The following is a 72,089-nucleotide window of genomic DNA, read 5'->3' on the forward strand; positions in this document are numbered from 1 at the left end:
AAACCTGTAAATCTCCATGAATTTTCCTTACCTGCATTGATCACGGCATCAATGTAATTTAGTGAGGAAGATACCATAGAAACATTGAAGTCAAACTTCCACAAAAGTGCCAAACCGCCCCCCTAAATAACCTTGGATACAACAAAATTCTGAACAAGATCAAAATTCTTCAACAGTGATTTAAGCCTTGCTTCATCCAGCCATGTTTCGGCAATGAACACGGCTGCAAGATCTTATGCCCGAACTATGTCTCTGAGCTCTCGAATTGTCTGTGGGTTCCCAAGCCCACGACAATTCCAAACTAAGAAACTCATTGCTCTTGGCAAGGCTGCTAGCCAACCTCTGCCAATAATTTGCTGTTGCCATTATCCTTTTGAGAAACCAAGCGATGCTTAGAAGGTAACTCAATTGGATCACTGAGGGTACTGGAGGATCTCTTAGTCTGTAGTTTTATTCCTTGAGGGGATGCCAGACTTCGTGAGGAATTCTGGATTCTTTTCCACGTTCCAGGTCGGGGCAGAACATCACCAGAGATAACTGATATGGGGACATCAGTCAAAGTGGGGTTAAGGTCATCTGGATTGGTGGAGTTTTTGGGGTCATGTGAAATAAGGTGGTCATTTGGATTAGTGGATGTGTTGGGGTCACGTGAGAGAAGGTGGTCATCTGGATTGGTGGAGCTTTTGAGGTCACGTGAGAGAAGGTAGGGTATTTGGAAATGGTCATCTGGATTGATGGAGTTTTTGGGGTCACGTGAAATAAGGTGGTCATTTGGATTAGTGGATGTGTTGGGGTCACGTGAGAGAAGGTGGTCATATGGGAGAAGGTAGGGTATTTGGGAATGATAGGTCATGGGGTTTAAGGATTCTGGGGATGGAAGGATTGTTGTGCCGCATTGATTAGGTACACTAGTTTTTGTGTTGCTTGGAGGGTCAAATTTGGAAATTTTCTTATCAATCTCATTTAATTTGACTGAGAATACCTCGCTATCATTTATCTGGTACTGAAAAGTAGGAGATTTTGGGCTAGGCTATAATGTTGACCCCAATATATTAGGAATAGAATATGCATTTACTGCACCCGTTAATCCCTCACTTCCCTTAGGAGTTTGAATTTGAAAAGGATTTTGTATTGAATTCCTCCCTGATTTCCTCACACTCCATATTAGGTTGTGCAATTGTCGACGGCGTTGATGCTACCTCCACCACCGGCGGACTCACCACAGCTACACTTGGTGATTGAGTGCTTCTCAAGAACCTATTTTCATAATATCCAAGGACAAAGATAACATCCTTTCCAGTAAATGTATACAGTGCTGCCCGTAGGTGTGACCCAAATTGTTGTTCTTCAGCTTTAAGAGTGCCCTTACTTTGGATCCAAAGTTCACAATTTTTGTCATCATGATCAAGTCTCCCACACCAATAGCACAGATTAGGTAGTCTTTCGTACTTGAATGAAACCCAGGATTTGCCCCCCTCAGCAAGAGTAATAACTCTTCCACGGCATAAAGGCGGATTTAAGTCGAGGGTTACGCGAACCCACATAAAATGACCTCCCTCTTCATCAACTGCCCTCGTGGATTTCTACACCTCCCTAATTATATCACACAAACATTCAGCCATTTGTCTAGTCATGTATCTAAGGGGGATGTCGTGAACCTGCACCCAAAAAGTGGCTTTGTTAAAGATTAAATTGCATGCTGGGTATCGGAGTCATACCTTTGAATAACTACGAGATGTTTATCAAAACTCCAAGGTTGGTTTTGAATAATACGATCAACATCGGATAGATTATCAAAAACGAAGAGCACTTTATGATCTCCAAGCTGCTTAATCTTGAAGCCATTGGTGGACCTCCATAGCTACTTAAAAGTTCTAGCCACAGCATCCATTATCAAGAAACGTGGGGTTAAAAATTTTGCAGCCAACATATACTCTCCGGTCTGATGATCAGTTCTCAATATGAAACCTTTCTGTTCTTTTTCTGACAGAGATAAGTTATTCCAGATGGCTGTGAGATTCTCCATGAGTGGAGAGAACTAAGGGAGAGAAAAACAAGAGATAGAAAGAAAACTGTTTCCCTTAACCCCCAAAGAAAAAACCACAAGCTTGAGAAGCACCCTTGGTGTCTCAAGAGGGATAGAACGGAGGACTAGACAGTGAAAACAGCGAAAAGACAGAGGAAAAACACAACTCTCCTTGCTCGCATAAGGGACAAACTCTTCTACTGCCTAAGAGAAGAGGGAAAAACCACCTTCCTTAGCGACAAAGAGACCTGGGTTTCCATTCCTTAAACTTTGATAAAACAGAATCTCCTGGTTTAGCTTAACACCATATAATCTTAGGCTAATAGCCTCCATGCAGAAATGCACAAGGTATGGTAACTAAGTCTAAAGGAGATGATATTTCTCACATTTTGTGTGAGCATGCTTGTCAGTGTTTGTTTTTCATGCAAATTCCACGCAGTGATCGTTTATTGCATAAGCAATAAAATTTGGAATAGTTGACGAGTTTGTCCAACATAAGATTTCTAGAAAGATAGTAAGTTCTGTATCATGCAAGGAAAATTTTAGAATAGTTGACAAGAGATAGGTAAATGTTAGTAAGTTCTGTATCACGGTGTTTCATTTTAGAATAGTCTGTAGTCTGTTAGTTAGATTTAACATTTACCATCTCAAAACCCATTTTTATAACATATAACACACCACTTTACATCATCCTTTCCATCAAAACTTCTATTTTTTTTAACACTTCATTGAAATATTCTTTCTTTATCATTTTTTATTCTTTTTTATTTTTCTAGTCTCTTTCGCTGACTCTCTGTCCTTTATGTCTCTCTTTCACAACCCAGCACCGCCGTCGGCCATATCCACCCACCCATTTCACAACCACCATATCCACCCACCATCGCCGCAACCCCCTGTAGGAAGAACAGAAAAAGAAAAAAACCAAAGCATAACCACAACCATCCACCAAAATCACACCCAACCACCACAAAAACAACCAGCAAACCCACTAGCAAACCCATCACGCCAAACCAAAACCCACAGGAACCAAAACCCATCACACACACATAAACCCAGGATTGGTGACGCACGACCCACACTGAACCAAAACCATGACCACAAACCACAGCAGAAAAAAAAAGAAGAAGAAGAAGAAGAAACCCCCATCGCCCAACCTCCACCATGACCATTGGACCATCGGACCCACGACCCATGCCCATCAAACCACAATCGCCGACCACGAATCATCACCGCCACCACCCACAACCATCGAACCATCCAATCGGACTCAAACCCATCAGACCACGACCTTAACCATCGGACCACGCTGAACCATGGTACAGAGAAGAGAGAAGAGGAAGGAGAGAAATGATAGGAAAGAGAGAGAAAAATAATAAGAAGAAAAGAAAGGGGCCCCACCTAAATTAAAAAAAAAAATTTAAGTTTTACAATAGATGAACAGTGCGGTCTCAAATTTGAGACCGCACTATTCATCATTGCAAAATTATAACATTTGAAACTCTTGATAAAGGTTGTTTTTTAGAGTTTTGAGTGTCAAATGCCAAATATTTGGCATTTGACACTCTTAATGAGAATGCTCTTACCTGCTATTCAAATACAAGTAGTGCTAATTTCTCATTTTTTAGAATGTTCCGATGACTATATATGTTAAATCTAACTAACAGACTACATCCTTTTCTGTCCGATTAAAATATTATTAATTTCTTCATTCATTCTTCATTCGTACTTTTATTTAATTTGAGAGAGAGACAGAGAGAATTGAATATTATATCTAACTCTTTTTTTGTCTTTTTGCAAACCAACAATGACTCTTCACGCCTGAGGTGGTATATCTTGTACCCAGCATATATGCCGGATACAGGATATGCAAAATCCGCCTAAAGAGTCACTTTAAATTTAAAAAATTTATTAGTAATGAGTCTGTCAGAGGATTTATGACTTCACTTCCAAAATTCGGGAAAACAATGTATAAAGAGCATGTTGGAGATTATCTTAGAGCAATTGCATCAGCTTGTGGAAAAGATTCTGTCTATTTTACACTTAAAACCTATTTTTTCTATTTTACACCATCACTTTTACAAAACATTCACATCAGTTTATCTATTTTACAAATATTTTAATAAAATATTCATTCTTCTCAATTTTTTTATTATTTCTCTCAACTACCCTTTACATACGCGCTCTCTCTTTTTACCCATTTTTCTGATTTGTTGCTCTCGCTCTCTATACCCATTTCTGAACACAGATCACCTCTCCCTCTCGGTGTAATCCACATACCCTCTCGGTCAGATCTCCATAGACAGCTTCACCGCCATCTCAAACCCCTCACTTTCTCTTGCTCCTTCTCTTCCACACTCATTGAGAATAAATATCAAACACCTTCACTGCAAAACCAGCAAGACCCATACTCACTCCTCAAACAAGACCCAATCTCCACTCCCTCTCGGTCAAGCACCGATCAAGCAAGACTCACAAGCACCAATCAAACAAAACCCACAAGCATTGATCGTTCCAATCAAGCACCAATCGTTCCACAAGCACCAATCAAGCACCTATCATTCCACAAGCACCAATCGTTCCAGTCAAGCACCGATCTATCTCTCTGTTGGTTTGTCTGTGTGGGTTTGTTTGTGTGTGGGTGTGTTTGTATATCTTTGTGTTGATTTGTCTATGTGGATGTATTTGTGTATGGGTGTGTTTGTGTGCATCTGAGGAAAAAGAGGATGAGGAGAGGAGAAGTCACTGAGTTCGTTGTGCACGGAGGAGAGAGAGAAAAAAAAGATATGAACGTGAAATTAATAAAATAATAAATATACATGCTACAGTAACCGTGCATATATGCACAGTTATTGTAGCAATTGTGTGATGTATGTTATTTTTTACTCAAATTGTGTAAAAGTAGTTACTTTTTTCATTTTGCACATTTATGCATAAGCTGATACAATTGCTCTTAGTCAAATATATTTAGCCTAAAGTCCAAACTAAAAACACCATGAATGCATACGCTCGCCAAAAAAATCTAAAAGCTATAGTACGGCACTAACTCTCTCTCCAGGCATCAGTATCATCGAGTGGCCTAGCTTGATATTATAGGATGCGCAATTAAGTTGTAGTTTGGCTGATCTTGGTCATTGAGCGGACAATCACTGTCATGGAGTGGCCAACTTAGCCGTCCTTAGTTGTTGAGAGGTCAATCTCAACTGTTGAGTGACAACTTGGTCATGAGGTGGTCGATCTTGGCATTCAATTCGTAGTGTGTGGCCCGCGTGGGTGTGAATGAAATAAATAAATAAAAAGTACTTAAATATAATACATAAAGTAAAGTATCTTATGCATGTGTATTGGAAAAAACTAATTAATAGAACTAAAAATATTACAAGCTAGAGACCGCTTAACTAGGGAGTGAGCTGCCATATTAGTTAGCCTACACACCCAAGGGATAGGCACATTAGAATAAGTTACAAGAAGACACTACGTGTCCGCTAAGATTGAAGCAATTCTCCAAGGCGGGAGCAAAATCAACTCATAAATAGCATCGTGAAAAATCTTAGAATCTGTCTCAATAATTACATTCTCAACCTCCAACTTTGCAGCCATAGAGAGAGCCCATCTCACAGCTTCAGCCTCTACCTAGAGAGGGAAGGTGGTTTTTGCTTTTTGAGAGCAAGCAAAAACCAAATCTCCTCTCCAGTCTTTAGCCACCAAGGCTAAAGATGATTTATATTTACAGATGAAGTAGCAACCGGTCTAGAGATTTTAAATTCCATAAATACCTTCTAAACTCTAGCTATTGTTTCACCACATCTCAAGGGAAGGTCTTCAAAAATCACTTGGGTTCTTAGCTTCCAAATTCCATCACAAAGAATGGCTCCAAATAAAAAGAGATCATTCTTCCATGGTACCTGTTTGTACAATTATAGCTATCAAAATTAAGTGGGCAAGTATTTTCCTACAAACTTCTTTGGTGAAAAGTTCCTCCAACTCATTACATAGCAACTCAAATGAGAATTCACTCCTTTAACATACGAGTCTAAAGATTATTTTGTCACCCTTTACCAGATTTTTAGATTAGTGTGCTCTCTCTAACCAAGAGTCAAGAGATAAGTATTACATTTTTTTTTTTCTAAGAAGAGATAAGTGTTACATATTATTTAAAAAAAAAAAAAAAGATAACTTAATAATAGATTCACAGTAGTTTTTCTTTTTCTGATAATTATTAGAAGTCTCATGGCCCTTTTCGTGTTTAACAATAATTGAAATTCAATATTTTTGAGGGAATCTTGGCTAGCTAATCCCTGGGTTTATGGGTCAACAGGTTGTTGTTGCTGCAAAGTTTCAAAAGTTGGGAAATACACTATGTTTTAAAGCCATGAAGCAGGGGACTTTCACGTTGGCACCCTTAACTCTCTGAAGCTCTGAATTCGAAGTGGCTAGAGGAAATCCTTGCTGGCTTTGAAGATGTGTTTAAGGTTGCATCAGTTTCAAAGGTGTTTTGTTAGATATAACTGAAGTCATCTATAGCAGAGGTTCTTTTTGGTAAGAGCTAATTGGTTGAAATGCTATGAATGTAATAGAAAAAGTTTGTTTAAACTAGCATGATTTGGCTATTTTGTTGTCACATGGCTAAGACTATTATTGGGGCTGTATAGATATTTTTCTTTGTCAATAAAGTCAGCTATTTTTATCTCAATTAATATTTTTGGATTAATTGTGCTTTTAATCTCGTTAGTTATTGGTGCACCCGTTGAATTACATTGTCATACATACCCTAGCATGAATATCATGTTTTGAAAACACAATTTCAATTATAATCGTGAAATCGTGTTTTAACCTTTTTGCAATTATAATTGAAATTGTGAACACGATTTCAGCTGTGTCATGTACACATAGTTTGTAATTATCGCTACTCTTTTTAATCTTACCCCCTTAAACTAAAATCCTGACTCCACCATTGTTTTTAATCACATGACCTACTTAATAATCATGTGACTTAAATGATTTAATAAATTATGTGATTTAATACACAAAAATTGTTTTATGAACTACAACATGATAAGTTGAAAGAGGTTACGCCAAACAAGTTCTTAGGAAACTTCGTGCAATCACTGTCATTAGGCCAAAGAATGATATAACAAAATTATTATTAAAAAAAAAAAACACCTTTTGAAGGAACACTCAACTCTTGACCAAAATTTCTTCTAAAAAAAAAAAAAAACTCTTGACCAAAATCCAGATTGGGCTATATTGCACTATGGCCCAACTAGTGACCCACAACCAGTCGCGGGTCATAAGACCCATTGGCCCATTTTATAATTTTAGAAAACTACATGTGCGATGAACCGTCAAGATGAACACCTAGGACTAGGAGCTCATTTAAAATTATAGCCAGTATTATAATACTATTTGTTATTTTTTATTTTTTATGAGGAAACCATATCAGTAATGTGAATGGTGCAACCTAGCAACTTCTCATAAAAAAAACAAAAATGTAAATGGTTCAACGCTTTTCTATAAGTAAATAATAATAAATAAATCTATAAAATTAATATGAATGTCAAATTCAAAATAATTATAATTATCATAACAACGTGAATGTCACTCAAAATTTAAACCTATTATACTTTTTTTTTTCTCTTCATATAATTGAATAGTTATTACATACAATAGGAGAGTACATATTCAAAGGGCAAGAACAAACAATGCCACTAAGCTACAAGGTTCTTGATTGTTGGATTATAGATTAACCTCAGTTAATTAATTCAATTACCCAAATTGATTAATTAGGTCAAATTACATGCAAAATTGTGGAGGCACAAACAAATCACCAAGTAATCTAGAGTGCAAGGGAAAGTAAATTTGACACAGTGATTTGTTAACTAATGGGGAAAATCTCTCACAAAACAGAAACCCCACCAGGTGATTTTCATGCCACCACTCCCATGAATCACTAATCAAAATCAAGAAATTACAAGTACAAGGAATCTTACCCCAAACTTGGTCTATCCCAAAGTATTAACCTATAATTGAATGACTTGAATCCTTACGCCAGTCCCCAATTAGTCTTGATTTTGTAAAGACTTCTTCCATTTGCACGGATCCTAGCATATGACTAACTCCTAGCAACTTGAAGCTTGTTGTTGGATGCAAAGTTCGTTAATACACTTGTAGAGAAAGAAGCATTTGGTCACAAAACCCTAAGGTATATAAGAACGCAGTAGCTTCACAATAAGTGCATAGATTCTCTAATTGAGTCACTGTGCCTTGTGATGACTTTAAAATAAACCCTTTTTTTTATCTCTTAGAAGTTTAGTGAACGAAACCCTAGAAGTCCAAGTCATCATGGGCCAAAAAACATATCTAAAAATTCTAAATTTGCGAAGCTCAATAAATCGAGAGGTATCGAGATTCCTCATTAATTTTCGATAGAAGTCTTGTATCGAGTTTGTGTCAGGTTCACTATTTTCAGTTTTTCTCACTTGTTTCTTTATGCATTCTTCATGTCTTCAATAATATATAGTAACGAGAGATACTTCATGATATTCTAGAATCCACTTAAAACTATTCAAATACAAGTAAAGTGTGTTTTGTCAAAGGATATGCCAACACATGAAAAATATGAACCTAACATTGACAAATCTAATATACATTTATTGACAAATTTTGTATTATGTTTTTTGTATGAAGCTTTGGAAAAAGTTAACAAATACTTTAAGGGTGTTGGTTTAGGAAATATTTTTAAAAGTTTTTTATGGGAAAAGAAAAGGCAAATGAATTTTTTGACATTTTTTTAATATTTACCATGAAAGTGATTTTAAATTTTTCTAAAATAGTCCATTAACAAATGCTTTAAGAGCACCATATTAACTAGATCCAATTATGAACCCAATCAACCCAGCCCCTTCTCTTGCTTGTTTTCAATTAATTTCTAGCCAAGACAACCACATTCATGTACTATGCAACCATCACCTCCTAAGCTCCTATCAACAGATCATCAATCAAAGGCCATTGTGGGGTATGACTTGCTACTATTATCAGAAATCAAAGAAACTAAAGCAGCAAACTAAATTACATGAGTCTAGAAGTCCAGATAGTTGCAGAGCTGAAGCAGAGATCAACGACAAGTAGCTTAAGCGTAAAAACTACATATAGTATAGTATTGGTTAGTGAACATGTGAGCTACACATGAATGACTTAAGTGTACACCTCTGGTAGTTAGTTAGGAAGTTTGTTAGATCAGTTAACTTAGTTTTTGGCTTGGATTAGTTGCTTAGTGTTGTATATAAACACTTGTAATTATCTGTTTTTACTCAGATCAATGAAATACTTTTCTCAGTAAATTTCATATGGTATCAAAGCCTTCCAACTCTATTTTCTCCCAAAATTTCTAAGGTTTGTTCTTGAGAGCTTTGAAGCTTCTTCAATGGCTGAAGCAACTAATACTTCATCTTCTCCTCTGTGCAAGATCTTGCACTCGTAGAGGATATCTCAAATCCTCTGTTTCTCCATCACACTGAAAATCCTGGAGCCATGCTTATGTCTAAGCTGTTGATTGGTGAGAATTACCATGCTTGGGTTCATTCAATGAAGAAAGCATTAGTTGCCAAGAATAAGTTTGGCTTTGTCAATGGTAGCATTACTCTCTCTTCACCACTGATAAAGACTCTAGCAGCAGTTGACACTTGGATTCGCTATGACAACATGGTAGGTTCTTGGTTGATGAAGGCTGTGTCACCTCAGATTCGAGTGAGTATTACCTACAGAGACACTGCTCTGGAAATCTGGAATGATCTCCGAGATACACATTCTCAAGGGAATGGACCTAGGGTTTTCCAGCTTCAAAAAAGACAGTTTCAATGTGTCAAGGTGAGTCTTCAATTACCAATTATTTCACTCAGTTGAAGCTCTTTTAGGATCAACTTCAGAATTTTAGGCCTACTCCTACCTGTTCTTGTGGAAAGTGTACCTGTAATCTATCTCAGAAGCTTGAAGATCTTCGTCTTCAAGAATCAGTGATGCAATTTCTGATGGGGCTCAACGAGTCATACTCTCAAATCAAAGGGTAGATCTTGTTAATGGAACCATTGCCAACCATTAAGAAAGTCTATTCCTTGTTGATTCAAGAAGAGAGGCAAAGGAGTGTAGGGCTTGGCAATTCTGTTCACATAGAGTCTACTACTCTAGCAGTGAAGGGTTCTAGTGACAATTCCAATTCCAATTTTCCTGGATTCTTTGGTAATTCTGGTGTTTATGGAGGAAAGAATTCCAAAGGCAAAGACAGACATATATGTACTCACTGTGGGAAGCTTAGACATGTCATGGAGAAATGCTTCATGCTACACGGTTTTCCTCCAGGCTTCAATCCTAAAGGCAAGAACTTTATGGTGAATCAAGTCAATGTTCAAGAAGCTTGTGCAAACAATGGTCCTCTATCTACTACTTTTCCTTTCACTTAAGAGCAATGTCAGCAGTTTTTGACCATGTTGGGGACTCAAATGCAAACTGTTCATCTCAACTTTGGTGGCAAGGAGACTCAGTTCAATATGGGCAACCAAGAAGCACACATGGCCAATAATGTGATTAAGCCTAATCCAGTTGTTCCTTCTTCTTCCAGTACCACAGATGCTCTTACCATGGCAGGTATGTTAAGTTCTACTTGTCTTGATTTGAGGCATTCAGTCTTTTCTACCCAAATTGTGCATAGAACAGCTTTTGATGGTAATACTTGGGTCATTGACACTGGTGCAATAGATCACATAGTGTATGATGTTCATCTATTGACTGATTTTACTGCTGTTAATTGTGTGGTTGAACTTCCTAATGGTAAGACTGATTTAGTAACTCATATTGGTTCTATATGTCTTTCTAAAAATCTGATCTTAACCAATGTGCTTTGTGTTCCATCTTTCTCTTTCAACCTTTTATCAGTCAGCCAACTCACCAAGAAAATGCATTGTTGTCTCATTTTCTTGTCTACTTTCTGTTTCATTCAGGACCTCAATTGCTAGAGGACGATTGGTGTGGGTGAAGTTCATGATGGGTTGTATCTCCTTCAAAATAGCCCTTCTGATACTTGTGCCATTCCAACTCAGTCCCAGGCTACTCCAGCCTTCCAATCTATTTTTAATTCTATTTTTCATTCCACTTTTAGTACAAATAAGTCTCATGTAATCAATAATGTCAAGATTCCAGCTTCTGTCTGGCATTGCAGACTTGGGCATCCCTCTGATGCTAAGATTTCTGTTTTGAAGAGTGTACTTCCTAATCTCACTTCTATCTCTAATGAAATTTGTGAAATTCACCCTCTAGCTAAGCATAAAAGGCTTCCTTTTCCTTTTCATAATCATGTTTCTGAATTTCCTTTTGATTTGATACATTGTGACATTTGGGGGCCTTATGTGGTACCTATTGTTGCAAGTCACAAGTATTTCCTTACCATTGTTGATGATTGTACTAGATCAACTTAGGTTTATCTTATGAAATCTAAGTCTAAAACTAGATCTCTAGTACAATTCTTTTATACCATGATTAAAACTCAATTTGGTAAGTCTATTAAGGTCTTTAGGATAGACAATGGGCTTGAGTTTCAAATGATTGACTTCTTTAAGCTTCATGGCATCATTCATTAACATAGTTGTGTTGCCACTCCACAACAAAATTCTATTGAGAAGAGGAAACATCAACATATAGTTTGTGTTGTAAGAGCTTTAAGTCTTCAATCAAACATTCCTATTGCTTATTGGGGTGACTGTATCCTCATTGTTGTGCACCTTATAAACAAACTTCCTTACCCTTTTTTGAACAACAAATCTCCTTTTGAGCTTCTTTACAGTCAAATTCCAAATTATTCACATTTCAAGGTGTTTGGTTGTCTATGTTTTGCTTCTACTCTTTCTCACAATAGAGGCAAGTTTGATCCTAGGGCTATTAAGTGTGTTTTCTTGGGGTATCCTTATGGAGTTAAGGGCTATAAGCTCTTGAATTTACAAACCAGGTCTTGTTTCATTTCTAGAGATGTTCTTTTTCATGAATCTGTATTTCCTTTTAAGTCTCTTCCTACTTTTGTTCCTTTGTCTCAAACTGATCCCTTTTATCATGATTGTTTTCCTGATGCTCCACCTCTGCCTGTTACTGATTCTATTCACCATTCTGCTCATATCCCAAACCCCTCAGCTCCTATTGATTCTACTATTCTTTAAGAGCATTTTATTGATCTTCTTGAGGATTTATCTATTTTTGTTCCTAATGACATTACTACTCCTATTCTTGATCTTACTCCTTCTTCTTTGTCCATTGAACTTGACCATGCTTCTGATTCTCTTCCAGCTAGTCGTGTTCTTTGTGATCCTCTCCCTAGGAGGTCTACTAGAGTTTCTAGACCACCTGCTTATTTTCAAGCCTATAAGTGCAATGCTACTTCCACAAAATATCCTATTACCAATTATATTTCTAATCACAAACTCTCTCCTTCTTACTCTCATTTCTACAATAGTATCTCTACCCTTCAGGAACCACAGTTTTACCATCAAGCAGTTGGTGATCCTAATTGGGATGCTACCATGGCAGCTGAACTTTAGGCTTTACAACTTAATAACACTTGGTCTCTTGTTCCTTTGCCTCCCAATAAAAGGGCTATTGGTTGTAAGTGGGTCTTCAAAATTAAATACAAGTTTGATAACAGTGTAGAGAGATACAAAATAAGGTTGGTTGCCAAAGGTTATACTCAACAGGGGGGTTTGGATTATATTGTGACCGTCTCTCCTATTGTCAAGATGGTGACTGTCAAGCTTTTCTTGTCTTTGGCTGCTGTGCAAGGCCGGACTCTTCACCAATTAGATGTAAATAATGTGTTTCTTCATGGTGATTTGCATAAAGAAGTGTATATGTGTCTTCCTCCAGGCCTACCCAACAAAGGGGAGCTTGTGTGCAAATTGAATAAGTCCTTGTATGGCCTTAAACAAGCCTCAAGGCAATGGTATTCCAAGTTTTCAACCACTCTACTGCAACATGGTTTTCTGCAATCTAAGGCAGATTACTCTTTGTTCACCAAGTAATCAAGAGCTTCTTTTATGGCACTTTTGGTATATGTTGATGATATACTCATTGCCAGCAATGATCCTCAATCTGTAGCAAACTTGAAGGCTGTCTTAGATAAGCAATTCAAATTGAAGGACCTGGGCAGTCTGAAATATTTCTTGGGTTTGGAAGTGGCTAGGTCTGAGAAAGGCATTTCATTATGCTAGAGAAAGTATGCCCTTGAAGTGATCAATGATGTGGGAATGCTTGGATGTAAGCCTGTTAAAATTCTCATGGAGGTCAATCTTAAACTAAGCAAAGATGAAGGCAAGTTATTGGCTGATGATGGTATGTATAGAAGATTGATAGGGAGGCTGCTGTTTCTTACTATTTCTAGGCCAGATATCACTTACTCAGTACATAGGTTGAGCCAGTTTATGTCCAAGCCTAGAGATCCTCACCTCAAGGCAGCCTATAGGGTAATTCAATATCTTAAAGGTACCTCAAGACAGGGTTTGTTCTTTTCAACTCAATCCTCCTTACACATCAAAGCCTTTGCAGATGCAGATTAGGCTGCATGCATTGATTCTAGGAGGTCCATCACAGGTTGCTGTGTATTTCTTGGTGACTCTTTGATTTCTTGGAAATCTAAGAAGCAAATTACAGTTTCAAGGTCCGCGGCAGAAGCAGAGTACAGAGCAATGGCTGTTGCAGTGTGTGAAGTGACATGGATTATGTATTTACTTAAGGATCTGAATGTTAAACACAATCAAGCTGCCTTATTGTTCAGTGATTCTCAAGCAGCAATCCACATAGGTACTAATCCAGTATTCCATGAGCGTACAAAGCATATTGAGATAGACTGTCACATTATAAGGGATAAGGTGCAAGCAGGAGTTATAAAGTTAATGGAAATTAGAACTTAATATCAGTTAGCTGATTTGTTGACAAAAGCTTTGAGTTGGAATCAGTTTTATGATCTTCTTACCAGGATGGGCATCTCCAACATTCATTCTCATGATGTCCATCTTGAGGGGGAGTATTAGAAATCAAAGAAACTAGAGCAGCAAACTGAATTACACGAGTCCAGAAGTCCAGATAGTTGCAAAGTTGAAGCAGAGATCAACATGTAGCTTAAGCATAAAAACTACATGTAGTATGGTATTGGTTAGTGAACATGTGAGCTACATGTGAATGACTTAAGTGTACACCTCTGGTAGTTAGTTAGGAAGTTTGTTAGATCAGTTAACTTAGTTTTTGGCTTGGATTAGTTGCTTAGTGTTGTATATAAACACTTGTAATTATCTGTTTTTACTATCAATGAAATACTTTTCTCAATAAATTTCATAACTATTCATAAGCCCCACTATACTTTCTAATACTTTTTACCGAAGACCCCTTTTTTTTTTTTCTTTGAGGGGAAAAAATCATCAATATTAACTGTCAAAATTTACAGTGCTGTTTCATTAAAAAAACAAAAACAAAAATTATAGTACTGTTTCCAACCGTAAAATATACTTATTACAAGTTACATTTTCTGTTCTACCTACTTTGATTTTGGACTTTTAGGGTGATTCATTGATGCAAAATCAACACCAATCTTAACAGCAAGTGTGAACGAACAAGAACATTCTATTTGCAGAGTTGCTGGCCTCGTGGCTCAATGCCAAATAACTGTCTATTTGAGGAAGTCCAGAGATACAGAGCTTTGGGCACACGTTGCTGCGGGAATCTTGGTCATGACTCATGACCAAACGCCAAATACAGCGGCATTTCGAGTTTAACAAAAGGCAATTGTAGCAAAAATTTCCAACTCATGAGTCATGCCCCCATTGATTGAAAAAAGTAAAAATGCAATAAAATAAAAGGTGGGGAATATGAAGAAATTTCATTAGCTTGAGAACTTCAAGGTTGGTTCCATCTATAGTGTCCTTAATTTGTGGGGTCAAAAGCAATTTCCTTTAAGTGACACTTGTAGCACAACCTTGGAAGAAAAGAGGGTCAAAATATCAGTGTAAGATTTGTTCAGTTTTCTCGATTTTCAACTGGGACTGGGAGGCTTTTGGAAACAAACAAGTGTTTGATAAACCAATATTCCATTGCATTGTTTTAGCAGCTATGGCTCAAAATGCTTTTTCAAGTTTGGATTTTGCATATGCACTTGCCAAAGCCAATATTATGTCAAAATATGTGCTGGACATGAATTCCTATTTGTCATCCACGGTTATTTTCTCATGTAAAAATTGTAATAAGAGGATGCACGAGTCAAGATTACATATAATATACAAGTCCAAGTAATGCTCTCTCTTTTTGCTTTCCCACTTTTCTTTTTCATTATTGCAACACACCAAGGACAGTCAATGTTCACCTTTTCCTTTTTAATATGTACCTCTGCTAAAGCCCACTATAGTCTACAAAACCCTAGCTCAATGCTTTATGTTGCTTACAAAATTTGAGTTTGCAACAATAAGTCAATAACATAGGAAAAAAAATTATGAAAAAAAAATTCAGGAAAATCAAAGAACCATATAACACAGTTCCAATGGTATTAGGAGCCCAATTGGTGTTACTTATTATTTTTTATCTTTTTTATATCAAGGTTGTTTGATATCCGATACAATGATAAATTATCAATTGTTTAAAAAAATTAAATTAATTTAATCATTGAATATGTCATGTGCTATATTTTTATACCTTCTTATAAAAAACAGAACTTCAACAAAATCCTACTTGGACTGTGTCTAAGAAACCAGAGCATGGATGTAAGTTTTGGCAGCACATCTAGCACCAGACAAACAGAAAGTGTTTTTTGTGGTCACGAGTCTGGAAGGAGTGGGTGTGGGACATATCTAATCATGTAACATTATGGAGCTTAAGACTTAAGCAAACTTAGAAGCAATCTAAAAGTGACACCTTTGGTCCAGCAATTGATAAAGCTAGCCAATATGAAGCCCTTTTTGTCGTCCACTTCCGCCTGTTTCTTTAAATTCTAGCCTCTAATTAACTTTCCAAAAAGGCAAAATAAGCCCATCACAGCCTCATAGATTCCTTGGCAGTTGGCACTATTTCAATTTAGAGATTTAGACCACATGCGAAAGCAGTGGCGGAGTCGGATAGGGTGTGGCCCCAATTCGTGTGAGAGAGCCACCTCGATTTTTTCTTGTCCTTTTTGTTTTTCATGCCTTGTAATTTGTGTTGGCCTTTTATATTCCATCTCTAATAAAATTATTATAATATGTACGTTTGGAAATGAAATAGCTGGATGAAAAACTTTGAAAGAAAAATAAGAAAGAAATTTTTTTTAAATGTGTTTGATTAGATGGGAAGAAAGAAAAATATATTGTGGAATTCAGGTGTTTTCTTTTTGGACTCATTAAAAAATTTCCCTAAAAATAAAAAAAAAAAACTGAAGAGAAAAAAGTGTCTACCGACAAAAATGCCTATATTCAGTTCCTTTCTTTCTTTTTATTTCTTTTATTTCTTGTTTTTTTTTGTCTGCACGTTGTTTTTTTTTTTTTTTTTTTCTTTCATTTTTCTCTCTTCTTTCTTGGATGACTGGACGTTCGGTTTTTTTTTTTTTAAATTAATTTTTTGATTTCGGACTATGGTTGTGGGTGGGCACGTTACCATTTTTTTTTTCTTTCCTGGACGTTGCTCTTTTTTCTTTTTTCTTTTTTAGGTGTGATAGTTGTTTTGTTTTTCTTTTTCTTTTTCTTTTTTTAATAGACATGATTTTTTTTTAATCAATTGGGTGATTTTTTTTTTAGTTTTTTGTCACATTTTTGTTTTAATTGGTCATCATTTTTTAACAAGGATGTATGAGTAACTTTATACAAACTTACTTTTTCTATCCTTTCATTTTTTCACTCCCAACCATACAAAAATGAGATAAATTAAAAAATTTTTTATTCTTCCACTTTTTCATCCTCCTACGTCATTTTTTTTTGGAACATTAACTTTATTTTTTTAATAAATTGGGTGATTGCTTTTTTTTTGTCACTTTTTTGTTTTAATTGGTCATCATTTTTTAACAATGGTGTATGAGTAACTTTATACAAATTTACTTTTTCTATTCTTCCATTTTTCCACTCCCAACCATACAAAAATGAGAGAAATTAAAATTTTTTCTATCCTTCCACTTTTCTATACTCCCACCATTTTCTATCCTTCCACATAATTTTTTTTGGAATATTAACTTTATTTTTTAATAAATTGGGTGACTGTTTTTTTTTTTTTTTAGTTTTTTGTCACTTTTTTGTTTTAATTGGTCATCATTTTTTAACAATGGTGTATGAGTAACTTTATACAAATTTACTTTTTCTATTCTTCCATTTTTCCACTCCCAACCATACAAAAATGAGAGAAATTAAAATTTTTTCTATCCTTCCACTTTTCTATCCTCCCACCATTTTCTATCCTTTCACATAATTTTTTTTGGAATATTAACTTTATTTTTTAATAAATTGGGTGACTGTTTTTTTTTTTTTTAGTTTTTTGTCACTTTTTTGTTTTAATTGGTCATCATTTTTAACAAGGCTGTATGAGTAATTTTTTACAAATTTACATTCTCCATCTCTCTATTTTTCTACTCCTAACCAAATAAAAATGTGAGAAATTAAAATTTTTTCTATCCTTCCACTTTTTCATCCTCCCACCATTTTATATTCTTCTACTTTTACACCCCTCTAACCAAACGGATGCCAGCTATGCATGTCATCTTGTCAGAAGACTATGAATCATTGTTACAAGCCATTTTTTTTCTATTGGCAACAACATTTCACGGACTAATAAATAGCATAGCTGCATAGGTCCCCTTGAGAAAAAGCATTCAGACTGAGCCATGTAATGACCACTAATAATTGGTACCAGTGAACCCCACCCTTACGGTGACAATTGTGCATTTAGGCAGATGCACAATTGTTACACTAACTTATGTGGGTGGGTTTTTTTTTTTTTTTTGGTTAAAATGTATAAAATAAAGGGTTTTTTACATTTTACAAAATTTTACATCCATTGACGTGGATGCTCTTAGTGCAGTTGGGAAACTCTTAATGTAATAAGAATCGAAGCCAATGGACAAATCTGACTTACATAGGTGAATAAACCATCCCCTGTCAAAAGATCTAGCTTGATGAGGTAGATTTAGCCGCATGAAGTTTAAGAAAATATGACATATATAACAAGGTCAAATTGGTGAAAATGGATGACATTGTCAACTTTTGCTACCTTATACCAGTTCAATATGTTAATACAATCTGTCAAAAACTCATTAAAAAAACAAATGTAAAAACTTGTAAACTTCGCTAAGCTATAAATTAGCATATATAAAGAATGATAGCTGACTGATAGAAAGCAACAAGAAAACCAATAGGAGGGAGGAAAATCAAAGCCAAAAAAAATTCCTAGAATCATTTGAGAGAAGAGAAAATGCAGTCATCTTGTCGAAATGAGGAATCTGTGTCATGCCTTAATGGCTGTTGCCCAACCCCACTCCTCAACTTGCAAGCAACTGAGAACAGAGAGTCCAAGTCCAGAAGCACAACTTCAGCTTGCCGCCACAACTTTGCAGCAGCAACTACATCCTCTATCTTCCCAAACACCAAGTTTACAAACCATGAGTCTCTCCCATCTTTGCAAGAATCATTCATTGAATTCAGAAAAGCTTACCCTCAGTATTCTGATACCTATCAAGCTGATCAAATAAGAGCCCAAGAATACTACCATCTCTCCCTTTCCAACCATACCTGTCTTGATTACATTGGCATAGGCCTTTTCTCCTATTCTCAGCTGCAAAATCACGACCCTTCAAGAAAACAAATTGCCGTATCTTCTTCTTCTTCCTCTCCCCCACCACCACCACCATCACCTCCTCAAAAATCAGATTTCCCCTTCTTTAGTATATCCTACAAGACGGGGAATCTAAAGATTTTGCTACTTCATGGTGGGCAAGAATCAGATTTTGAATCTGCAATGAAGAAAAGGATCATGGGGTTCCTTAATATCTCCGAAAACGACTACAGCATGGTTTTCACAGCAAATAGAACCTCAGCTTTTAAACTTTTGTCAGAAGCTTACCCGTTCCAATCTAGTAGGAAGCTTCTAACAGTTTATGACTATCAGAGTGAGGCAGTGGAAGCAATGGCAAGTAGCTCAGAGAAGAGAGGAGCACAAATCACGTCAGCTGAATTTTCATGGCCAAGACTAAGGATTCAGTCAGCAAAATTGAGGAAGATAATTGAGAGTAAAAAGAAGAAAAAGAAGAGGGGACTCTTTGTCTTCCCACTTCATTCTAGAATAACAGGAGCTAGATATCCTTACCTCTGGATGAGCATTGCACAAGAGAATGGATGGCACATATTGATTGATGCTTGTGCATTAGGACCAAAGGACATGGATAGCTTTGGCCTCTCTTTATTTCAACCAGACTTTCTCATTTGTTCCTTCTACAAGGTTTTTGGGGATAACCCTTCTGGTTTTGGATGCCTCTTTGTCAAGAAGTCTACTATTCCAATCCTGGAAGAATCTATAAGTCCAGGGATTGTTAATCTTGTCCCTGCAAAGAAGCTGTCTTGGTTAGTGGATGAGTCCTCCAGTACTGAAACAGAATTTGAAGAGACACCGAGAGCTGGACTACAAGAAGATAAATTGCCAACGTCAAGCTCTTTCTCTGGTCGTATAGAAGCTACGGAGTCTGGAAGATTCAAACTAGAGGAACCTACAGAATCAAAAGAATCTGAAGCTTCTGAAATTGGGGAATCAGATAGAAGTATTGAATTAACTCAACGTGGAAATGCCAAAAGCAGCAGAAATGAGAGCTTGAAAATTGAATGCGGGGGCTTGGACCTGGTGGACTCATTGGGACTAATACTGATCACTAACAGAGCAAGGTACCTGGTCAATTGGCTTGTGAGCTCTTTCATGAAGCTTGATCATCCTAACACAGAGGGGAAACCCCTGGTAAGAATATATGGGCCAAAGATAAAATTTGACAGAGGACCTGCATTGGCATTCAATGTATTTGATTGGAAAGGAGAAAAGGTTGAGCCTGTACTTGTACAAAAACTTGCTGATAGAAGCAACATATCTCTAAGCTATGGATTCTTGAAAAATATTTGGTTCTCAGATAAGTACAGAGAAGAGAAGGAGAGAGTACTAGAGAAAAGAGAGAGTGGCTCAGAGAAAATGGTGAAAAACAAGAGGAAAGACAAAACTGATCAAGGAATCACTGTCGTTACAGCAGCACTTGGGTTCCTGACTAATTTTCAAGACACCTACAAGCTTTGGGCTTTTGTTGCTCGGTTCTTGGATGCAGACTTTGTAGAGAAGGAGAGGTGGAGATATACTGCTCTTAATCAGAAAACAATTGAAGTTTAAGAATGAAATTATTCATTTATTCTTCAGGATGACGGAGTTCAGAAATTGAAGCCGGTGCAATCAAGTCAAGGTTTTTAAACAAATGAAAAAGTAAATTGTCATAGTAGAGGTAATCCCCATTTGTTCTTTCATTGAATGAGTTTCAGAAATTTTCATTTCTCATGAATATACTTCCGTTCCAAATTTATTCTTTGCACATGTATTTCAGCAGAACAAAATCTACAACTGATATAAACATGGTAGACTATAGAATGAAACATGAATGCACTTGCTGTCGCCAAAATTACTACCACAAAATCTTATTTATTTCATCTTTCCATGTCAATGCAAATATGATTGAGGATTTGCAAAAAATTGATGATATTTACAGTGTGTGGAGATGAATGTGCAAACATATGCCACAAGCTCATCACACAGATAACAAAAAATATATGTTGGGTACATAGTTGTTATTCATTAAAATATCAGAATTTCTTTTGTTCATACGTAGTCTTTGTTTTAAAATATTTTATCTGATCTTGATAGTTTTTACCATTGTAAGTCTTTCCTTTTCAAAGCTATTAAAATCTACAACTACCACGCACAAGAGTCAAACTTGGCGATTTGCTAAAGGCTTGAACATAATCTAATGGACAGTGAAAGTTACACAATCAACGCCATGATGCTAGATTGCATGAATGCAAATAGCAACCCTAGACATTTCTTGGAATAATCTATAATAGCACTTTCTAGCAGCAGGTCCTACACCTTAAAAAGAATGTGCATAAATGTTTCAACTCACTAAATATGCAGTGAGAAAAAAAAATCACATTTAGAAAATAATACATTCACCTTCTATTCTCTGTTTTGCAGATAATGTCATAAATATAAATTTTAATTCACTTGCTCAAATCCAAACACTTGTTAAGAATCATATGATAAAAAGGATCATACGAGAAATAAGGAGAGAGTTACATGAGAAAAGCAAGACATGAAATGAGCATATGTACCACAAGGAGATCAACTTTGTTTACTGTGATAGAATAATGGTTAGATTGACTGCATTTATAAATAACATGGAGAAATAACATGATGTATAAACAAAGAAAGGACCCCAACAAGCCTCTAGAGAAATATACTATAGCACTGAGACCCTTAATATAAACACAAGTAAAACCTATATGATTAGTTGGGGTCAAAAGACTCAGAATCAAGTTCTGTCCTCTCTCTTTTTCTTTTGTTGCTTTCTTTTTAGTTCCAGACCATCCAGAGTAATTTCATGTTAGAAGCCTTGGTTTCATAACCCTGCACTCTAGGACCATAGCACAGAAAACATGCAAGCAAGAGAAGGATTCACATTCCTCACATTCTCACTGGAGAATGAAAGCTGCCCAATCTTCCAATTTTCCAAGATATCCTTTATCTATGTATTTCATCATCATCCCAAAAGTTGCAACTAATACAATACATCATACAAGTACAGAAAGACTCATGCCAACTTGCCTAGATCACTTTGTATTCCATTGTTTCCTTTGCCTATCGAAGTGTGCATACCCTCCACCCCTCTATTTCAGTTCCAACAATAGCTGCAACTCATCTCTTGTGGAAAACAACCAAAACTGAAGAATTGGATACCTCCAAAAATACAGAAGTAAAAGCAAAATAATACACACACACATATGACCAATTGAAACTAAATAAATCACATGTAACAATTGTATGCCTTCAACCACAGAACCCAAACATATAATCACAATAGACTCAAATATAACTCACAATGTGATTAATCACCTTCCTGAACAGAATGATGAACTTTCAGATCCTAGCTCATATCATAAACTTGACAGGAAATCCACCAATCAAAAATTACACAACCAGAGTCCCAGCACGGGGGAAGGAGAAACCACTAATGCAGTCATACTTCACCAATAAAAAAATAAGAAACTTGTCAGGAAATCTACCAATCAAAATTACTCTGCCAGAGTCCCAGCATATGGGAAGGAAAAACCACTAATGCAGTCATACTTCACCAAAAAAAAAAATGTAACAGATTCACAGTTAATAGTTTAACAACTTTGACCATAAAAAACTAAAGATAAAAAGAATGAGCTCTACAAAAGAACATCTCTGGTCCAGTGGCCAAACTTAGTTATAAGGGTTTGTGTCTTAAATTATACAGATTGCTCCAAGGTCTTTCATATAAGACGTCAGTTATTCTTTATGTAAGAACTCGGAAATAGTTTCAATGAAATCTATAACTTTCAATTCCCAAGTGAAGAGGGAAAAAATTTGAAAATTCTGTGATGCTTTTTATGATTGTAACAATTTCCACAAACTTGGCACAATGCACAGAGTTTGGTTTCATAAACCATTCTTCCAAAGGGGTTACAAATTTCTAACCCCAAGGAGTAGCTCAATAGACTGTGACGAACTTCCCTTCCCCTCCCCTTGCAGCCAAAACATACTTATCAAAAAAAAGGTTACGAATTTCTTTGTCCAATCTATACATCAAATCACCTTCTTTTTTAAAGTGTGTGGAATGACTTTATGACTTATGACCATAGTGATAAAAAGAAGATTCTTAAAGTGATAAAAAGAAGTACTTTTGGCCAAGAATTGCCATCATGGACCTTTCTTTTATTTCATGGGCATGGAAGTTGCCTCATCTATCTTTTTGTCAGTTCAAGTATGCACTGTATCTCTTATTTACAAATTGGTATGGATAACACAAGACTATTGACTTTCACCAGGTAATTCACAACCTTCATTATCAGAATCCTACACACATTCAGATCCTAACCCATGTCGGTAATCTGTCAGAAAACTCATAAAACTAATACTTACTCATTTAGAACCCCCTTTTCCAGCAATAAATTGCAGTCACTTAATGAAGCACATTCATATCAGTTTAGATTGTGTCATATGTTTTTTTATCAGATATTTATACATAGTTTACCAGAATCTGGATATCATTGATATCAATATCCATGCTGCTTAGTCACCCTCATACGAAAATGACTGTTTTGGAAAATTTTGATTACAAGGCAAATAAAAACAGCTTCTTGTTTGCAAGGCTAAATGACAGCTCAGGGTGCATATTGAATCAACCTGGCTTCAATCTCTTGTAAGGATGAATTAATAAAATAATTTGATGGTCCACCATATTGCCCCTGACAATTACAAAGAACTGAGAGGAAATCAATCCATCTTCAGTCTCTCATATGTTAATTTGACTGTTATTCATGCTTTCCCTAACAGATATAGGGTACTAAAATAAATTATGGCATCCAAGATTACAGTACTTCTGCAAATATCAAACCAAGGAATTGAGTGGCAAACATCTTCACTAAGATTTTTTTTTTCTTTTTTTTTTTGGTCAGGATTCACAGTAAGTAAGAATACATCATATCATCAGTAAACATTAATGCACAAATCTATTGCTCTGTTGTACATGTATGAACAATTGATTAATCAAAATTATTAGATGACAATCAGTCTCTTTCCTTGATGGAACACAGGCTACTATTTTGGAAAACAAGAAAATGGCAGAAAGTTATCAGAATGTTACATTAAAATCTAATTTGAAAAAAAAAAAAAAAAAGAGGCTCTTCAACTTTGCAACAAAATTATACCCATCTGATCAAGAATGGGTCTGAAAAATGCCCTTCAAGATAGACTTGATTAGCAAGGATGTTTAACAATTTATGCACATCCTCATTTTGAGGGTGGCTAGTATCACCAGCAAGAAATTCATAAGCATTACCATCCACCTCTATAACACTTGATCCAGGGGCCTTTTTTATTCCCTTCTCCTTCATCAACCTCCTTACCCTTGTTACTTCAGCCCATCTTTGATTGGTAGCATATATATTGGATAGGAGCACATATATCCCACTATCTTGTGACTCATGTTCTGGGAGTCGATCTAATATTTCTTGAGAGAGTTCAATATGTCCATTGGCTTTGCAAGTGCTGAGAAGAGCTCCCCATATCAGCACATCAGGTTGCATGGGCATAGATTTTATCAGCTCCTGAGCTTCATCCAAGAGTCCAGCCCTACAGAGCATATCAACCATGCATCCATAGTGCTCTAACCTGGGAGAAAGATTATGTTGTTGACTTACCATTTGATAGAAGTATCTACGACCTTCATCAACCAAGCCAGAATGACAGCAAGCTATCAAAATAGAAAGAAATGTCACCTCGTTGGGCCTCATACCTGATCTAATCATTTCTTCAAAATGTTTGAGCACCTCATGCCCATGCCCATGCATTGCTAGAGCCCCTAGCAAGGCATTCCATGTATAGACATTCTTATAAGGCATCTCATCGAAGGTCCTTAATGCCATCTCTACACAGCCACACTTTGCATACATGTCAATCATAGCTGTTCCAATATGAGTATCCCATTTGATGCCAATAAGATAAATATATTCATTGATCCATCTGCCATAATCAAGAGCCCCAAGACTGGCACAAGCTGAGAGCACAGTAGTAAGTAGAAACCCATCAGGTTCAATGCCTGAACCATGCATTTTGTGAAACAACTCCAATGACTCTTTGGGATGTTCACATTGCACCAATCCACTAATCATAGTAGTCCATGACACAATATCCCTCTCAGGGAGCTCATCAAAGATTTTCTTTGCTTCACACAAACACTCACACTTGACATACATATCCATGATAGCATTGCCAACCACCAAATCCATCCCAACTCGCTTAAAAATTAATCCATGAATCCCCTTCCCCAAACTCAAATACCCCATTCGCCCACAAGCCACAAGCACACTTACAAAAGTTGCGACATTTGGCTTCGCATCCATCCTTGAAAACAAAGCTACAGCCTCATCAAACAATCCTGACCTCACATACCCAGATATCAAACCAGTCCAAGACACCACATCTCTCACAAGCATGTCATCAAACACCTTAGTAGCAGCACAAAAAACACCACAAACACTATAGAAATGCACAAGTGAGTTTCCCACAAATGCATCACCTAAAAAACCCGTTTTAACAACCACCCCATGAACCTGTCTACCCTCTCCACTCCCCGAAAACTTGGTGCAAGATTTCAAAACCACTGGAAATGTGTACTTATCAGGCATAAATCCATCCCTAACTATCCTTCTATATACCAAAACTGCTGCTTCAGGCGTGTCACTACCAGCATAACTAGATATTAGCAAATTACACGGGAATGAGCTTGTGCACCAATCAATTTGCTTCAAAAGATCACAACCATATTCAACATATTCAACAAATTTTCCAAAGAACTCGGCAACTTTGTTAACTACCAACTCATCACGAACAATGCCTGATGTTAGTAATTGTGCATGGATTTGCTTGAAAGATCTAAAATTGTTGCATCTATGAATGAAATCTAAAAGAACCCATTTCCTAGAAAGCATGGTGTTGCTCATATCGGTTACACCAACCCCATTTTGTGAAAAAACTCCGCAACTTTTTTTTTCTTTAACCAAATATCCCACACATATTCATTACAAACCCAACTATTTGATAACCCTTTTGCACGCAACTGACTATAGTTTAAGCTCAAACCTTAAAGAATAGTATAACAGAAGCCATTGCTGACCATGACAGTGAAACACAGGTAAATTTAGATGAAGTGGGAGCATTCAGCACTCATGATGTGATTGAAATTCATAGTTTCTTTTAAGAAAAGCTAAGTGGGAATGTGAATTTCATTGTTGTAGTGATCTCTAAACACAGGTTTTTGTAAATTGGCACTGTCCAACGGTAAAACCGTAAAGAGTACACCCGGGTTTAATAGTCTCGGAAGTGCGATGCTTGGAATGGAACAACGACTTTCGTTATAAACGACAACACTTTTACTGATCGTACATGTAACATATTTCTCGTTAAACGACATCATGTTGTGGGCTGAGCGACATTTTGATAAATTTAAAAAAAAAAAAAAAAAAAATAGGTACAAGAAAATTTAGACATCATTTAAAAAAAATGAGGACCTACTGAGGAAGAAATTCAATGTATTTGTATTAAACACCTCTCTCGGCCTTCCAACTACATCTTCTTCTTCTTTTTTCTTCTTTTCTTAATATGAGATAGAAATTTTATTCTAACATAATCTAAGTGCATATGTATGTGAAATTCTTTCTTAAATATTTGAATTCCGACCCTTACCACTCACATCTCATAAATACTTATACTTGTAAAATAATCACCACACAAAAAGTATACAAAATACTTAAAAAGCTAATTGTCACTTTCACATCATTGCTAACACTTATTGATAGCCTTCATGCATTAAAAGTTGAATAATTGCTTTTGACTAATATAACTATTGGACGGTAGAAATGTCTTGTGCCACATAAAGTAGCACAAAAAAGCCACAACTCGCCATATGGACGAATTGTGACTTTTTCTGTGCCACTTTATGCGGCACTAGAAAGACTAATTGGATGGTAGGATTAGGCTTTAACACGTCCTATCATCTTTGACAAAGGAGAGAGAGAGGTGAGTTGTGGCTTTTTTGTGCTTCTTTATGTGGCACTAAAAAGACTAATTGGATGGTAGGATTAGGCTTTAACACGTCCTATCATCTTTGACAAAGGAGAGGGAGATTAGACCAAAGCCTTCACTCAAGCCTCTAAGGCCCCCTTGAACACCCCAAATGAATTGAAAAGCAGAGAGAGAGATTCTCAAAGCATTAAATAGAGTGATCCCCACTAGACACTCAAGTCATGAGTGCTTTGTTTAATCTCGGCCTGGGCCCTCAGTATCTATCTCCTAGTGTAAAAAAGCTTCATTATTGGGCTAGTTCTTGGGCATTATAAAGTAGTTCCTACCAGGGGATATGATGAACTACGTTTTGGATTTTTGAAGCTAGATATTTTAAGTTGAGCTCCCTAAAACTATGAGTTCACCTCTCAAAAGGTAAAATGAAGTTAGATATTTTAAATTGATCAATAAAATAGTTCTTCAAAGAAGTTATGAATGAGACTAAAGCTATAAGGGCACGTTTGGTAAACTGTAATAGATATTGTAATGTAATAGATATTCCTATAGCATAATTATTCGGTTGTTTGGTTATGTTTTTATTACAGTAAATAGTTATTCTTTATGAATAGTTATTCTTTATGAATAGTTATTCTTCAAAATGAGGAATAACAATTCTCTATCAAAAGTACTGAATATCTATTCATTCACCTTATGTAATAACTTTTTAAAAAAATTTCCTAAAAAACCATTAGTTGTCACATCTTCAAAAGGAAAGAAAATAAATTTTTTCTTCTTGTTAATTATTAGCTCTATTTTGAACACCCTAATTTTAGGAAATTTGACTTAAAAATAATTTAATTACACATTTTTTATATACTCTACTAAATTGTGGATGCATATTTAGAATTTTATTCCTAAATGGTCATCAAACTAATAAATAGTAATATTTATTACATTCCAACTTAATGTATTCCTTGTAATACTTATTCCTATTCTCATGTAATAATCATTACAATGTACCAAACGTACCCTAAATGTATTATAGAGGCAATAAAAATGTCTAAGACTTACGTTTTAGTATAAAAAAACTCTTATAGTTCTTTTTTTTTTTCTTTTTTTTCTTTTTTGAGAATTAACTCTTTATAGTTCTTTTTTTGATACAAAATATAATTCTATTCTAACCTAATCTAAGTGTGTATGTGTGTGAAACTTTCTCCTGGAGACTTGACCCCTAGCCCTTACCTCCCACACCCCACAAGCACTTATACTTGTAGAGTAACCATCACACCAATGGTATGCGGTGATAACTCTTTATAGTTCTTAATAGTTAATATTGTATTACAATCTCTCAATGAGATATATGTGATCTTATCTGAAAAGTAAATATATAGCTAAATTTATAATTTTAAAAGCTCAAAAGAGAAATTGAACTCAAGAACTTTCTTTTTTCCATAAGAATTCAGGAACTTTAAGTGGTGTTAGTTTACTTCTTTTTTCATACAGTATGAAAATTTTGGCTGCATTCTTTTTTAAATAAAATACACACCTACATGGTTATCAAAATGCGATCTGGATCGTAAAATCGCACGATTTTACGATCTCACCTCACCAAAATGTTTAGAATCGCATTAGGATCATAAAAATGATAGGATCTTGTAGCATCGTATGTGTGTGAAACTTTCTCCTGGAGACTTAAACCCTAGCCCTTACCTCCCACACCCCCACAAGCACTTATACTTGTAGAGTAACCATCACACCAATGGTGTGCGGTGATAACTCTTTATAGTTCTTAATAGTTAATACTGTATGACAATCTCTCAATGAGATATATGTAATCTTATCTGAAAAGTAAATATATAGCTAAATTTTATAATTTTAAAAGCTCAAAAGAGAAATTGAACTCAAGAACTTTCTTTTTTCCATAAGAATTCAAGAACTTTAAGTGGTGTTAGTTTACTTCTTTTTTCATACGGTATAAAAAATTTGGCTGCATTTTTTTTTTTAAAATAAAATACACACCTACATGGTTATCAAAATCATGGTCTGGATCGTAAAATCGCACGATTTTATGATCTCACCTCACCAAAATGTTTAGAATCGCACTAGGATCATTAAAATAGTAAGGTCTTGTAGCATTGTATGGGATCCTACCGATCCTACCAAAAACAAAAAATTTTGGTTTTTTTTTATGGGATAAATTTTTTGTTTTGATGAAACTTTAAGGGTTTTTATTTTTTCATGTTAGGATGGTATGGCTTTTTTTTTTTTTTAATTATATTAACTTAAGAAAATGTTTTCTAGTTTCTAGTTCACTTGTAATCAAAATGAATGAATGCTTCATCATTTCAAAATGAAGAATCTGATGTTGGTTTTGCTGCCTTTTAAGCTATAATGTTGTTAAATTTATTTGATCAATATACTAATTTGTGTTCTAATATTACTAAAATATTTTTTTTTATATATAATTTTATCAGTTATGCTTGTATTTGTATATTGATTGATTTATTTTTTTAAGCATGCTCTTTAATTGTTGCTGAGTGATATAACTTGAATGGTTCAATGTGAAATTGTATCTTGATGTTTTTTGCAGCTCTAGTATACAAATATATAATGTCTACATAAATGATGAAATGGATAATGATGATTAGGAATTTAGGATGATGGTTATAATAACTTTAGAATGAGAATAATTAAATGTTCATTTCACCTTAATATTCATTTTGCTTTTGGAATTCATATTGTAGTTATTTAGTTTCCATTTGCTAACTTATTTTGGATTTCAAACTTGGAACTTAGAACTTGAAAATAATTTTTTATATGTTTTGATAAATATTTTGGCATTTGGTTACTAATTAAACATTTATTGAACTTTTTAGATACATTGGGTCAAAACTTAAATATATTTGTTTCGTTAGTATAGACTTAGCGATGTATGACATGCAAATTATATCATATGATGGAAATTTTAGTTTTTTTATGGATGAATTTATAATTAATGTGATTATTCGACATACAAAGTCATTATCAATGTTTTTTTGCTTTAAATATGAAAATACGTAGGATCTTACGATTCACGATCCGATCCTACGATTTATGATCCCACCTACCTTCAACGATTCTACGTAAGATCTCGATTTTGACAACCTTGCATACCTATACCTATATGCATATATGTCTATGTGTGTTTCTATATATACTTTCAATTATTTTTTAGATTAAAATCTGGCCCCCTAAAGAAAAATTCATAGTTCCGCCCAATAAAGAAAATTAATTGTATTTTGTTTTACAATTATGACTATCTTAATTCTCAGGTGTACATGGGCAATAAATTTTTAGTTAAGCTTGTATTTTCTATAAATTTAGTTAATTAGGAAAATTCATTTTGTTTATGGGTTTGTGAATGCTCTTATTTCCTTTTATGCTTCCTTATGCTTTATCCATTGTTTTACAGCAAAATTGTTTCATCTTTGAAAATTAGTGGAATTGATTCGATATAAAGCGATGATAAAATGAGGCATGAAATATGGTTCTACAATAGAGAAATGCAGATAGTTTCAAAATAAGTTTTCCATGTACACAGAGTTGTCATGACCTAAACCACGAAGTTAATTCCCTCTTTGAATAAGCCTTTGTAATATGACAACTCACTATTGGCTATTGCATTCTTTTGGCTCGAAATTCTTTTCTTGATAAGCTCCAAATTCGAGTAAAAATAAATTTCTTACTATGCATACGGCCATGGTTTTCTACCATGTTTTTTTTGTTAGCTTTATTTGCCTAATATATTTTCATTTGTTGGCAATTTCTTATTGTATACCCTAAATTGTCTGATCTGGTTTCCTTATGTATTGCAAAATTTTCCAAAAATTTACTATGCATTGAACATTTTTTATATTTTCTTAGGACTTAGGAGTAAGTCTCACGCGTGTGAGATCTACCACATGTGAAAGGAGTATTACACATGTCCCTTTTTCAACAAATTGGCCATAAGAGAGAGAAAGAGAGATTTATTTTGCTAAAATAAGTATTTGTATATATGATCACCGTCAAATGTCCATAATTATAAATGTTTGTGGTGTAATTTATAATAAATGAAACAAAATATCAAATGAATACAAAAGAAAAAAAGAGTCAATTAATTACATGAAATACCTAAATATAAAACGAATCACATCCAATCACTTTTATTAATTCTAATGCGAGGTTTCTGAAATAGCAGAAACATGGTGCTTAAATTATATGAAATATTTGCTAAGAATTTTGTATTTCAACTGACACATGTCGTTGTTTCTAACACAGATATTCAAAATTCAAATTCTCTCTCTTTCATTATATTTATTGAATTATCAAAAATCCAATTAGTATGTGAAATATTTATGTCCAGAGCTACGTACATGTAATCAAAAAGTCATTAACTAAACTAAAACCTCTTAATGTTTCTAATGAAAAGAGCCTGCTTCATTCAGCGGGCTCACAAGGGACCGAGGATTCACACAGTAATTCATTAATTCTATCAGCTATCTGTTGTTCGTAATAAAATATTAATTATTTATAAATTTCTCCATTTTTTTTACTCATTAAGTATTACTTTCTGGCTGTTGAACGTGGACAAAAACAACTGCAAAATATCCAGCTACTGTGGAATGGTCTTTTGCCTTTTCTAAACCTGATCAAGCTGTATTCAAATACAATAATAAGACTAATGTACTTGCTCCATCCATAGAGAAATGTGATTGAGTTGGAGCTTGTTTCCCACGCGACTAACCCGCCCCAATAGCAATGGCAATTTTATTTCTCAGATTAAAAATAAAAAGACTCTTCGCAATATCTTAAAGTACATGATCACAATTTTTATTTATCAAACAAACAGAAAAAAAAAAAAAAAAAAAAAAAAAAAAAAAAAAAAAAAGATGATCACAATTTTTTTATATTTTACGAATAAAGAGTTTAGTGAAACTACAAATAAATGCATCATTGCCAATTGTCATTTTAGTTTACAAAATCATGACCCGTTATATTTTTGGGATAAAATTTTAATTTATAACATCCATTCTTAATGGTTACTTATTATCACAAAATCAAAACACTAATTAGTTTTGGTGTAGGCAGAAATCAAATTTCAAATCTCTTATTCGACAATGTAACTAGAACTAATTAGAATCCACAATCGTGATCTATTCTAACTGGAACCCACAATGATGATCCATTCTAATTTTTATATGAAAAGGTTTTCCACTATTTTATCCAGAATAAATTGGACTGATTGCAATTGATTCATTCTATTATATTAATTAAAGTTAAGATAAACAAGAATCTCTCGTTGAATTTTACTCAAATTGGAAGACAAAATTTGTAGAATGTTACTATTATTAAATCTATTAAAAGTTAGAATAAAATGCTACTATTTTATTGATCTAATCACTGAAACCAATTGCTTAATTTTGACTAATCAAAAATCAAATTTGACCTATAATGGCGATGTGGCGTGATATAATTGGCTCTTACACCAAAAATAAAAATAGATAATAATATTATTGGCTTAGGTTAGGACCACACTCACCAGAGTGCACTGCGCTGCAAATTATAAAATAAATCACACTCTCTCTGACAAAACTATAATTATATATTACCTAATTAATAATAATAATAATAATAGTAAATAATTAAATAAACCATGCTATCCCAATTCCCCAATCACCCATTAAACCTAAGACCCACTACGTGTCACCATCTCCGGGACCCATGATTTCTCCAAGTAATCCCAACCGTTTGATCTCCTTCTCCCCTAAAAATAAATAGGGATTGAGATTTGAGAGGGCCCCCCTCGCTGGCAATTAGGATAAGTGGGGCTGGGGTTCATGTTCCTCTCTAGGGTTTCTTCTTCTCTCTCTGTGTTTCTTAATCTTAATCCTTGTTCTCTTATATATTTTTATATATTTACAAAAACCATTTCTTTTTTTCTTTTTTCTTTTTTATTATCATTTTGACCAATCCTTCTTTCAATTCCTAAAAATCACTCCCTCCAATTCCCAATCCTCCACAGTACCTTAAAAACACTGTGCTTCCTCATCTCTCTTTTGAATTTGAAAGTAGTTGAAACCATTAGGCCAAAAAAAAAAAAAAAAAATCTGGGTTTGGTTCAAAAATCAAAACTTGTTTCTGGGTCTTTGTTAAATCTTTGCAAAATTGTTGCTTTTGTTGTTGAAGATCATCAAGATTGAAGATTTGGGTATGGACCAAAAAGAAGAAGAAACACCCAACAATCAAAGTCCATCACAAACCCCACCCCCGGCGGACCCACCACCGCCGCCGCCGCCGCCAAAAGAAGAGGTTATAGAAAGCGAGCAAGACGACCTGTCGTCGTCCCCGTTAAAGCTAAACGACACGATGAGTCTCATCCAGGTCCCAATATCGGCTTCAACAAGAGCTGTGGTGGCGGCAAAGGCAAAGAGACCCTCAAAAGACAGGCACACAAAAGTGGAGGGTAGAGGCCGTAGGATCCGTATGCCCGCCACGTGTGCGGCCAGGATCTTCCAGCTGACACGCGAGCTTGGCCACAGGTCAGACGGTGAGACTATCAAATGGCTACTCGAACATGCGGAGCCAGCTATAATTCAAGCCACGGGGACTGGAACTGTGCCAGCTATTGCTGTCTCTGTAAATGGTACGCTGAAAATTCCAACAACCTCTCCTTCTAACCCAGATGATGAAGACGACGTTATTGACGAGGACAACAACAATAGCAACGACAACAACGTTGTGCAAAAAAAACGCAGAAGAAGAGCGTCTCAGAGCTGTGATTTTATCAACGTGAATGAGCGTGTTGCTTCTGTTTCTGCTGGGTTAGCACCAATAGCACCGTTGCCTATGTGGCCTGTGAGTGTGGGAGCTCATAATAATAATAATAGCAATGGTCATGGTGGGCCATTTTTTATGTTCCCAAATGGGTCTATTAATCATCACCAGGCACAATTGTGGGCTATTCCAGCGGGTGCGACTCCTATATTCAACGTGCAAGCAAGACCCATATCTAATTTTGTGTCAGCTGTGCAACTGCAAGTGCCACCTGGTGCTGGTGCTGGTGCTGGTGCTGGTGCTGGTGGGGTTCGTGTTCAATTGGGTGAGGTGCAGGGTTCGACTGCTGGTTCTATTTCAAGTGGTGGTGGTGGTGGTGCTACGGGTTCGGGGAGTTGTTCATCTATGGCGCCCAGTTCGAGTTCCGGGACCAGTGGTGGTGCTACAACTAGTAATAATAATAATAGTACTGGTACGACTCAGATGCTTAGGGATTTTTCAATGGAGATTTATGATAGGAAGGAGCTTCCATTCTTGGGTCGGATTGGGAATTCACAAACACCATGTTCAAAACCATGAGGGTAACAATGGGGGTAAAGAGTTGTTATAGGGTTTTAGACTTTTTTTTTTTTTTTAATAATAAAAAAAAAATTAAGAAAGAGATTACTCAGATTAGTCCACTTTTTGTTATCTGGGTTTTACTTATTCAAGGCCAAATACTTTGTATTTCCCTTGCTTTATTATCTTTTTTTTCAATTCGCTAGATTTTACAAGATGTGTCCTACTAATAACATTATTATTATGCACATGATGCATCATCATATTAACTCTCATAGTGTGGATTCCATATGCCAAATATGAGAAAGAAAACACATATACATATCCATACTATGAGAAAGAGGATGTAAATATACATATCCATACTATGAAAAAGAGGATGTAAATATCATATGTATAAGATAATGGATTTTGTTGATTAGGGGATTAGGAAATACTTTTAGAAATTTTTTATGAGAAGGAAATAAAGTAACTATTTTTTTTGTTAGTTTTTTACATTTTTTTATAAAGGTGGTATCAAAATTTTCATAAAATGGTTCATTGACAAATGCTTTAAGAACGTTCGTTAATTAGACTCTAATATAATTATTGATATGACTGAACTGATAGACTTATTAGATTGTTAGTTAATGATTTTTAACGGCTGTGTTAATGACTTTTTAACGGTTCTTACTTGGATCCATTGATTTATCTACTAATAACAGCTTCTATTTTTTGGGAAGATACTAACAACAACTTGATGCACCAATGGTTATGAAATTTTTTATGATTTTTAGAGCGTTCCCATCTGGGATTTAAAAAAAGTTATATTTTACAATCTCAAAACTTACTTTATTTATTTTACCATCTCATTTTACAACTCATTCAACATTTCAATTTCTATTTTTATATACAACTCATTAAAATAATATAAAAAATCATGTTTCTCTCTCCTCTTTCATTTCTTTTTCCTCTCTTCACCTTTCTCAATTAAAATAATAGTTTTTTTTTTTTTTACATCCAAGTGAATAGTTAGTTCTATATATAAGAACCAACTGTTCACAAGTTCTAAATTTTTTTAAGAATCCATATCCGGATGGAGCAACATTTTTGAAGTTTTGGATGTAAAATAGCAACTTGGGGGTGTTTACACCCCCAATGCTAGTGCTCTTAATAATTAGGAAATGAGATATAGAGTTCCAAATCATAGATATAGGAGATCACAAAAGATACTATGTATAATTTTTAGCTCTAAATCTTGTTACACTCTCTTAATTGCACACTTCAATACACATATCTTATGAAATCATGTTTTTAAAATACAGAAAGATTTCAAGTAACTGAACATTATGTATTCAGTATACTTAGTGTGCAACTATCATGGTTCTAATTTTTATCAAATTTTTATCCATCTAGACTTATGTATTGAAATTCCCTATAAAAAAAAATAGTCTTATGTATTGCTAGTGGGTGAGAATGTGGTCACGTGAGTTGAGGACCTGCACGTGCAAAGTGGGTCTTTGATAGACTTTTTTTTTGCTAAAGGGTCTTTGATAGACTTATTTTATATATTGCATCAGATTCATATGTGAGTGTGAAGTAGTAGTAGTGGGGGTATGCCGTAGGCATTGATGGTGGGTCGCCCCAACAAGAAAAGGTAGCCCCAGAAAAGGGAGGTGGGGGGTCCAGCAAGGAACTAAAAAGTCACGTGAGTAGGGTGATACACGTGTGCGGTGGGTCCTAGTTTTTGGAAAGTGTAACAATGAAATGGTGGGGGTCCACTGAGTTTGTGGGTCAAACAAAAAGAAAAGGTGAGGTGGTCCGTGGACCAAGCCGAGTGGTTCAATGTGGGCCACGACTTGTAGACATGTGACCGTCTGCGTGGGGCACGTGTCCCTAGGATAGATTGGGACCTCCCCACCCCCCACACACCTTGTTCTTTGACCTCGTGGTACTGGTCCTCACCTACACCTCGCATCTACGTGCTTTGCTTTTTTGAATACCAGCTGGCCTTTTCTGACACAGCATTTTATATGATTTAAGAAGAAATTTGGGATCAATTTTTGCTCATATTAAAAATTAATTAATATCTTAATTTAATAATAATAAAAAATACAATTATTAGACCTAAATATTATAGGTTAAAACTTTATATAAGAAAATAATAATAATAAAGGTTAGTTTAACGTGTAAAATTTTTTCTTGTCCAGTTAGAAATTTGGATTCAATCTATAACTAAACTTAAAACTAAAAATTAATTAGTATTTTATCCTATTATTATAAAGTGAATATTAAGAGTTGAGTTCAAGTTACACTTGATGTAGCTCTAAGTAATATTACACCCCCAATAACTTATTATAGAATTCATATTTTGAAAATCTCACCGTTGAATTACATGTTCTATATGTTCTTAACATTCATGCCAATTTTTATGTCAATTGGATATTATTTACCATTCGATCCTTAAACTCATTTTTTATGCATTATTTTAAATTACAAAAACTTAAATTTAAACAATTAATTGATAACATGACTATTAATCTTTGAACACCTTAAAATTTTGCAAGTATAGAGAATATATAAAGATAATGTAATTTAACGGTAGATTTGCCAAAATTTTTATCTAATTAAAAAATATTAAGTGGTGTAATATTACTTAGAGTTACACTAGGTATAACTTGAACCCAACCCATATATTAAATATTTGAATATTACAAATTTTACTATATTAACTATACACTAAGAACCGTCAATAGCATTATATATAAACTAATTGACATATCATGGTGTTTTTAATGAAAACATTTAGGATTAAAGTATTAAAACCCTCAACCTAACTATCGAATTATCAACAACAAAAAAAAAAAAACTTTACACGAAAAAAAAAAAAAAAAAAGTTTCAATTTTCATTACTTATGCAATTAGTCTATGGGTGTTTTGAACTCAAAAGTCTCAAGTTTTATCTACTATACTATCAGTTTATAGATATTCCAATATGTCTAATCTAAAATTGTAACACTACTTTCTTATATATATATAAAGGAAAGGTTTATAAGTATGCAGCAATTGTGGCATGTAACAGCAAAAAAAAATGGGACAAGTGTCTAAGATCCAAATACACGTGACTCTTAAACACGTGTCTCTTTTCTTTTTGTTGCCACATACTCGTATATGCAGTAATTACCGCAGCAAAACATTTCTCATTAAAAAATAACCTTATAAACACCCATCACAAAAAATAAAGGCCACCAATAAATATTCTTGGTAAAGCTTTATATTTTCCAAACTATCCGTGTGGGGACCTCTAACCTTTTGCTAGGTTCTTGCACGTGGACCCCGTTTTATGTGAAGCATTTCCTTCCAAGCTTTTTTTTTTTATTTAATAAATCTTTTGAAATTAGATTATTGTAAATGTAGGTCCATAGAATATGATGAGGACGAGGCAGAGGTGATGCTATCATATTAGAATGTATTATTGGAGGATGCTGATTTTATACGGCGTTCATATGGTCTCAGCAAATATATATAATTATACCTAAGTGTTGGTTTGATCAAATTAATTTAACCACCGTCCCATGTAGGTGAGTTGATACCCGAGTTGTACAGAGACCGATCACTCAGGGGTTCAAGCCCCCACACCCGCATTTACCCAGCAAAAAAAAAGAAAAAAGATCAAATTAATTTTTCCTTTGCTAATTTTATTTAATAAAAAAGTTAAAGCAAAATAAAATTGTATTTTTTTTTTAATCATTGAAGTTTTTAAAAATATGTAAATAAAGAAATAATCAATATAAGGGAAAAAAAACATTAAAATGCAAGTCAAATGGATACACTAAATGATTATCTGTAAATTTTAATATTTTATACATGTATTTCATTTTTGTTCTACAATATTTTATGTTTGGTAAAACTTAGTTTTAATGAAGTGTAAATGAATTAATTGATTTTTATAAAATAATTTGGTGTTTAAAGACTCTAAACAAATACATGTTTATAACTCATTTGGGAGGGAAAAAATAAATTGAACGAGATTATAAGGGATATTCTATAAATTCTCTTATTTGGGAGTTTAGTAAGAACGAATGGAATGATTATGACTTATAAGAAGAAGCTTATTTTATTTTATTTGTGGGGGTAAAGTTCGCCAGTCAACGTTGGGCCATAGTACCTGTACTAGGCCCAACCACAATAAGAAGCGAAGACACAGGCGGAGGACCCCCCATCCCAATCATGTTGGGTCGGGCTTACTTAGGGGCGTCCGAGGAGGAATACCTCCTCGGATGTACCAAATGGGAATCCGGTTCACTCCCTTTACATGGCGAAAGGCCATCCAATATCAAGGAAGAATGCATGACGTTCGGGGGGGGGGGGGGGCAACCACAACTGCCGCATTAAATGCCAAGGAGCAACTTTTCCAGCCGCATTAATGTGGAAAGGACAGGAGAACAAGATTATCTTGGCCAGTGCAACTCACAGAAAAGAAGGAGGATGTCCTATGGGACAGGCACTCAAGTGGAGGCCCAGATAATTAACAAGTGTAGGGTCAATATCGTAGAAAGGATGCTATATAAGAGAAGAAAATCCCCATGGTCAGGGGATCGCAAGCCAGAGGAAGAAAAACAGAGAAAAGAGAAAGGAGTTGTAGGAAAAAGCAGAAGATACAGCCCCACGAACTGTTATCCCAAAAGCTTAGAGGAATATCCCCACGTCCAACTGGTTGCATGGCTTGTTCGTAACTACGTTCACGCTGTCAAGACCTAGTTCTGTAACCTACTCTCTACAAATTCATTGTTGAGGGACTTTTGGGCCAGAATCGCTTGCCTATGGGCCTGAACCCCAAAAACTGCCCCTACACTATTTATTTATAAGCATTTCTACTTTTAAGAAGTTGCTTATTTTACTCTATTCATTTATAAGCATTCCTTGCAAAAATAGGAAGAATACTCATTTCTTTAATAAATGAAATGTGAAATATAATTGTATATTTGTTTTATTTTGATAAAAGACAAATAAGATGTGAGTGATGTAATAGTAAAATGATGAATGGTATGACAATAAATTATATATTTAATTGATATCCTTTTTTTTTAATAAACTCCCAAACTCCCTAGAGAAAATACACTATTATTTTCTATTTCATTCTATATATGATATATCAATTCTATCCATTTTCGTTAATTTATAAACTCCCAAATATAGTCAGGATCCTTGTAGCTTAATTGGCATCTTCGTATGAACAAAATGTTTGAGAGTTTAAGGGAGAAAGAGTTCGAGCTGTAGAATTAACAATATATTGTAATTATCTTAAAAAAAAAATTCTCAAATATAGTGCATCTTCTTTTTTGGCATGTACTCAGCTTTTTTTTTTTTTTTAGGGGAACATGTACTCAACTTGATTACACTCATTTACATTGGTACCTACCAAAAAGATGAGAATTTTTTTTTTTTTAATCATTACCAAAACTCCTTCCCCCCCCCCCCCCCCCAAAAAAAAAAAATCATTACCAAAACTAATTGACAAGATAATTAATCCATAATAAATGGCAAGTATATTCAATACAAAGGTCAATTTTGCTTTTTGGTTTTTGAATCTCCTTTAAGGGTAACTTTTGTAAATTTGTAACCTGATAATCTACGGCAAGATTGTTAATGGTTTTGTAGTAAAATGGTGAATGATGTAATGGTAAAAATACACTATTATTTTCTATATCATTACTCATTCCATCTATGATATATCAAATATAGTGCTTTTTTTTGGGGGGGGGGGGGGGAGGATATTTTCATCTTGATTCCATTCATTTACATTGTTACCTACCAAAAACATGAGAACCTTCTTTCTTTTTTCTTTTATTTAACATTTTCAAAACTAATTGACAAGATAATTTATCCAAAATAGCTAAGAGTCCTATAACTCAACAAATTGGCACCTCCTAGTGTTTCAAATAAAGACATCTACAATTCAAATCTCCCCTATTTCCCATTGTAATTATAATTTAAAAAAAAACATAATAAATAGAAAGTATATTTAATACAAAATGCATATGTTGCCTTTTGGCTTTTGAATCTCCTTCATAATTGGAGAAGAGGAGATTTGAATTCTAGACGTTTTGCTAGAAGATATGAGTTGATTTACAAGATTCTTGGTTGGTTATTATAAATAAATATAAATATCTTATTGAATATGATTTTTAATCTTCCTCTTTTTTATGCAAGAATGTTGAGAGAGGCTTACCTATTGCCATTGGCGTACCAAGTAAGTAACCTGTTTTAACTTCGTCCTAAGGATTTTTTTTTTTTTTTTTCTTTCTAGCCGTGATTCCGTTAGACCATTCTTGGTCAGATCTTTGTTAACCTCTGTTTTTTTGGTGGTTGCAAAACCTTTGTAACTTTGATACCCTAAAAAAATATCTTTTAAGTTCTAATCTGACCTGGGTCTAAAAAGAATTAGAATGGGCCCAATTTGAGCCAGTTTTCTCTCTATTGAAAGCCCAATCATGTATGCACCCACTTGAACCGAATGACAACATATAATTTTTTTTTAATTAAGAAAAAAAAAAATTAGACCCTTAAATCTATTTGACAGTGCATCCAAATGACAAATTAGGGAAGATAGTTCACATATATATATATATATATATATATCGTAGGTTCTACTAGTTAGTTTAAATGGTAAACTCTCTTTCATCGAATAAGAAATCTGTCTTTGAATCTCATTTACACTAAAATACTAATGGATATCTTGGCTAAAAAGGCAAGCAATATATTCAAATCCTATTTTAACTATATATATAACCACTTTTTTCAGAGCTACAAATTTTAACAGTCCATTATTCTGTCATTTCTCTTTAACAACTAAAAAGACAAATAAGTATTATAAAGTCTTGTGCAAAATTTGAAATTTCTTAGATCTTTTATCATACGCAACACAGTTCCAACTCTTTTCTGTGTAAACTACAAAAAATTTCAGTTCCTTTTCCTTCACTTTCTTTGCACCAAAACAATATATTACGAACCTTCCTTGGAGGGGGATTAAAAAAATATAAAATAAAATAAAAAGCAGCAAAGAAGACGTACAGAGTTTATGTACTCCATTTTTTTCCTTGTGTACTTTCTTGCTTTAACCAACTAGATAGAAATGCACCAACAAAAACATGTCCTTTCCTTATTGTTCACATTTGAAATCTGCTGATTTAGCAATACTTAAAGAATAATTCTATACAACTATAATATTTGCATTGAATTATAATAATAAAAACCCCCCAATTTCCGTAGAGTGCATTTGTTTGGTAGACTATGCCTCAATTACAAAATTAAAATCCTAAGCATCCTGTTAAATAAAAATTTATACTTTACACATAAAGATATACTATAACAGAACATGCCTTTGTATAAGCTGATCCTCAGTTAAATTGCTTTGTTGTTCCTTCAAGATAAGTGCTTAATTAGGTGGAGATACTTGGTGCAAAAGCAGATTAAAGGCAGAGTCAAATTTCTAAGGGTCAGTCCTACTCATACATTGAGTGGCTTCAAAGCATTAACACAATATACATGCAATGTTTAATTAATTTTTTATTTGATGATGAACTATATATACTGCTATGCTCCATGAAACTTTCGTCACCATTTATCATTAAGTTCCAGTTCTTCTATCTTCATCATAATCGAAAACCAAATGGCTGTTTTTGCACAAAAAATGCACACTATCACAACAATTTTCCTTCTCTTGCTAATGGCTTCATTGTCAACAGCATTGCTGGATGCTCATTATTATGATAAAACATGTCCACAGGCTGAGAAGATCATTTTAGGGACAGTTTATAACGCATCCATGCATGACCCTAAAGTTCCAGCTCGTATCCTAAGAATGTTCTTCCATGACTGTTTCATAAGGGTACAGCTTCTCTCTCTCTTATGCGCGCGCACACACACACATTATTGTTGAAATGGCTATATAATTCTCTTAATTATTTTTAGGGATGTGATGCCTCGGTGTTGCTGGACTCAACTCCAGGGAACCAAGCAGAGAAAGACGGACCTCCAAATATTTCAGTTCGATCATTCTACGTGATAGATGATGCCAAAACTAAACTTGAAATGGCATGTCCACATACAGTTTCTTGTGCTGATATAATTACAATTGCAGCAAGAGATGTTGTAACCATGGTAATTTGACTAATTTCCTTGCTAGCTTTCTACCTTTTGATTAAATAAATTTGTTTAAGAGAATCAGTCAATGCTTACTTAGTTAACCACCCTAATTTCATATTTAGTATCTAGTCAACAACATAAACATGAAACCTCTCAAGGATATTAATTGGAGCAAGCAACAATAGTTTTTTTTTTTTTTTTTTTTAAATAAAAAATATATATGTTTTTAAAGGCAATTTAATTTATAGTTGTTTTCCTAGGGATAATTATTAGGGACTCTTGACATGACACTCCCAACCAATTAAAATAAACCACCTAATACAAAAATTAACTTTTCACGCTACTTTTTGAGTTTGTCATATTTTTGTATTAGATGACTTGTATTTATTGAAGTAAAGTATCAAATTACCTGTACCATGGACTATCTAATAATTATAGGTTTTCCTAGTCGCCAAGATTATTTATTTATTTTTAATAATTTTAAATTCAGTCTGGAGGGCCTCGTTGGAATGTGCTGAAAGGAAGGAAAGATGGAAGGATATCAAAAGCTGCAGAAACCATCAACTTACCAGCTCCAACCTTCAATGTAACCCAGCTCATTCAAAGCTTTGCCAAGAGAGGTTTAGGAGCCAAAGATTTGGTTGCTCTATCAGGAGGTCACACCCTTGGCTTTTCACATTGTTCTTCTTTTGAAGCTAGGCTACATAACTTTAGTTCAGCACATGACGTTGACCCCAGTATGAATAATGAGTTTTCACAAAAGCTACGAAAGAAATGCCCAAAACCAAACAAGGATCACAATGCTGGGGAGTTCCTGGACTCGACCTCGTCAACTTTTGATAATGACTATTATAGGAGACTGATGGCAGGAAAGGGTGTTTTTGGATCGGATCAAGCACTAGTTGGTGACTACAGGACTAGGTGGATTGTTGAAGCATTTGCTAAGGATCAAAGTTTGTTCTTTAAGGAGTTCGTGGCTTCGATGGTGAAGTTAGGGAATGTGGGGGTTATTGAAAATGGTGAAGTTAGACTGAAATGCAGAGTGGTGAATTGAAAGAGAGCAAAGCCGACCCAAATTTATTATTTTGTTTCCGGTTTATATGATAATGTAAACACTTATTGTGTTACTGAGTTGTCTTTGAATAAATTTGATTAAAACTAGCATGTGTAGCCTAATATTAATCACACACTAATTACAAGGAAATCCAATGCACATATTGGCAGCAATAGAATTGCATATGAAAAGATTGTCTACATTCACAGTGGCCTTTTCTTTTCTCAAGCCATTATCTGTGTTACAAAACAACTGCTTCTAATTTGAGCACATTGACAATCTCTAATTTCTAAGGACTATGCATTGGTAATAAAGTTTCTTGATATTTCTGTGACATAGAGAGCAATAAAAATATTCATTTTGCATACCGTTAATGAGAAATGTATGTGTATAGCATCAGATAGCTTTTTTGGCAGCACAGAGAATGGACAATAAAATCAAGAAATTTCTATTGAATCAAATCATCTTAGCATTCCATATTGGCTTTGGCTTGCTGAGTTGGCCACTTCAACAGTACAAAATTGGCACTCACCTGAAAAGCATTATTAATATTAGAATGATGTGATACAAAACAATGTTCATTTTGATGACACTACACTAAGAATAGTTGTACTGGGGGGAAAAATCTAGACAAAACAAAACTTTATTTTATGACAAAAATATGGTCAAGCAAATGGTTCCACAATTATACTGAATCTTTAATTTCTATTTGGGCTCCATATATGAGTAATTCCAACTGTATCAAAAATCAAAAGAATAAAATGTGCAAAAAACCAGATATAATCCCAAGATGAACCCAAAAGTAAATAAGCAGCTATTATGCAAAGTGTTAAAACAATTTTTATGTGCAGAGGTAAAATTGAAATTTCATTGCAAACGTCTCAATAGTTAAGGACCCACTGATTTGTTAGTTTAGACATTAAATTTGACCAAGAGGTGGACACTGCAAACTAATCTTAAATAGGGTTTTGAAGGCAAAGTTTTGTGATTTTGGGAATACATCACAAATTTCCCCCAAAGTTTAGGGTACATAACTACAATTATCCCCAACCAAAAATTCAACAGTCTTTCACCCTCCTTATCCCTCAATTTCCTTCCAATTTGAGAAGAAAAAAAGATGGTGCATCCAAAGAGAAGGGGAATTTCTCCATCTCCCTTCCCTCTCCTCCCTTCCTACCAAACCAAACCAGGTAAGGACACTCTCCTCCATCTCTTTTCCCTCCTTTTTCACCCATCCAGACACAACTTTAAATTTTTCCTAAACTTTTTCTCATCACCTATACATCAAAACCTACAATCAAATTTTTATATTCAGCTGCGGCATTCAGCATCCTACATTTGTAAAGATCAGCCCCGTTTGCCTTTAAACTGCAATCAATTCAATATATAAATGACCAACAAACTCTGAAAGCCCTCCTTTCATCATATATAACTCTAGAACCACAAGTTTAAAATGCTAAAGCCCACAATATAAGCATCTGTATGCAGTTTACCAAAATTTTCCTGTCCTACATCAGATTTGTCCAAACATTAGCTTCACGAGTAACCACAGTCATTGGTTTCCTATTTTTCTTTGATAATTTGAGGATTGGAGATACGGGGATTTGAACCCAAGGCTCTTGGAAATGGTCTCCTATTTTTCATAACATAGAAACTGTAATTAATTTAAGAATGATAAGAAACACCATCTGACTCATACAGAGAGTATAAGCTAATTGAGGAGGAGACTCTTCATTTTTTTATCAAGTCTAAGGGGTTTCAAATTCATTCTCCAACTTCACATTCATAATTTGGCTAAAATTTGGTCTGTAATACTATATTCCTGACTTCATCACAGTGTTCCTATGTAGTTTCAAAACCTCAAGCTATTCTTGTTGAGATATTTGTGGTGTATTGTGATACCATGGTTTACATGGATTGGATTAGATTAGCTTGTATTGTGCGGGCACGTCCTGAGTCCCACATTGGGTGTTAAATAGTTTGAATTGGGCCATTTAGTGATTACAAGGAGCCTCAATTACAACTTGGTTAATCCAATAGGGGTATACATGCAAATGTGGCAAGTGTTTTCCTTGAGTCATGATAAAGATGTTAGGAATTTAAGTGGGGAAATTGCGTATCCCAGGATCAGGACTACATGGGTTGGAATAGATAAGCATATGTTTGTGCGGGCATTGTTGAGTTGGGTGTTTACTAGGTCAAACTGGGCTATATAAGTGATTATGAGGAGCCCCAATTGCAACTTGACTAGTACTTTTGGGGTATAAGTGCAAATGTGGCTAATGTTTTCCTTGAGTGGTGACATGTATACTTGGGTTCCACTAAGCTCTCTGTCTCACCCAAAAAAAGAAGAAGAAGCAAAATAGAGTTATTTTTCTTATTCCAAAAAGGTAAGCCCAATTCCCAAATGCCTTATTTCTCTCTAAAGATCAACGAGGAATAACCTGCAGATCTATCCCAAAGTTGCTGTAGGTAATCCAAATGTGGACCAGTTCCTTGGTTATCCACAAAAAAAAAGGGATAAAATATAGTTACAAGCACAAATAAATCACACATCATATGGTCCACAATAACATCCTCTTAAACTAATTCTAAACTCTAAAGTAAAAAAGAGTTTTAGGTAAGGAGTCATCAAGCCTGCAAATTATCAGATGTTATGGCACCAGTCAATTAAAAACTAAATTTTACTTGCAAAAGATGATCAACAAGAGATAGAAAGGTAAGTGAGGAGATATAGCTTTCAATCGAGGAACTTACCAAGTCTGCTTAATCTAAGATGACTACACCCATCAGGCAAATGCTACATCTGAACGGAAGACATACTTAACACCCTTTGCAACATTACGGGCTTCATGCAACATACACTTAGCCCCATGAATATGTAGGAGAGCCATCCCTTCAGTGGGAGCCACCTTCAAAGTTAAAGTTACATCACAATGCATATTCCAGAAAATGTAACTGAAAAAAAGGGAAAAAGAAACTTAAAACAAAAAGGGTAGGACAAAAGAGAGAATAACCAAAGGAACTTACCTCAGCCACAACAGCATTCCTTGAACCGTAGAAGACTGTCTCTCCTCCAACTAGAGGATCTGAGGAAGGATCCTTGAGGCTGCTCAAATCAGTTTTGGCATTGGGTTTAAGACCACCACTTAAATATATTAACAAAGTATAATGGGTTCTCTTTCTCTCATCAAGATCAGCACTTTCATCAATATGCCGTCCAAAGCGTTGACCAACCTTGTACCTGATCACTCAAAGCATCCAAAATAATATGAAGTTTCAAGGCAAAGAAGGCAAAGAATTTTGGCTAGAGCTTTTCATAAAGACTATATATATGTGTGTGTGTGTGTGTATAATTCAATAGTTGGGGAAGGGGGATTTGAACCTTGGATGTCTCCATTGGAAACACCAAGAGGTGCAAATTGAGCTACAAGGCTCCATATAGAATAGCATATACAGGAAAAGTGAAAGTAATAAAATCCTATATCTATATCATGAATAGTCCTTCCTACACTCTACAACGTTCAGAGTTAAAGAGATGATTTGCCATCATCAATAAGTTTCACTATATGATTCTCCTTTGAAAACTAGATAGCTACACATTTATATCATCTATAAATGAGAAACAGAGCATGGAATCATGGAAAATTTTCAACCAACCTGTAGAACCTGATATTTGGATTCAAACCAACAGCAACCTTTCCTCGAATTTTAATATCCGAAAAAAGTTTGTGTAGTCCAGACTCCCATATTGTTTCTGCAAGAACAGGATCATTCACAGAGATTCGATCATTATCTCTGTAAGCTTCACCTTTTGTTGGACCAAGACTTCCTTGGTGGACAAAACCAATAGACTCTGCAGCTTTAATAAATGCCTTTGATTCAGCAGATGTGAAGAAATTCTGCACCTGGATATCTCAAACATAGTAGAAATATTACAACCGATAAAACTCAATAACTTATTCAACAAAATCATGTTTCAAATGGTCACATATATAGGATTGCCTTTCATGCCAGAATGAAAAGGCATAAAAGTAATAAAAGTGTAAGCCCCACACCATCCATCATTAGACAATTTAATTTCACAAACTTTGATAGTAACAAAGATACAACTTAAACCAAATTATTTGTTGACCACTTCCAATGATGTAAAGGTAATAATTTTCATCTCATATCTGAATTTTTCAAACTTCTCCCCCATTGGTTTTTACCTCTACCTTCTCACTAAGGCATTAAACCAGGATCCTTTTCTTTGTTATCCTACCAAGTACTAATAGCCACCTATCAATTCCAACTCCATTCCTTAAAGAAATCATGGTTATATTACAATTAACAAACTATGTCTGAAACTCATGACATAAATTCAATTTGTTTGACAAATAAGCAAGCTTGAAAAAGCTTCTAATGAATCCCAACAAATTAACAACCCGGGTTCATTTCCACTCACTAGTCACCACGATAAACATCCTATTAATTAAAAGTACCCACATCCCAAATCAAAAATTTATTCATTCATGAACTCATGAAATGCAATTGAGCATCATTGCAATTGTCAAAATTTGCAGTAAAATGGAACACCAAGCGTTTTCCGCCCTTCCAATCAACATCCTAGAATAATTCAAAAGAACCCAATTGCTAAATATCCTTAAAAAACTGAAATTTAGTGAAAAAATTTATTCCTTTTACGCATAAAATGAACTACGGAAAATACAGGTATACAATTGCAAGTCCTAAACTTGATTACAATAACATGACACAACAGGACAAACACCCTTCTTGCCCTGAAATACAAATCACAATGGACAAACCACAATAAATCAAGCTCATATGCTGTCTTAAACACAGGGCACACATGCACAAACAAGTGTTCAAAACAAATAAATAAATATGAAGAAGAGCAAATATGGGATGAAAATTCATACAGTAAAAAGATCTGTATCTTTGAGGTGAGTGATCTGGAGGTTTTGTTTGGGTTTGATGAGTGGCCACTTTGATGTTGTTAATGTTGGGTTCTTCTGTTTCTTGGTATCTGCTTCTCTTTTCTCTGCCATTCTTCTCTTCTTTTTCTCTGATGTTTCTGCCATAATTAAACTCTGGCTTCTTTTCTTGCTCTTATGTTGGGCCAATTTATTATTTTATTAGGCAAGATCTGGGCCTACTGTTGTGGCTTATATGGGCCAGGCCTGCACCATTTCTTGGACCTTTGTCGCCTCTGTCCTCTATGAGAACCAAGCTAAAAGTTGATATGATTTAAAATTAGAAGTGCACTATATATATATATATATATATATATTAAAGTAAGCAAAGTAAAACCAGCCAAGAAGGCAGTAGCAATAATTGTTAAAATAAGATAATTAAAATAGAACCAGCCAAGAAGGCAATAGCAACAAGTATATTAAACGAAAACTGGAAGTAGTTAAATTGAAAATAATGTAAAACCGTCCAAGAAGCGGAAACAACAAATATATTAAACACAAAGCTGAAAGTAGTTATTATTAAAAATAGATGATAGTACTTACAACAGTAGTAGTTACAAGATTTCAACAGTTCAACAGTACAAGGCTTGGAACTAGTTCTAGCTACAAGATTTGTAGGGAAGTAGTAGGAAAATCCTAACCAAAGGAACTCTCTCTAAGAAAGGTTCTAAAGAAAGTTATGAAAACTAAAGGAAATTCTGAGTCTTAACATAAGGGACATCCCCCCTTAAATAGGCAGAAAAAGTGTAATGAACAGTAATCAGTGAACAGTGATTTTCACTTTTTGACTCAAATTAGCAATAGCAAAGGCTTTGTCTGGGTCTTCAGTCCAAAGAGCCAAATTGTGCCAAAAGTGACCATGAAGTGACTAAAATCATGATGAATCTTTAAAAGTAGCATCATTTGTGGGGCAAGCAGTACAATAATTGGGACTTCACCAGGGGTAAACTTTGTAGCATTTTGACCGTTGTGCAGGCCAGACAAATAAGAGAATCAATCTTCTGCTAAATCAGGAGTATCTTCTTCAAACAATTGCAGTAGGCTTAATAGGCTTGGCGGATGTGTAAACAGGTGCATTGGCTAGTTCAACTGTTTGCACTGAGGTAAAAGCATCTTGTGTGATAATGGCTTGAGGTGGCTAACCATTAATTAGTATCATAAGCATCTGATGGGTAGCCATCATAAGGATCCCATGGGGGATCATCATTGCATTCATGTTCATGATATATAGCATATTGATTACAGAATCCACAATATAGAAGTGGCTCAAACTTTGGACTTTTTCTTGTGGTGAGAAAACTTATTGGATTACAGTGATCTACTATCCGCATATGAGAAATGGCATTAGCATAAGGTCTGGGACGAAAAATAGAAATTCTTTTTGCTTCCTATGAAATGATAATCTTTCCATAGGTTCTAGGCGACATCAAGAATTTGATTATTGAAATAGTTTCTCCAGCATTCTGCAAGAGCATTAGAATTCCTGAATGATAAATGAGAGTCTCCTTCATACCATTGTCCTTGGTGGGTGTATCCATTAATGAGAACAAGATGTTTTGAGGGCTGGACATTCATCCAGTTATCTCTTTCCCATTTATTTTGGCAAGGTGCTCTAGCATCTGATGGAAACAAAGGGACTTTCAAATTTTTTAACAGCAGTCTGAATAATTTGTGGAAGCTGGCTAGCTTGGTCATGACTTGTTCATTTTATGAGTCTGATAAAGCCATACTCAAATATTTAGGAAAGCCAGTTGGGGCCCCTATCAACATCATCTAAATCTGAACCATCATCATAATTGTTAGCAACATCTAAACCATCATCTTAATTGACCAAAAGGCCAGGAAACGGATGTTTCTTTTCATACACTCCGAGACTAATCCCAAAGTGTTCTTCCCAATCAACTTGTTCAAGGATGTCACTAAGATCATCTGAATTAGCAGGATCAGGAATAACAGTTGTAACAAGTGTCTTGAAATATTCAAACCAGAGATCAAAAGATCTGAACATAGCCTTGCTTTCCAAAATAAAAGATTGTATTTCAGTTGGCAATAACACTTCTTAACAGAGATTGGGTCTTAAGACTCAATCTAGCATAATCAGTGCCCATTATAGTCTTTTTATCCTTTGAATGGATATCCTCTTTGCCAAAGAGTTGACTAATGTAGGCTTCATTTATGGCAGTAGTGTTTACCAGGTGGATTTCTAGGGCTTGAAGAGTTTTTTTGGAAATGGGTGTGGTGATTTAGGATAAAAGTAGCTTGGAGGTTATAAAGGATAAATTTAATGGAATCCGGTAGTTCTGTATACGTTCCATTGTGGAATTGCAAACTCCTAGATAAAACTTCCTGCAAAGCAATAACCATGTCACCATTGGAATATGTCAACACTATTGGGACAAATTCCTGAAGGGATGTTGATCCGCCGAGTTTGACCCCAGAGGATGCGCCTTCATGCATTACAAAATGTTGTCCCGTTGGGAGCCTTTTGTCTTGAGAATAGCCCTATGCAAGTGTTTTTCCCTTGTTCCTCCTCTCTGCTGAGGAAGTCATATTAATCCACTTACTAGTGGTATAAGTATTATTATTCCACTTATTAGAAGTACTTATCCACGTGACATGCTCCGATTCCTGCGAAGAAACATTGAGGATGTTAGGACAATCGATAGTGGTGAACACTTTGGCACTATGAACATTGCCTATAAAAACATCTGTGAAATATTGGCAAGAACCCACCTTTGGCTCTTGAATAAGCACATTAGTAGGAAAATCTTCAACATAAGACAAATTAACAATGTGTCTTTTCTTATGCCAAAAAGCATTAGGAACATCAGAGCAAATATCACCAATCAGAATTTTCTGAAAATTATCAATTTTTTATTGCAACAATTTATCAGAAAGCTGTTCAGCAATTTTCTTGTATCTAATTTCTTGCTTAAGGAAGTTAAGATGCTTGGTTTTAGCATGAATTGGATTTAAAGCATCATTAGTATCAATTTCAAACTTTGAAGCAAATTTGAATTTTACTTTTTGTCCAAAAGGATCAGCAGTAATTCCATCATGTTCAACAAAAAAATGATACAAAACATTTATAAATGGAAAACCAAGAATCACTTTATCAGTCATATTTTTAACAAAAACAAAAGGAATCTTGAAGCAGACATTATCATGGCAAACATGAGCTGATTGAGTAAAAGTACTTTGGTAATATTTTCTTTTATCTCTGTTTTTTGCAGAAATAAATTCATTAAACAAAGCAACCATATCAATTTCAAAGATTTCATCCAAAACATTTAAAACTCTTAATTGACTTTGGTAAACAGGGGTTTCAATAGTTTGAAAATCAAAAAAAGACGGAGACACAAGTGGTTTAATTTCTTCTTCTTCTTCAATAGCAGTTCTGCTATATGGAGAGGAAGGTTCTGGTTTAGTAGAGTAAAAAGCAATGCTAACTTGGGAGTTATCACTTGAAACACCTTTTAGCTTTAAATCAGTGGGTTTTTCAAGACTTTTTTGTAAAAATTCATTGAGATCTTGATCTCTTTTTGAAATACTTTCAAATCCAGCAAAGGAATTTCTTCCTTCGTTGATCCTCAAGGGTTGGTTATCATGAAAACTTATTTTAACTGTTCCATCATGATATTGTTGAATATGGGTGAGATTTAGCTCATCAAAAACAGGTTTAGTAGGAGGAGATTCTTGTTCTAACATATATATATATATATATATATATATATAAAGTAAAGTTTAGAGAAAATCCAATTAAATTCACAATTGAAGTCCAATTTTACGTCATGTGACCTAAATTATTTATTTTTAGAGACAATTTTATTTCTTCATTTTTGAGTCAAGTGTAGGACCACATCATAAATATTCTTCCAAGTCGGTTATTGCATACAAAAATGAATGAGTCTAAAATTAATGAATATAAAAAATTTTAAAAAATGAACAATTTACATTTTCTACCTAATAATATTCTTACAAGACTTTTTAAAGAGTTCAAATATATATATAAATGACTATCAATAATATTTAAATTATATATGTAAGAATTATATTATGCATCTTAATGTATATCTTTTAAATATATTCATGCATATGCATGAGGTTACAAATTAGTTTATATAAAAAATAAAAAAAATAAAAACTTTCACCTACTACTTTTAATAATAGGACAACACTCATATTGATTAGTGCCCCATTTTTTTTTCGTTAAATCACTGTCTTTAGTTGTTGAGGATGATTCCTCAAAAAAAAAAAAAAAAAAAAGTTGTTGAGGATGACTCAATCAAAAAAAGTTGCTAAGGATGTTATTGCTGATGTCTCATTTTAGTGATTAAAAACTAAATCTTTTTCTTTTTCTTTTTATAATTTGATAATACAATGGGGGAGAAATAATTTATTAAACTATGATTCTCCTAATGAAAAAAGTAGACTATGTTATTGAGTTACAAAACTCTTTACAAGTAGTTAAGTACTCGAGATTACTAAGTTCATGAATGACGGTAATAGTTTTCTTATCATGTTCTCTAGACATTATGCTTATTCTAATAGTAACCATCTACATATTAACATATAAGACATGATTTATCTTCTTTCTCATTATTTTTAAATTAAATTAAATTAAATTATAAAAAAATTGCGTTGCATGAAACAAAAATAAATGTACATTTATTAAATAAAACCAATTTCAATGGAAAATATATATTAAATTATAATATAACATAATAATTAATATCCATGTAATTAAAATTGTTTATTTTATAAGCTAAACTATTTTCTTCTCAAATTGCTATATTTATATAGTACAGTGGCGGCTCTAGGAATTTATTCCAGATGGGTCATTAAGAAACTTAAAGTAAATAAAATTTAATATAAAAAAAAACTTAAATATATCGAGTTATTGATAAGAAATAAAAAATATATATATACAAATATATTAAGTTTTACAATTTCTTTCTACATGTTTTCATATTTTGAAATCATTATGTGATAGTTCATTATCAATTATCATTATCTATTTTCAATATGGGTAGGTGTGACCATTTTATTTTGCTAAATTTGTGTAACATTTTTATTTTTATGCATTTGTCATTGTTTTTATAAGAATGTTTTGAACTAATTGACAAAACTCAATTCACTAGTAATGTATTAACACACTCATTCATGCATAAATAATACATTAAATATCTACTTAACCAATAAAAAGCTTGAACATTCAGACTTTACTAATTTTTTATCTTGAATCACTAACTTTATAACTAAAAGTTTTAGGATGCTTTGATGTATGTTTTTGTTTGGTTTTGGACTGGATTGATTTGTGATTAGGGTGTGAAATAATATTTTTAAAGATATTTTGAACTAATAAAAAATATTATATATATATATAATATTATTTTTTTCCAGGGGTTCATTTGAACCCCTAAAATAGTATGATATAAAATAATATAATCTATTACCTATATATGTAATATTTATTTAAAGAGATACATCATGGTAATATTATTATAAAATGACTTCATTTCTTTCCTTCTTATATTCCTCTTAAACTATGTTATAATCTATTTAATTAGAAAAATTATATTCCTTGATATTCCCTTATTATTGAATATTCTATTCATTAAATTGCTTTATGAACTTCAAAACCAACCCTAGAAGTTAAGTTGAACCAATAAAATCCTTCATGTTTTTCAACGATGAAAGAAGATGCCTTTATAATGTCGAGTAGCTGAGTAGCATGGTATTTGACCCTTATAGTTATAAAAGGTTTTTCGGAGAAAACAGTTGTTCACTTGTTCCATCCTTCGTGGTGGTCCATTCACTGAAACAAAGGCATTTATTCCGTGTGAATTGATTGGTCTATTAAGGCTCCTGCCCAAGCACGCAATGCATGCAGGACAAAATTTGCTTTTTAATTTTTGTAATTATTTAATTTTGATATTTTTAGGTAAGATTCGTTATTTTAGGTTTAGACTATTTATTTCCTTGTTTTTAGGTATTTTTAATACTTTTTAAGGTTAAATTTGGTTCATATTATGGTTAGATATTAATTAGAAGTTATTTTAAAATATATTTTATTATTTGTCAAGTTTTACAAAGCCCTTAAATAGGTCTTTCTCTAATAGATTTCAATTTATCTACGATGCTAGTCATATTTGGATGTGCTGTAGTTAGCATATATTTTGTTAAGTTGCAAGCTAATCTAATGTTGTGTGGATTGATTTTTTAGGGTGGGGCATTCAAATTTTAGTTGGACCAATCGACGAGTCCAATGCAAGTGCGAAAAAAAGTGCATTTGAGGGCCTTTTTCTCTCAAGCTGAAGAATCTTAGGGTCTGTTTGATATGTGTGTTTAAACAATAATTTTTAGTTTTTTTTTTAAATACGTGTAGATGAAAAAGTGTGTGAAAATACGTGTAATATTGTTTAAAAACTGAGAACACATGTTTTAAATTGTGTACCAAACAGGGCCTTAGAATCTTAGAGCTACTTTTTTGTTTTTTTGAGAAAGGAATCCTAGAGGTATTTACACTTACTTTGAAAATTTTAATATCCTTGTCCTAAGGTTATATTTGTTTCACTAAGAATAATTGTGATTGTTGATCAAAATCAGAGCTTCATGCCAAATATGCAAATTTCAAAAACCTCATATGTACATATACATACACACACACACACACATATATATATATGTGTGTGTATGTGTGTGCATGAGTTAAATGCAATTATTCACAATAAATTTTGGCGACACCTGCAAGTGTATATATTCTAAACCATAAAATTCTGCAATCAACATCATAATTGATAATTTGATATTAATTTACATTGGTCACCCTATTGTTTATTGGCGTAAATGCACTTTTAGTCCCTACATTTTGGTTTTTTTCTATTTTGGTTCCTACATTTTCATTTTACCACTTTTAGTTCCTAAACCAATTAACGCATGACATTTAAGTCCTTACCGTCACCCAACTAACAGAAAAATCCTACGTGGCTGACGGAGTGCATAAGTGGCATATTAGATGCTGATGTGGCTAATAATTTAATAATAAAATACCACGTCAGCATCCATGTCAGCATTTAAATTAATAAAAAATGCCAGGACAGAACAAATTAAAATAAACATTAATCTAATTAAAATATTAAAAAAACAATTAAAAACAAATATCTAAATTATTAAAAGTTAGTATTAAATTATTATAAAATGTCAAAGCTAATAAAATAAAATTATTAATGTAAGGACACGATTTGTAACGAACCGTAATAGTGTTGGGTTCGCACGTAAAAAGGACCAAACAATATCATTTATAGAGCGTGGGTTTGAAAAGCTAGGCCTCAGTCACCAGATGGCGGGTTTCTCATGGTGTTCATACCTAATTAAGCCGTTTTCGCCTTAGGAGTTTTTCTCCTGGAGGCGAGCTGGGAGGCTCTGGTTTTTAGCCATTTTTCCCGGCCTTCTTTTGGCGCATTAACCTTTACATTATATAGTCCTTCTTGGTTGATCTTAGCCCTCCACTTGTTGGTCAGGCAGGTGCTTACTTCTGTACCTGTCCCATCAGCTGTCCCCTCTTACTTTTTGTTAGTTGCGAGGATCGAAGTTACACCGTCCAAGCGTCTTTTCTCGTTAACATGATCAGGACGCTGGCCGGCGCATTTAATGCGGAGGGGACGTATTTTCCTGGAACCTATTTTGCACCGTACCTCCACGTGGGCCCTATTCCACTCACATCCCCTTCAGGGGACTATTTGGGGATATCCTTCACTAAGACGTCGCTCTTCTCATCGAAGTCTTGGAGTGCTGAGGATAGGGTCGTTCTCAGTTGTTCCCCTTAACCCCTCGGCCTTTGATCACTCGTCCTCTACACACTACCTCCTCGACACGGGCCCTGAGCCTGGATAGAGTGTGGGCCGAATCATAAGCTCCCTGGCCCTACAATTAAATTAAAAAAGTTATTTTTATTCTTCTCACTCTCTTCTCTCTCTCTCTCTCTCTCTCTCTCTCTCTCTCTCTCTCTCTCTCTCTGCCAATTCACATTCTCCCTTTCTTTGATCTTTCTCCCCTAGCCGATTCTTTTTTTTTTTTTGATAAACTCTCCCAGCCAATTGAATGCTTTGAAATGGGGGGTTTTGTGGATTAAGTTCTCAAGCTTGACCATGGAGTTTTATGGATCAATGGAGGCGAAGGATCAGTTTGGGGTGGTGGGTTGGTTTGGATTTGTGGGTGTGTTGTGTTGTTGTGAAACCCTAGACCGGTGGTGGTGGTGGTTGCAAAGGATCGGTGGTTGTGTTGGCTATGTTGTTGTGATGGTCCCTGTGGCAAAGCCTCAAGTGCAAAGCCCAGATTGGTCCTCACGGCGAAGCCCAGATTGTTTCTAACGGCGAAACCTCAGGTAGTGGGTGTTGTAAAGCCTCAGGTAGTGGGTTTGTGGGTGTTGTGAAGCCCAGGTCAGTCCCCATGGCGAAGCCACATCTCTACCTCTCCTTCATTCTGCTATATTGGGAATTTTGATGGGTATTTGGGAAAAAGATGGTTTTGGATAATAATTTGATTGAATATATAACTGATTTTTGTGGAAGAATTTGGGTACAAATTTTGGAATATTATGGGTTTCTATTCTTTTGTTCTTGTGTTTGAATATTTTGGGTTGTTATTCTTATGTGTTCATGATCAAGATGAACACAGATCTTAATTGATTTTATTTTTAATTTTGTTTGTTCTCTTTTTTATTTGATTAAAACTGATAAATTATTATTTTTTAACTTAGAAACTTACGTGGAGTTGAGGTGGCATTTTTTAAAAATTAAATAAAATTTTTTATTATTAAATTATTAGTCACATTAGCATCTAACATGCCATTTATGCACTTCGTCAGCCACGTAGGATTTTTCTGTTAGTTAGGTGACGGTAAGGACTTAAATATCACATGTTAATTGGTTTAGAAACTAAAAGTGGTAAAATGAAAATATAGAGACCAAAATGGAAAAAAGCCAAAATGTAGAGACTAAAAGTACATTTACGCTTTGTTTATTATTATATAAACTAACAAATGGTGAACTCACTAATCTTACACTATAGTATTGATTGTAGAATTATTACAGTTTAATGTACAAATTGTAAATGTTTGGCACCTCGGGGTGTTTTTTATCCATTAATATATTAATTTAGATATTAATTTATTTATTTTTCGATATAAGATAAAAATTCTATTCTGGCCTAATTTAAGTGTATACGTGTGTGAGTCTCCCCCTTGGAAACTTGAACTTCGCCTTTTACCCTTCACACCTCACAAGCATTTATACTTGTGGAGTGATCATCGCGCCAAAGGTGCGCAATGGTATTTAGATATTTATTTGAATTATATGACGATGGTTATAATTTTATACTACTATTCAATAGCTATAATAATGGGTAGGAGGATTTAAACTCTAGTTCTTCTTAAGAAAGAGAACAAACAAAGTTACTATATAATGCATTTGAAAAAATGAAAAAAAAAAAAAAAAAAGTAAATTTTGGAAAGTTATATATAAATGTTGAAAAAAAAAAAAAAAAAAGCTGATCCCTATCAATTATCTAAAAAGTTTTGCATGCAGAGAGAGATTCTACTATCCTTTATTTTGCTATTTTGATAAGGTATTGATTTCCTGTTACTTTTCTTGATTGGTCCACCACATGCTATCGTTTCTTGCGTTTGTGTTCACACATGATTTTCTTTTTGGATGAAAATGTTCACATGGGATTAAATAGGGGTGGCAAAGTAAGCCAAACTCATTTGTCCACCCAAACTCACCCACTCTAATTAAACCCAAATCCACCCAATTATTAATTAGGTTAAATGGGTATCAACCCAATTAGACCTAGTAATTATTGGGTTTTAGGGTGAGTTTGGTTCAGCTTTTTGAAAAAGTGCATAATGAAAAAGTGGAGTTTTGTAAAAGTGTATAATGAAAAAGTGGAGTTTCAAAAAGCTGAGTGTTTGGTAAAAACTGTTAAAAAGTGCATAATGAAAAAGCTGAGTGTTTGGCTAGCACTTATAAAAGTGGCTTTTTGAGGGATAAATGACCAAAAAGGACAATGTATATATAAGGGAATTTATTTCATACTTTTTTTTTTTATGTGAGTTTGTTTCATACTTAAATCAATTACTTCATTATACTTAAATCAATTTTTCTTTTTCTAAAAAAATTATTTTTTTCTTACCAATATTAGCTAATAATAATCTACCACTTAAGATTTATTGTGAAAGTATTGTAAAAATATTGTGATAAAAATTGATACTAATATTAATTTGAACGTACTATTAAAATTATTTTTTTCTCTTTCTAAAAAAATTATTTTTTTCCGACAAGTGTTAGCTAATAATAACCTACTACTTAATATTTATTGTGAAAATATTGTGATAATATTTCCTTCTTTTTCATTTTTTTTCTCCTCCACTCACTTACCGCATTTTCTTCTTTTTTTTCTTTTTTTTTTTTTCCCTCTTTTTTTCCAGTCCACACACGTACCCACTGGCCACTCTTTTCCTTTATTTCCTTCTTTCCTTTCTTTTTCCATTTCACTTCTCCAAGTTTCCAGAACGTCCCAGAGAGCTCTCCTTCTTCCTCTTTTTCTTTTTTTTTTTTTTTTTTTTTTTCTTAGCTCTTCGTCTGCATGATTCTTCCTCTCTTTTTTTTTTTTTTTTTTTTTTTCTTAGCTCTTCGTCTGCATGATTCTTCCTTCCTCTTTTTTTTTTTTTTTTTTTTTCTTAGCTCTTCGTCTGCATGATTCGTCCTCTCTTTTTTTTTTTTTTTTTTTTTCTTAGCTCTTCGTCTGCATGATTCTTCCTTCCTCTCTTTTTTTTTTTTTTTTTTTTTTCTTAGCTCTTCGTCTGCATGATTCTTCCTCTCTTTTTTTTTTTTTTTTTTTTTTTTTTCTTAGCTCTTCGTCTGCATGATTCTCATCAAACGAAGATAGATGGGAAATCCAAAAGGGAGGAATGGGTCAGATCGGTGCTTGATCTCTGCCTTCACCGCTGCCTGTCTTCCTCTCCACCGTTGCTTGATCTCTTCCTCACTGCCAACGACATGCGGCGGAAATGGGTCAGCTCGGTTTTTTTTTTTTTTTTTTGGTTATGATTTCATTATTGGGTTCCTTTGTAAAATTGTGTAAAATTGGTTTGATTTTGTTGATTTTGTGTTTGGATTATCAAATGTTGAAATGGGTTGTGGTGGTAGATCGGTGATTGTTGGGTGGTGCTTTGTTTGTATTTGGTTGATACTTTCTTGACCGGTGTTGGTCTGTAACAGAGGAGCGGAGAAGAGAAAAGGGCAAAGTTTATTGGTGATGGGTATTTTAGTATTTTCACTATTGCAACGGTAATAATACAAAACGCGCTCTGCGCGTTTTCATTTATGGACCTCTGAGGGTCCATAAGCCATTCCGCGTTTTCCTTCAGTTTTTTCTGAAAGTTCAAAACGCAACTTTTGTATAAAAGTTGCGTTTTGAGCTTACCAAACGCAAAACTGGTCTGAGCTTTTTTGAAAAAGCGCCTTTTGGACTTCAAAAGCTGAACCAAACGGGCACTTAATTAAAAACTCATTGAACCGTATTTAACCCAAAAACAATATACCCAAATTCAACCCAGTACTTCCCAAAAACAAAATAAGCAAAATTGAAAACATAGACAACAACAACAAGACCAATACTAAGAGCTTCAAAATTCTTAAATTTCTTTATGTGAATTCCTCGTTGCTCCAAAAAAAAATTAAAGCAATATTTAAACTTTTCTTTTGCTTTTGCATCTTTTTGCTCAGCTTTCTAGGAAACTAAACAGATTCAAACAAAAGCAAAAACAAACAAATTGCTCAAAATTCCTCACCACTCAAAGTGATACGGCGATGAGATCTTCGACAAGGTCGCAAGCGAGTTCCTCCGGCTCTGAAGAAGCGCGAACTGCACGTCGCCGATATCTCCATCTTCGTCGTTGAGCTTCACCTCGATCACCTTCCCACCGACGTCGGCGGCGCCGTCGGAGTCTCCCCCGGATGGTTGACGAAAGAATGATGCTCGGAGAGCGTTGCCTCGGGCCCACGAGATGGCGATGCGAGTGAGTAGGGGCTTGAGGCCGTGGTGGAGCGGGTAGACGGAGGGGCTCCAGGCCTTTGGAGATAACGGGATGAGAGCTCCGGCGTCAGATACGGAGGCTCCGTCGTCGATGCCTGAGGTTACGCCAAGCATTGTGGACGGAGAAGCTGAGAGTCAGAGTGTATGAGAGTGTACCGACACCCCACACCCATCTCTCTCAATCACGCACATATTTATAGGAATCTATGCGTGTATATATATATCCTAAAGATTTTGCATAGTTTGCAATTTCTATAATTTGTACTCAATTCAATTGTAGAAATTTATGAAGTAGTCATTAGATTTTGATTTGTTGTCTAATTTTGTAAATTCTCTGTTTGGGCACTGAGAAAATGTGGGAAATAAAGGGAATTGTAATATGGGTTGTCAAGTTTTTTCTTTCTGTGATTTGTCTAAGAAAATTTTATAGTCTATATTCAATAGTTGGATGGTTAAACTTAATCCTCCCAAAGATGAAACAATAAATAAGAAAATTGCATGTTCACTTCAATTGGGGAGGCAAACGTTTTCAAAATGGTCATTTTCACTTTAATGGCATTTTGGTAATTTTGATAATTGGGTAAGTTGGGGTTTACCCATAATAATTGGGTTGAGTTGAATTTGGGTTAGAAAGAATGAGCTAAATGGGTTTTAATAGGTAAATGAGTTTTATATACCCAATCCAATAATGCTCACCCCAAACTCACCTAAACTCACCCATTTGACACCCCTCGGATTAAATATCCTTGTCCTATATAAGGCCACTTGATTGGTTACCAAGAAAAGAGTACTTTTAGTTCTTCAGGGGTGGGAATAATATTAATCATGGAATTCATTATACTTCGTACCCATTTGGATACTGATGATAAAGGCAGCGCCTACCATTTTTTTTTTTTTTTTAGAAGGTGCACTATGGGTCCTGTGCAGGAAGAGAAAAGCTTTTTTTGCTTTTCCAGTGGGTCCCATGCATTGTTTACGGGACCCATAGGTACTTTATTCAAGGACAAAAAAAACTTTAAAACTGGGTCCTACAGTATTATTCACACATTTAAAAATTATTTTGCTATAGTGGTTTCTATTTTTAGTTTTCAGCAAAATAAGCAGTATCCAAGCACACTCTTTGTTTTGTCCAACTAGCTTGGCACAATTTTTTTAAAAGGAAAAAAAAAAAAAAGGAAAAAAAGAAAAGAAAAGAAAAGGAAAGTGATCAAAGATGGTTTAAACTAAAGTGGAAAACACATAAAAAAAAACCTCTTGTATCAGGTAAGTCACGTGGGAAGGGATAGCAGTGGCATGGTTATTGATCGGTTTTGGCCGGTTATTTAACCAGTTATTGGGGTTTTTCCAGACCAGACTAATAGTCGGTTCTTGATTCAACTAGTTGGACTGGCCGATTTGGTCCAATGTTAAACCATGAGCAATGGGGGTTTAATTAGAGGTGACCAAGGTCCAAGGTAATTGGCTCAAGGGCTATTCTAGAGCCATGGGATACACCACCAGCATAGTTGCTGAGCTTTAATTTAAAAGAGATGGGTTGATTCTTTGTTCCCACCTAGGGATGTGCACAACTAGACCCTAGCCGACCCAACCGACTAGTGCCGATGATACCGAACCACAGATGGAGCTGACCGATTAAGCCAATACCGACGAACAGAGCGCAAAGCCCATTCCAATGCTAGTGCGATGCAGCAATTGGAACTCAAGTTCAAAACCGAGATGGAGTCGAACCGATCGATATATGTACGTAATATATATATATATATATATATTGATTTATACAACATCGTTTTAGTTAGCTTTTCTTTTTATTTATTTTTAAATAAAACGGCGTCGTTTCACTAAGTAAAAAAATAAATAAATAATTCCATCAAAGGACGCTATTTTTATGCTAGGTTTTCTCACCCATCCCAAGTATAAATTCATTCTTTTCTCTCACCCTTACCCTAAATCTCTCAGTCTCTCTCTCTCACCTCTTGGCTGGCTCTCATTATCACAGACTCACCACTTCACTAGTCTCCGCCTCGCTACCGCTAGCCACTCCTCCCAATTCGCAGGCCATCGATAACTCCATCTCTCTCCTCTCGCCTTAAAGTTCTTAAGATTCTATCTCTCTCTCTAAGTCTAAGTCCAACTGTGAACTATCCAAGCCCACTTCTTTTTTGAGATTGTTATAGTCTACACTTTACTCTACAGTCTACTAACTGCTAAGTACTAATGTTTTATTTTGGGGTATTTTTCAGCATTTTGATTTTTGAGGTAATCCATAATCACTATCAGTCACTATTTAGCATTTTTTTTAAATTTTTTTTTTTTTTTTTTAATATTGAACCGACCAAACCGATTAAACTGACCATAAAAAACTGCACTGCTATAGGTCAGAAAGTCGACCCTAGGTAGTATGCATCAATTCCAATAATGAGAAAATCGATCTCTATTGGTTTGGTGATAAATTTGGGAAAAAAACCGCATCAACCAATTCGTGCACACCCCTATTAATCCCATCTGCATGATCTAGAGGCTATAGAAATAGAGTTGGACAAAAGCAGTGGTCTATCTTTCAATACACATCTGAATTCCTTGGTGAATTTGCTTCCATTGTCGATGATTGCAGGGACCTACATAGAGGCCACTAAATGTGCTAATTCTTTAATTAGCCAGGGGGGGAGTTAGATAGAAACAAGATTTTGTGACATGATATTCCTCCTGATGATGATTTGTTATTGCTTTATTTGGACAGATTAACTTGGCATGTATTATGTTTCTTTTGCTCGGACTGATTATCTTTTAATGCATTCTCAATAATAATAATAACACATTTCAATTATCAAAATCGAAATATTTAGTAAAACAATCTCTTTGTTTACAAAATTAAAATAAATGAGATTGATTTAAGAAGATTGATAGGCCATAAACTGAATGACCTCTTGTGATAAAAATTAATTAATTAATTAGTCAAGTTATTAATTAATCAATTTAACATGCAAACGCGTGGTAGCACAAACAAATCACCAACAAACTAAATATACAGCGGAAAATAAATAACACGGTGATTTGTTTACGAATGGGAAAAACCTAACGGCAAAAACCCCACCGGGTGATTTTCAGGTCATCACTCCCGAAACTCCACTATTATCATAACAAGCGGTTACAAGTAAAGGAATTCAAGTACCTTACCAACCTACAATTGAACCCTTATCCCAATACCCAATTGGACTTATTCTGTAGTGACAGTTCCCCTTTCAGATGCACAACTCCCAGTACGTGACTAACCAATTGTGTGGATCCCAGTACGCGACTTCAATCATCAACTAAGAAGGTTGTTGGTTGCAAAATTCTTCAGTTCATCCATACGATGAAGATCAAGAAGATGCTTGGTCACAAAATCCTACGGTGCACATACACAGCAACTTCTTCAAGAGAAAGAGATGAACTAGGGTAAGAACTTCGTCTCCGGTCACAATTTGCTTGAACAAAGTTCGCTCAAAGCTTGTGCAACTTGTGAACTATTTGACGGCCCTTAAACTGATCCTTTTATATGTCTAGGTTTAGGAGAAAAGAAGGCCCGAAGACATATTCATGGATCCCAAGAAAATCATATTGAAATTCTGAAAATCTTAAACCTCGACAGATAGCAGGTGTCGAGCAGCTGTCGAGTAGGTGTCGAGCACACCGGATGAAGAACAGCTTCCTTAAACTCGATAGATGCAACTGTCGACCAACTGTCGAGCTTTAATGATTTTGCACTCTGAACTTGTTTTCTTGAACAGATTTGAAAGTTTCAATACTAGATCTTGAAACAAAGTTTCTTGAAGTATTTAAAACACCCTAAATCTACCCAAATACAAGTAAAGTGCGTTTTGTCAAAGGATAAGCCAATTACATAAAATCAAGACATATGTTCTTAACATGTGAAACACATATGTCCTAACAAAGATGCTGAGTTAAATAATGATAGTTTATGGGGTTTATGAGTTGTGTTAGGTTCTAAATACTTTATGTATTGCCGTAGGGGTGTTTGTGTTGCGGTGCTGTGCGGTGCGGTTTTGGGCCATTTTTAGTACTGCACTTTGTGGTGCGGTTTAGCTAAAACCATAACCGCATCGCACCTTATTTTTGCGGTCACGTGCGGTGTGGTGTGGTTTAAAGTTTAGCCAGAATCATAACCGCACCGCACCTTATTTTTGCAATTATATATGCGGTGCGGTGTATAAGATGCGGTTTGAATGGTTTGAAGTTAGTATATTTTTCGAAATCTGGGCTTTTCCTACCCAGCCCAAAACTAATTTTTCCCTTTGTTATGGTCCAAGTTTTAAACTATGGAGCTAATTTTTCTTTATTTTGGGCTGGCTTTCCTAATCAACACTTGCTAGGGTTATCAAACTTTTTTTTTTTTTTTGAAAATTAGGGTTATTAAACTATTAATAATATATTTAATATTAAAATAATTAAATATATTAATATACAGAGAGGGTGCTGTGCGATGCGGTATTCTTATTATAAAACCGCAAACCGCACTGCACCATGTGGTGTGGTGCGGTGCAGTGCATTATTACTTGCGGTGCGGTGCGGTGCAGTTATGCCATTTTGTGGGCAGTTTTGGTGTGGTTTTTGCGGTTTGGTAAACACCCCTATGTGTTGGCAAACCAAGTACATAAACTTGTCTAGGAATAGATCTTAGTGTCTATAAAGTGTTTTAGATATTGCTCAAAGTGCTACTAGTCAAAATTCAAGAATGTATAATAAGCTGCAAAAAGCAATAGTGAAAGCTAACTAGCTCGACCGATCGAGAGAAAGATTCGATCAATTGAAATGTGAGCTGTAGAATTTTAATTCAGTCCAACAACGCATTAAATGTTTAGGGTTTCAGTCCAAACTTACTTGGTATATAAGGAAAACCCTAAAGGACATTTTTTAAATCTTGGAGAGCTACTCTTTTGAGATCTGAAAGGTTTTTGTATCTTCTATTCTTTCAAGCATCTACTAGAGATCACTCTCATATTGCTAGTACCGATGGAATAAAGTGCAGCCCAAGCTTTAGCTATCAAGCATACTGAAGATCAAATGCATGAACTAGAGGTTCATGTTGGAGTAGATCCACATCAAAGAAGTCTGAGGGGTTCAGAGCTAGGTTTGATAATCTTAGTTAAGTTTACTATGAATTCATATTCTTGACTATAAACTTCTATTTGATATAGTGAATTGTTCTTTCGGGATAGTTCCCTCCAGGTTTTTATCTTGAAATTGGATTGTTTTATTAGTTTTCCTAGGTCACCATATCTTGTGTTATTTATATTTTCCGCTACATGATATGTGTGATGAAAGTTTAACTTGGATCTACATAATTGACCTAAGTAACAACTTGGCTATTAAATTAGGTTAAACAAACTGTGTTTTCAGGGGGTCTAAAAACTAACAAGTTGTTTTACTTATGTTATAAAAAAAGGGAGTAAAATTATGTTCACTGTGTTTCTTTTACAATGTATAAGTTCAAAGATCAAGCAAGAAGAATATTTGTCTAAATTGCATTGCCACCATGTGTATGTTTGAATTAGCTTTTCTCTCTAATTTTTTTTATAAATTATTTACAGCTTTTTAAAGGTTTCATATTTTTTAATAAGTAGAATTGTACTTTTATCCACCTTCAATAAAGAAGAAAAAAATCAATCCATAAGTACATATGTATGCTTGGTGAGCAATCTTTCGGCACATGGAAAATGAAAAGTTGATGGAGAACACTTTTTACTTTTTTAGCTAGATTTGAGGGTGGGATCATATAACACAACATTTCTTATATTAAGCATCCGTAGCAGATCTTCCAAAAATTATGCCATTTTACCACATCAAATGCCTACTTTATTATTTTACCACATCATTTTATAACATCCCATTTATCAGATGTTTTATAATTCAATTCTATACATTAAAATAATATTTACTACACATTAAAATAATATTTACTGCTCATCGACACAATAAACAAACAACAAACAATATACCACATCTCTTCCGTACCGTGGCAAATTTGCCACGGTACTGTTCAATGTTGCAAAAAAAAAACAATATCCCACATCTACTAAATGGGTTAAAATTGGGTTTGGTGTGGGATATGTGCCAAATATTTAGCATTTGGCACATATCCCACATCTAGTGTGGGTGCTCTGGGTCACATTTTTAAATAATTGGCATATCTTATGACAAAACATACTTTACTTGTAAACAAGTGATATTATTAAAGATATGAAGATTACTTAAGAAACAATACAAGAAAAGTTGGAACAGGTAGTCTTGATACCTAATTTGACACCTTGGATCTCTCGAGATTTAATGAATCTCAATACCTCTCAATATATCGAACTTCGTGGATTTTGAAATTCCAGATATGTTTTTGGCCTATGATGATAAGGCTTACCTAAGGTTTTGTGTACTTGGTTTCTAGAGGATATAAAAGCTATATTTTATAACTATCATCATAGACACATAGGCACATATTGAGATACAAACTTTACAAAAGCTACTGCGACTTCTTGTGTGCCTTTGAGTTATGTACCAAGTTGCTTCTAGATCTACAAGCGTGGATTGAAGAACTCTACATGACCAAAAATAATCAAGTTGTTGTATTGTTAGTCACGTAATGGGATTCGTACAATGAGAAATCTCTACAAGAACAAGTCTAATTGGGGATATGGGTAAGGGTTTAACCGTAGTTTGGTATTTTGGGATAAGTTAAAGGGTCAAATTCCTTATACTTATAACCATTTGTTTCTTGATTAGTGGATTCTTCGGGAGTGGTGGCCTTAAATTTACCCAGTAGGGGTTTTTGCTTGCAAAAGTTTTCCCCATGTGTGAACAAATCATCGTATCAAATTTAATTTCCACTACACTTTAATTTAAATTGGTGATTTGTTTGTGTCCTAATTTAATTTGCATGTAATTTGATCTAATTAATCAACTTGGGTAATTGAATTAATTAATCGGGGTCAATCTATAACCCAACATCTTATATATGTAATTGTTATTTAAAATTTTAAATTATTAATTTAGCCATCTATTTATAGGATAAAGTTTTGTATGATCTCTCAGTCATTAATTGTCACGCCTCAAATCATCATTGACATGCTATTATCCTATTTGAGAATGACGCATAGCCTTGTCTCTCAAGATTTTTGAAATGCCTCTGATTAATTAGAATTCAATGCATAATAATAATAATAATAATAATAATAATAATAGGTGAAGCTGAGAGAAACTCAAATTAGAATTCTAAATTAAAGTTCCAATTTTGTGTCATGTGTCCTAAATTATTTATTCTTAAAGTGTTTTATTTTTTAATTTTAGAATCAAATGTGAGACCACATCATAAATATTCATCCAAATGAGTTATTAAGTACAAAAATCAAAGAGTCTAGAATAAATGAATCGTAAAAAAAAAAAGTGTTTCACAGTAATTTAAAAAAAAATGGACAATTTAGATTTTATACCCAATAATATCCTTACAAAATTTTTTAAAGAGTTAACAAAATATAAAAATGACTATCAATAGTATTTAAATTATATATATAGAAATTATTTTATGCATCTTATCGTATATTTTTAAGTGTATCCATGCATATGCATGGAATATGCATAGAGTTACAAGCTAGTTCCATGCATATGCATAGGGTTACAAGCTAGTTTCTTATAAAGCACAAAACCTCCCATTATCTAGGCGATGTAAGATTGAGCTAGGATTGGGTTCTACCTCACCCTACTTTTGCAATCTTTTGGTTTTTTAGGTCCACACAATCCACCTCCCTTAAGGGGTACACGTCCTCATGTGGGACCTACCCATCATCCTGTCCCGTAAGGTAGGGATGACAATTTGTGTTTGCGTTTGCGTGTTGGATTCGTGTTGTGTTAACTTATGACTATTTAACTATATAGGTCAACATTAACCTGACATGTTTATTAAATGAGTTAAGATTCCTCAACCTTAACACGATATGTTTATTAAACAAGTCAATCATGTCGACCTGTTTATTAGATTTTATCAAAGTGAAAAAAAATTAAACATTAATTCATTTGATTTTAATTATGAAAAAATAAATTTAAATATAAAACTTAAAACAAACAAAGCAATTGCATCACAAATAATAATTATTCAAAACTAAATCATATCTCAATATCACAAATAATCAATCACAATATGACAAATAAAATAAATTACAGCAGCTAATGTTAGATCACAACAATCAATTTAAGGAAAGTAGATAAAGATAAAAGTAAAAATAACGAACAACGATGATGATGCGACGGTGGCAGAGAGTTCAAAGATGAATGTAAAGGACTGGTGACTAGGGTTTCAAGTGATAGAGAGAAATGAAGGATGAGGACGACGACTGCTTGGCACTGTAGTGATAGAAGGGTGGCGATGGCTAAGAAAATAATGTGAGATTAGGGTTTGAGAGTGAGAAACGACTATGGGGTTGGGAGAATGAAGCTAGGAAAGAAAATAAGTTTATATACTTAGGGTTTTGAAGGATATATTGGTAAAGTGATATTTAGTTAAATGGGTCAGACATGTTAAACAGGTTCCATGAGTTGGACACAAGCTTGACACGTTTATTAAATGGGTCATTTGTGTCAACCTGAATATGACACGAACCTGTTAAATTTTAACCTATAACCTACTAATTTCGTGTCGTGTTGTGTTTATGGGTCATGTTGGATTTTTCCACCCTTACCATATGGGTTCGCTCTTATGCCATTATGTCACATTCCAACTCATTGTTGACATGATATTGTCCTCTTTGGGAATGACACATAACATCATTCATCAAGGTTTTAAAAAGACTCATACCAATTAGGGTCCAAGGCTTTCCTTATAAAGTGCATGACTTCCCCCCCCCCCCCCCCCCACACCTAGGCTATGTAAGACTCAGTCAAGATTTGGCTTGCCTTCACCTCACCCCACTTAAAAAATCTTTTGGCCTTTTGGGTCTCCATAATCTATCCTCTTAAGAAATTTTGTCTTTTGAATTTGTCTGGAACGTAATGTCAAAATGTATGTGTTACAAGGTCCATAGATTGTTGAGAGTTATATTGGACTTATAGGGTTAAGTGCAAATAAAACCAACTATAGCACGAGTAGAGTTTATTTGTCAAATTTCAAATGTAGATCCAAGGCATAAAGCCAAAAGTATTGTGTGTTATGTGAGAAAGAACAAAATTGTGCTGCCTTTGTGGCAAAAGTGGACAATATCTTGCCAGTTTGGAGTTGGGGCATGATAAAATGGTATCAGAGCGCGAACTCCAATGCAGCGAGATGATGGGTAGGTCCTATACAAGAATGCCTCGCCCTTAAGGGGGATAGATTGTGGGGGATCCAAAAGGCTAAAAGACCTCTTGAGTGTGGGGTGAGGTGATAGAGAACTAAATAATGGCTGAGTCCTACATCACCTAGGTAGGGGAAGGTTTTTGATTTATAAGGGATGAGTTATTCTAGAACCACAACCGATTCCACACCCATTTTCACAACTATCCTATGTGGCAAATTATAAATGACTGCCTATCACTTTCACTTTAACCCATCACTTTGATTCTACCGCTCACAGTTAGCCACATCAAATAATTGTGAAATTGGGTATAGAATTGGTTGTGATCCTATAACATTTCATAAGGAATGCCTTGGACTATAATTGGTATGAGACATTTTAAAACCTTTAGGGATGAAGCAATGTGTCATTCCTAACAAGGGAGGTATTATGCCAATGATGAGTTGGAGTGTAACATTAATGGTGTCAATTTAGCCTTTCAACTTTCAAAATTAAGCTAATTTTATCACTGGCGTCCTTTTGTTTTAATTAAAAAAAAAAAAAAAAATTAAGGAGCTGTTTGGTAAGAGTATTCAAATATAGTTTTTTGTTTTACAATTCATAAAAGGATGGGTCCCACATTTGAATTTATTGTTTGACTAATGTTCTTTAAATACAATTTTTAGAAAACTGTATCCTATTTTCCTTGTTGAGTACAAGATTTTGAAAACGACTGAAAAGATGTTTTCAAGATGTGGAAAATGTTTTTAATGGCATAATTGTAAATAAATTAAAAACAGCGGATCCCACAGATTTGTCCAAATTCTTCTATCTCTTAAACTAAGGAGCTTATGTTTATCACAAAAAAATTTAAACACTTCAAATTTGAAACTTATCATTATTAAAATAAATAAATAAAAAGATACAAAAGCTCTAATCTCTTATCATTATCCAAAAAAAAAAAGTAATCTACAGATTTTACACGTTACTTTTTGTAATTTTTTTATAAAAAATCTCAAAAATAGAAATAGTCTACCACACAAATTATTTTATTTTATTTTTTTAGTATTTGAAAATTATTCTTAAAAGTGGGAGCCAAACATATTTAACGTAAAAATTATTATCTGAAAACTAGTTTTAATTTCAATTTTTTTTAAATTGTTTTCATAATGTTTTTGAAAACAAAAACAAAAATTCTCTTACCAATCAGGCCCTAAATTGACTTGATTTTTTATTTTTATTTTTTTATTGTAGGGAGGATAGGCCTAGAAATGTATATTGGGCCTTGTCCGAGGACACTTAGTTATCCGAGGACAAGGGAACATTGATATGGAGGTACGGGCTAGTGAATGGAGGAAGGTGGTTGGCCATAAGGGTTTAGGAAGATGATCCGAGAACAAATAAATCCTCAGCCTAATAGAGCAGAGGTCAGAAAGGCTGATGTGACATCAATGGCAACATTCAGGGCAGTTCTAATGGGAAGGATGAGTATCAGGAAGGAATAAAATAAAGGGGAAGGTAAGAAATATCCAAGGGAAAGTTGCTACCGCCGTATTAAATGCTCTGTAGCTAATTCTCTAACTACATTAATGTGGAAGTGTATTGAGGTCCAAAAAAATCACAGCACCCAGGCCCAAAGAAATAACACAAGGGACCATAGAAAATGAAAAGAGGTGGTAAGCCCAAAAGGCTTGAAGCCTAAAAAAAAACTATAAAAAAAGACAAGCCCTAAAGCCTGTGAGAAAAGAAAGAAGAAAAAGAAAAGAAGCCCATATCAGAAGATTGGAGAAGAACCAGCGTAAAAAAAGAAAGTTGAGTCGGGATCTCTAGAGACTACCAAAGGCTCGGGATCCTAGAGGCGTGTAGCACAACCAAGACATGATTAAGACAGCTCAAAGGAAAAGCCAAAAGAACACAAGAAACAGATGATAGATACGTCATTCTTAGGTACCAGAGATCCAACAAGAAAAAAAGAAGAAAGCCTAGAGTGACCTCTCACAGCGCAAATGAACGGTACCTTGGGGAACCAGAATAAAGGGCTATAAAAAGGGAAGTAGCAGCAAAAAACTTTCGAACCAGCAGAGTGGGATTCCGTCCACTTGACAAAAAAGACAAAGAGGAAGGATGGCCAAAAGCTGAACCATAAGGAACGTGACATCAGAAACAAGTGCACTCCAAAATAGATAGTCAGCCATGAGCTTTTGAAGAAACAACACCAAAAGGAATAAAAAAATGAGAAACAGGGAAAGCTCAACCTTCTGGGCGATGGGCACAAAACGGGCTTTAGTACCCAGGGGGCAAAATAGGAGAAT

The 72,089-nt window shown here is 34.5% G+C and overlaps 6 protein-coding genes and 1 long non-coding RNA gene across 7 annotated transcripts; 5 read left to right on the top strand and 2 right to left on the bottom strand.

Moving 5' to 3' along the window:
• The first annotated feature begins 9,553 nt into the window (after positions 1-9,553).
• LOC126700786 (uncharacterized) lies at positions 9,554-10,089 on the top strand. The gene is made up of 2 exons (XM_050398971.1): positions 9,554-9,889; positions 10,006-10,089. The coding sequence occupies exons 1-2, from the start codon at positions 9,554-9,556 to the stop codon at positions 10,087-10,089; spliced, it is 420 nt and encodes a 139-aa protein (XP_050254928.1).
• Positions 10,090-18,309: 8,220 nt separating this feature from the next.
• Positions 18,310-20,600, top strand: LOC126698928 (uncharacterized). The gene has a single exon (XM_050396443.1). It carries the CDS (start codon positions 18,467-18,469, stop codon positions 20,411-20,413), a length of 1,947 nt encoding a protein of 648 aa, XP_050252400.1. The 5' UTR covers positions 18,310-18,466; the 3' UTR covers positions 20,414-20,600.
• Positions 20,601-23,825: 3,225 nt separating this feature from the next.
• Positions 23,826-26,160, bottom strand: LOC126698929 (pentatricopeptide repeat-containing protein At4g38010). Its single transcript, XM_050396444.1, has one exon. It carries the CDS (start codon positions 25,816-25,818, stop codon positions 24,019-24,021), a length of 1,800 nt encoding a protein of 599 aa, XP_050252401.1. The 5' UTR covers positions 25,819-26,160; the 3' UTR covers positions 23,826-24,018.
• A 6,543-nt stretch (positions 26,161-32,703) lies between these two features.
• On the top strand, positions 32,704-34,319 carry LOC126699670 (transcription factor TCP19). The gene has a single exon (XM_050397623.1). It carries the CDS (start codon positions 33,110-33,112, stop codon positions 34,250-34,252), a length of 1,143 nt encoding a protein of 380 aa, XP_050253580.1. The 5' UTR covers positions 32,704-33,109; the 3' UTR covers positions 34,253-34,319.
• Positions 34,320-41,845: 7,526 nt separating this feature from the next.
• On the top strand, positions 41,846-43,485 carry LOC126699285 (peroxidase 66). The gene is made up of 3 exons (XM_050397014.1): positions 41,846-42,101; positions 42,185-42,373; positions 42,849-43,485. Exons 1-3 carry the CDS (start codon positions 41,883-41,885, stop codon positions 43,410-43,412), a joined length of 972 nt encoding a protein of 323 aa, XP_050252971.1. The 5' UTR covers positions 41,846-41,882; the 3' UTR covers positions 43,413-43,485.
• A 66-nt stretch (positions 43,486-43,551) lies between these two features.
• Positions 43,552-48,524, bottom strand: LOC126699286 (uncharacterized). The gene is made up of 5 exons (XM_050397015.1): positions 48,335-48,524; positions 47,073-47,320; positions 46,443-46,656; positions 46,170-46,324; positions 43,552-43,944 (listed from the first exon to the last, which is right to left on the bottom strand). Exons 1-4 carry the CDS (start codon positions 48,494-48,496, stop codon positions 46,202-46,204), a joined length of 747 nt encoding a protein of 248 aa, XP_050252972.1. The 5' UTR covers positions 48,497-48,524; the 3' UTR covers positions 43,552-43,944; positions 46,170-46,201.
• Positions 48,525-59,173: 10,649 nt separating this feature from the next.
• On the top strand, positions 59,174-59,708 carry LOC126699849 (uncharacterized). Its single transcript, XR_007646885.1, has 2 exons — positions 59,174-59,463; positions 59,671-59,708. It is a non-coding gene; the product is annotated as an uncharacterized LOC126699849 (long non-coding RNA).
• The last annotated feature ends 12,381 nt before the right edge of the window (positions 59,709-72,089 follow it).

Source organism: Quercus robur, chromosome 9 (assembly GCF_932294415.1).
Source record: "Quercus robur chromosome 9, dhQueRobu3.1, whole genome shotgun sequence".
Classification (NCBI taxonomy): domain Eukaryota; kingdom Viridiplantae; phylum Streptophyta; class Magnoliopsida; order Fagales; family Fagaceae; genus Quercus; species Quercus robur.

What these genes read in the sequence shown, in the direction of transcription:
- LOC126699285 (XM_050397014.1), top strand. Translation starts at nt 41,883, where the DNA reads ATGGCTGTTTTTGCACAAAAAATGCACACTATCACAACAATTTTCCTT. An exon ending in TCCATGACTGTTTCATAAGG is followed by an intron (nt 42,102 to 42,184) that starts GTACAGCTTCTC and finishes AATTATTTTTAG; the next exon opens with GGATGTGATGCCTCGGTGTT. An exon ending in CAAGAGATGTTGTAACCATG is followed by an intron (nt 42,374 to 42,848) that starts GTAATTTGACTA and finishes TTTTAAATTCAG; the next exon opens with TCTGGAGGGCCTCGTTGGAA.
- LOC126698929 (XM_050396444.1), bottom strand. Translation starts at nt 25,818, where the DNA reads ATGAGCAACACCATGCTTTCTAGGAAATGGGTTCTTTTAGATTTCATT.
- LOC126699286 (XM_050397015.1), bottom strand. Translation starts at nt 48,496, where the DNA reads ATGGCAGAAACATCAGAGAAAAAGAAGAGAAGAATGGCAGAGAAAAGA. An exon ending in AAGATACAGATCTTTTTACT is followed by an intron (nt 47,321 to 48,334) that starts GTATGAATTTTC and finishes TGAGATATCCAG; the next exon opens with GTGCAGAATTTCTTCACATC. An exon ending in GGAATGCTGTTGTGGCTGAG is followed by an intron (nt 46,325 to 46,442) that starts GTAAGTTCCTTT and finishes TTAACTTTGAAG; the next exon opens with GTGGCTCCCACTGAAGGGAT.
- LOC126700786 (XM_050398971.1), top strand. Translation starts at nt 9,554, where the DNA reads ATGCTTATGTCTAAGCTGTTGATTGGTGAGAATTACCATGCTTGGGTT. An exon ending in GACAGTTTCAATGTGTCAAG is followed by an intron (nt 9,890 to 10,005) that starts GTGAGTCTTCAA and finishes AATCTATCTCAG; the next exon opens with AAGCTTGAAGATCTTCGTCT.
- LOC126699670 (XM_050397623.1), top strand. Translation starts at nt 33,110, where the DNA reads ATGGACCAAAAAGAAGAAGAAACACCCAACAATCAAAGTCCATCACAA.
- LOC126698928 (XM_050396443.1), top strand. Translation starts at nt 18,467, where the DNA reads ATGCAGTCATCTTGTCGAAATGAGGAATCTGTGTCATGCCTTAATGGC.